The sequence below is a fragment of the Leuciscus leuciscus genome (genome assembly GCF_965113295.1).
Source record: "Leuciscus leuciscus genome assembly, chromosome: 9".
NCBI classification, from domain to species: domain Eukaryota; kingdom Metazoa; phylum Chordata; class Actinopteri; order Cypriniformes; family Leuciscidae; genus Leuciscus; species Leuciscus leuciscus.
The window spans coordinates 23,865,724-23,937,812 of record NC_138733.1 but is presented as its reverse complement, the minus strand read 5'-3'; the positions used below and the strand labels follow the sequence as shown (position 1 = coordinate 23,937,812).

The 72,089-nt window shown below is 36.2% G+C and overlaps 1 protein-coding gene across 2 annotated transcripts; it reads right to left on the bottom strand.

The window, feature by feature from the left end:
• Window positions 1-14,457: 14,457 nt before the first annotated feature.
• LOC309506139 (arsenite methyltransferase) lies at window positions 14,458-69,407 on the bottom strand. Of its 2 annotated transcripts, XM_082179747.1 has the most exons (11): window positions 69,114-69,407; window positions 68,008-68,138; window positions 67,773-67,923; window positions 67,500-67,636; window positions 67,332-67,401; window positions 67,127-67,208; window positions 66,364-66,495; window positions 66,055-66,197; window positions 65,848-65,970; window positions 65,631-65,709; window positions 14,458-14,782 (listed from the first exon to the last, which is right to left on the bottom strand). In XM_082179747.1, exons 1-10 carry the CDS (start codon window positions 69,204-69,206, stop codon window positions 65,632-65,634), a joined length of 1,140 nt encoding a protein of 379 aa, XP_082035873.1. In that variant the 5' UTR covers window positions 69,207-69,407; the 3' UTR covers window positions 14,458-14,782; window position 65,631. The 2 variants fall into 2 exon arrangements, with proteins under 2 accessions (XP_082035873.1, XP_082035872.1); XM_082179746.1 differs by lacking the exon at window positions 14,458-14,782 and having other exon boundaries at window positions 64,648-65,709.
• Window positions 69,408-72,089: the final 2,682 nt, after the last annotated feature.

Sequence of the window (72,089 nt, the reverse complement as noted above, 5' to 3'; positions counted from 1 at the left end):
AAAATCAAAGAATTAAAATAATGGATGGATGGATGGATGGATGGATGGATGGATGGATGGATGGATGGATGGATGGATGGATGGATGGATGGATGGATGGATGGATGGATGGATGGATGGATGGATGGATGGATGGATGGATGGATGGATGGATGGATGGATAGACAGGTGTACATTTTTATTTCATTTTCAGTCAGACCGATAGATATCACATTGTAAATGCTATCATATTGCATAACATTTGGGAAAGGTGAAGTGCTGGGATTGCAGTTTTGAAAACTGCTTATTGTGTTGTGTATATTTGTGCTCTATTGTGTAATTAAAGTGCTGGCTGTCATGAGCAGGGGTAGAGGGGTAGTTTCTCCACCAAAAGCATTACTGAGGCCATCCAAATCGAGTGCGGGATGCTAGGGCTTTCATCATATATCAAAAGCTTCGAAATGCTTCTAATTCAGTCAGTATCAGTGCAACATTACCACCTCTACTTGGTATATGTTATAAAGCAATATGGATGCAACTGCAAAAAGAAAAAGAGAAAAAAAAGAAGCAGACTGGTATGTTACTTAAAACATCAACATACAATCATTTCATTCCTGATCATTGCCTCATAAATACACTCACTATGGCAGCACAGTAAAGCAGCAGGGCTGGAATTGCTTTAGTGCTCACTATAGCATCTGACTGATTGCATTAACTTGCATTAATCTCTTCTGAAAAGAAATCTATTCCCCTAGATATAAAAGATGAACCTAGATTCTTCCCAAGGCTTGAGGCTGATATATTTTGTGTTATTTTATGTAATAATTCAAAATGTGTTCTACTCAAGCACAATACTCCAGTGACACACAAATTATCTATCTATCTATCTATCTATCTATCTATCTATCTATCTATCTATCTATCTATCTATCTATCTATCTATCTATCTATCCATCCATCCATCCATCCATCCATCCATCCATCCATCCATCCATCCATCCATCCATCCATCCATCCATCCATCCATCCATCCATCCATCCATCCATCCATCCATCCATCCATCCAATTTAAGATTAACTGAAAGTGAGTGATGATGGAAAAGGTAATCTAAATTTAGAAATAAGGCAAATGCACACTTAAGTATCCAATATCTGACAATACATCCACTCCCATTCAAAGGTTTGGGTAGTTTTTTCAATGTTTTTGAAAGAAGGTTGCATTTATTTGATCAAAAATACAGTAAAAACAGCAATATTGCAAAATTTCAATATAAAATACCTATTTTCTATTTGAATATATGTTTAATTATTTAATTTATTCCTGATGCCAGCTGAATTTTCAGCATCATTACTCCAGTCTTCAGTGTCACATGATTCTTCAGAAATCATTCTAATATGCTGATTTTTTGGTGTGCAAGAAACATTGTTTATTATCTATGTTGAAAACAGTGCCTGATATTTTTGTGGAAACCGTGATATATATTTTTCAGGATTCTTTGACGAATAGAAAGTTGAACAAAAAAACAGCCTTTATTTGTAATAGAAAACTTTAGTAACATTGCAAATGTCTTTACTGTCACTTTTGATTAATTTAATGCATCCTTGCTGAAGAAAAATGAATAATTTATTTTGAAAACTCTTACTTTTGAATGGGAGTGCATCAAGTATAAAACCAGCTTTTATACAGTATCAATATATTGGGCATCCCTAATTCCATCCACATCACGTCAACTAAAAGGGAAAACAGGCTGCTTTCTACAAACTCCAGAAAAGTTCTGTCCTTGACAACATGGACATGGTTTCACACTGTGCTTAAAACCCCAAAATAAAGCATCATCCTGACACATCTTATCAGCTTGAGGATATCTTCTAGCCTGACCGCAACTGGGAGCTCAGTCTTAGCTCTCCTGGAGACCACAGTAAATGACACAGTAAATGAGTTTGGATGACATTGACTGACAGTGTCATCTCCTGAGAAGTGCCCTGTGGTTTCTCCACGACAGACCTGTAAATACATTCCGTACCTTCTCCTCCTCCTTTCTGTCAAATAGGGGAGATACCTGCTATGGATAGGTCATTAATGACCCAACTGCCGGCCCCCAGCTCCCCGTTCAATTGTCACTTTGAATCCAATTTCGCCAATATTCACTGGAAACTGAGCAAACCCAGCTGGATCCCCTGTCCATCAAAACACTTGCTGTTTGTTGGCTCTGTAACAAAAACAATAGAGCAATAGAGTCTATTTACATCATCGTCTGAGGGCGCACATACTGTGTATGCATTTACATATATGATCCATATACTGTATATATGATTCAGTTCACTGAACTTTCACTGCTCTGCTGTTAATTTTAACACAGGAATAGAAGATGCATGTGAAATAGATGTTAGAAATGCTTATAAAGAATGAATGTAAAGCTGTCACATGATCAGCAAATTAGCATTCAGTGTGATGCTTATTGATCACGGACTCTGTCGACGGCATAATTTACATTAACGACAATGTTCAAAAACAACATGCAAAAGTAACCAATAAAACTACAAGCTTGCTATTTTGACATCAAATTTACAATCTGTATATCTAGGCCTATCTGTAGTGTGGGAGGATTTGGAAAACAAAACAAGACACAACAAATCTCTGCATGACAGGGAAAAGCAATAAAACTTTTGTCTCTTCTGAGAAACATGAATTATTTACACCACCCCTTGTCAACTAACTGTTTGGTCTTTCTGTCAGAAAAATACAATAACAGATAAGGAATATTGTTCACTTGAGGGACACAAGATATCTCATGTACTTTATATGAAAAACATTTTATGTTTGTGCAATAGACAATTCCATACAATATTTAACTTAATTTAATACAATTTAGTGATACATTGTGCTACTGTGTTATTATTATTATTTTATTTTATTTATTTTTTTACTGAGAATTAAAGTATTCTTTATTTTTTCTTATACTTATACTCATACTAATTTCTTACACAATACCATTCAAAAGTTTGGGAATTTTAAAACATTTTTTTTATGTTTTTTCCCCACCACAGCTGCATTTATTTGAGCAAAAATGTAACATTTAAAATAACTGTTTTCTATGTAAATATATTTAAATATTTAATGTATTCCTGTGATGACAAGAAATCATTCTAATATGCTGATTAGGTGTGCAAGAAACATTTCTTATTGCTATCTATGTTGCAAACAGTTCATAATATTTTTATGAAAACCATGGTGCATTTTTTTTCAGGATTCTTTGATGAATAGAAAGTGAATAGCACATAATAGCAAACTTTTGAATAATACTGTATTTTTATATTTAAGTATTGTCATTTAAAAATGTACATAAATGAAATAATAGTAATATTATAATATGTTGTCTAAATGAATAAAACACTAAAAACTACAATTAATTATTTTAAACATGTGAATATTACATTATAATGCAAATTACAGCATGAAAAATGTTCCAGAAGTCAGTGATTCTAGTTTATAAAGTTATAAATATGGATATTTTTCTTACAAAAATGCATCGCTTCGCTGCCGATGGCCTTTATTAACCACCTGGAGCCGTATGGAGCACTTTTATGATGGATGGATGTTTTTCCTTTTTTGGGGCTTCAAATTTAGGGTACCATCCACTCCCATTATAAAGCTTTGAAGTGCCAGGATATTTTTTAATATAACTTCTAAAATGCATGTTTGAGCTGTCTTCACTGAAAACAACCTGCACTGACATATCTCTTAAAACATGTCAGTGCCATTGTCTCAAGATGCACACCAGTACATGTTTTTTCTAAGGCACGTTTAAAAAACGCTACTTTAATGTCCTAGTTTAATTAAGGCCTACTCCTGACTTAGAATCTTAAGTGAATCTAACTGACTAAATCTAAGCCCTGTCTGTGAAACCGGGCCTTAAAGTTAATCTAAATGTAAAAATAGGGGAATGAGCAAGCACTATTATACGACCAATAGGATGCACCAATATGTGCATCCCTATTTAAGTTGTGTAGTTAGCAGGTCTAGCAAAAGCCAGTGTAATTTTCCAGGATATGTTAGATTTAAATATATATATATATATAGAGAGAGAGAGAGAGAGAGAGAGAGAGAGAGAGAGAATCTAACAAGAACATTCAAGGACTAACAAGCAACCTTTCAAACAATATATATCAAAGGTGCAGACGCTGAATCTTTGAGATAAGGACCTCAGGAAAAATAATAAGGAAGGCTTTGTAACTTCAAACATCAAACACAGCAAAACCTATACAATCTGAAGGGGTGGTACACATGCACAGTAAAGGCATTAAGTGCCACCCGAGAAAAAGCCTGAATAACTAAGAATGAACGGTTGAGAGGTTAAAAAGCCACTTACTTTTCACCGTTTGCAACTTTAGCGAGGAGGCTGGGGCGCAGAGGCCGTTGTTCTAGGTCAGATGCACACAGATGTGTCAGAGATAGACAGTGAAAACATATGAAGAGAAAAAAACATATCTAATATAGACATTTGACGAGTAGGGAGTGAGACTGTGTTGCTAATATCGCATGGATGACAGCAGGAGAGAGGAGAGAACGGTTGAAATTGCATCTCCAAATGATAAGCGCTGTCGATTTGCACTTAAAAACGTTTTCAAGACGGATAAAAGCAAATGAAAAAAGCAAACAAGCAAAAAATTATAAAAAAGAAAAAAAAAAGAAAAAAAAAAAGAAGTGGTTCCTGGTTCACACTGATTTTTGAAAAACAAACCCAACCAATCTGTAGCTGTAACAGTACAGCATGTGCACTTTTGCTGAAGGGCTAGTTGTAGCTCTAGTTTGATCATATCTGCAGGAGAGCAGAACACCATGAGGTCTTTAAGGTGGAATTCTGAAGGGGTTTGACAGCACTGCGCCACCGTGTGACCCTGAATCTTATTATAACACGGTTCAGCCTTGCAAGGACATGGAGGTGTCAGTGTACAGGAAGCACTTGACAGTATCATGGTGTGCGTGTTTGTGTGGCAGTCGCTCTGTTGAACAGGCTCGTGTAAACATGCTCGAGATAGACAGCACACAATAATATTTCCCTTCGTGTGTATAGATGACACAAGGTAAAGCGAAAAGATTCATTAGAGTTCATTATAATAACATGATACACCTTTGTTTGATCACACAGAGTGGAAGTATTTGTAGGAAGCTGTTTTGTTTGGTTCCAGACTCATTTTTTCTGCCTTCATTAAAATGGGAAACTGTGAGGCATGAAATTACAGCATGAATTATTGTCATTTGTGTAAATATTTGTGCAATATTAATATTCAAAACAGGATGCAGGAGATAAGTTATTATGATTACTGTGTTTTCAAATGTAATAGATTTTTCTCTGCGTGAATGAGCATCATTAGTGCCAGCTTTTATTTTTAGACCTCTGTCCCACACACAGTCTCAGAGTTCTCACAATCACGTGAGAACAGAGATTATTTACATTTGTACTAATTGCTCAAGGCTATTTGTCAAACAGTGAAGTCAGAATCAAAATGTATTTCAGTTTAACAGTGTTTTCATTTGCACATTGCCAAATAATATGAGCAAACACTGCCATCTTCTGGGCAATGGGATAAGGGACTTTATCTATCTATCTATCTATCTATCTATCTATCTATCTATCTATCTATCTATCTATCTATCTATCTATCTATCTATCTATCTATCTATCTATCTATCTATCTATCAAGGCTTATGTCACCCATCCATCTATCTGTTTAAACACACACACACACACACACACACACACACACACACACACACACGCACGCACGCACGCACGCACACACACACACACACACACACACACACACACACACACACACACACACACACACACACTCACATTGCAATCATTAGTGACCACCACCTTCAAAACATATGAACACATCAATGGAACCAATTGATTCGAACTGTTTCTAATCGTTTGAAACGCCACACGCTGGTCAGAACAGTGGAAATGCAACAAAAACTCAGGCCGAATATGCATAAAAAGTTTGAAACAAATTTTACAAACCCATTGCAAACGCTCAATTGAAAGTAAAATCTATCAAATTCAATTAACTAATCATCTAATAAGATTAAATATGTGTTATATGTTTACTTGTATAAATGTTCAGGGCTATATATCAGGGCCAATAGACTATTAAAGGAGCTGTATGTAAGAAATGTATTTCAATTAAACATAAAATGGCCCTTATATGTCACTAGACATTAAGAAATCATGTTCATTTCAAATACTTATATCACTGACAACAGTAGTCCGGCCAGGATATTGTCATTTAAAAAGTGAAGTTGCAGCCCTCAACTGATGTTGATGTTGATGTTGTCATGTTGTGTTTTGGCCTGATGCTCCACCCTCCACCTATCTACCAATCACGAAGTCAGTAGTGTTTCGGCATCGGGGTTGCCAGCTCTGCTCTACCACAGCTGCAGCTACAAATGTTCCTGCTGGATCCTGCAGCCTATCTGAGACACCCCTCGCTGCAGCCTATAGCACGATGACGTAGCTGGATGATCCAATACGTACTGGATGGAGGTGTGTTTGGGTTATAATTCGCATGCGCTGGTGTGCTCAATATTGTATTGAGATGATGTTCTAACCTGTGTAGTAGTAGTAGCCTACTGATAAATAGTAATAAGTAATTATTGATGAATAAGTAACTATTTACATAAATGTGATGCTTTCCTAGTTTCTCTCTACATACATGCAAAATAGTTCATTTTACAACATTTTAAATCACATGATTTGAAACCTAAATGCGATGGATTTAATGTGTGTATACAGAACATTTTAAAATAAAGCCATTTTATTTTATTCAGGTCACATTTGCTGTTGAGTGGAAGCAAGAATGAGTCAAGTAATTGTCTCTGTAATTTTAATCCTAGAGGTATGCCTACAATACAATACGGTCTGTAAACAACTTAAAATACCAGTACACATTCAAGGGAAAATGCAAAAATAATAACAGCATCAAGAAACTAAATCTTGTCAGAAAATAAGGGCTTAATGATATTTTGCCTGGTAAGAGTTCCTTCTTTAATGGCAATACTAATTTTTCCACAGTGATCTGAGAACATAAGGTTCCTCTTGCTACCCGTCCCTTAAAATACGGAATCGTCCCGTATTTACAAGTAAGATGATGCGTCCTGTATCAAATCAATAAGGGACGGGATGTGTCCCGTATTTTTCATTAGGCCCACACATAGTTGAATAAAAACATAAGGATTTTGCAGTATGGATAATACTAATAGCAAATATAAAGAAATACATTTCACAATAAGTAGTAGAGAAGCTCATTGCATGATTGCATTTTAGCGTCTTTGTTTCTATAGCGACGGAGTCGACGGAGTTTTATGGACGTACATCATGCCATGTTTATTTTATTTATGAAAAAAAAAACAAAAAACTGAATTATACAAACTGATCACAGCAGTCAGATCATGCAGTGATCAATTATATTTAACTTAAATTCAGTATTTTTTGTATTTTTTATTTGTACAGACCAAAACACTCCACCGCGCATGCGCGTCCAGTGCGTGTCGGATCTGATCCAGTACGTCATCATGCTACAGGCTGCAGCGAGGACCTCTTGGCCTATCTGGCAACCTTGAGTCAGGGGGGAGGGGGAGGGGATACACCGCTCTACAGTAATTTGAAAGTGATTGCAGTACCAGTTTTGGCCACAATCTTACAAATGGCTCCTTTAACTACTATTATTCCTTTTAATTAGCCTATACTAATGTCTAATTAAAACGCGTACATATGTATAACTGATCAGAGATCAGGTAAAACCCATAGAGACTTCAATGTTTCGCAGGTGGGTGCGACCTCAGTGAACACACATGATTCATGGGTTCACATCAGGTTCACATAGATCATCGCCCCCCACCAGTGAACAATTTAAATTTCTTGTAAGGTTGTGATGTAAGGAAGCCTCGTTTACTGAAATAACTTGACTTTGTTTGATACACGCTCAGAACATTCAAAACAAAAGATATGTAAAGGTTTCGAAGCTTCAAGAAGCAATGTTTCGAAATCGCCCATCACATTACAAATAATATTGAACATAAACATTTTCATTATTTTGTTTAGTTTTTTTTGGATGCGCAATATACCGTCAGATTCACACTACCGCGTGAGCACCGTGAGCACGCACGTTTCATTTCAAGGCCCATACTGCACTAGCGTGTCCACTGGCAAGAGCAAGTGTTTTCAATTAATTCTAATGGAAGTTGAGCTTCCAAAAAATATACCCATTTACTCCCATTATTAGGCTTGGAAGAGCGGGGACATTTTTTAATATAACTCCAATTGTATTCGTCTGAAAGAAGAATATCATATACACCTAGAATGGCTTCAGGCTGATATACATTTTTGGGTGAACTATCCCTTTAAGGCTGCCATCTTTGCTTAATCGGCTCAAACTTTTTTTGAAACATTTAAATGGAACACTGATTTTAAAAAAATAAACATACTGTATTTTACAATTTGATTGTATAGTACAATCAAATTGTATTTTTATTTTGCCAGGGGGAAAAATGTTAGGCTATTTGGCCAGAAAACATTACTACTTTTGAATGGCCTTCTACCCGTCTTTGAATTTCATTATAGCGTAGTTACATACTCTACCAGCAGGGGCTAAAGGGGTGCTCAAGAGCAATAAATAGCGGCCTCTTCTTTTTTTTTTATAATAATTGGCACTAAGTCACAGACCGAGTAACTTACAAAAACGCGCCAACATGGATACTCAAACCTTGCAGACTCACTAACGTCACTAAAGGTAAGGAGCAATAACGACTCTTGTTTTAAAACGTGTCTTAGAATGTTTTCTCACACAGTTACAATATCCATGAGCAAGTTGCATTTCGTTATTTCAAATGTTATCACCTACCTTGTTTGGGTGTGACCAGGTATATTGGTGTGAGGGGTGTGAAGAACATTTAGGCTACTTGGTTCTTAGTAAAACCAAGGATAAGAACTTATTATCATGGTTAGATAAATGTAACTGCATGAGGTTTCTTTCAAATAGACTATTTTTGTACATGAAGTACGCTAAAGAAAATGAAGTATATTCGCTAATAGATTTAGTAAGAATCTAGTATTACTACAATATCATTGTAAATGAAAGGCTTTTATGAAGACCTAAAGCTGGAAAATGTCGATACACTAAATGCTTGTAAATGTGCATGTTCATTTTGGTGTCTGCACACAGCTGCAAGAGCAACCCAGCTCTGTGACTGTGGATATGTTTTATAGAAGGTATAGCCTATGTGGCAAGAATATGAAAGTGTCAGCCTTATAGCTTGAAAGGAGGGGCTTTTATGAAGGGCTTTATGGAAGGCCAGCATCACTGCGAAGCATCAATCATTCTTTTTGGCCTACAGCATCGTTGGTTTGCCCTTTCTAAAACAACATTCAGTGAGCTTTAAAGTAGAATTTTTTTTTTTTTTTTTTTTTTTATCTCAAAAAGACTCCATCACACACTTGTGAGCTGGGAAATGCCTATCATCCTGTCTGTCTATACTGCATGTGCATATGTGAGAGCTTACAGCACATTATTATAAAAGTCTTTCCTGCAAGCAAAGACATTTAAATATGTTAATTTCAATAGATTCACTGTCCACCTGCGAAAGGTGGGATTTAAACCCACATCTTAACATACTTAATTTCTTTCACCTTAACCACTAGATATCTGAGAACAGGAACCCTTACCTTATAGATAAATATATAGTGCATACAAATCCTTTTAAATTTCTCAAAGATTGAAATTAATCCTCAATCCAATGGCACTTCCATAACACAAATGGAAATTAAATAGAAATAGGCAGGTAAATTGTACCTGTTTAAAATGTTGTCCATCAGTTTGTAGATCAACAAAGTTTTTAAGGCTGTAAAATATCAATGTTGGATGTTTCCCAAGAATGTGTATAATAGTCATATCCAAAATCAGTTATAAAAATAACAAAATAAGGCTGGTTTATAAACTTGGGTGTCTTTCATTAAAGAAAAAAAAAGGCATGGATTGCCTGTATTTCCTTAGATTGTTCACCCAAAAATGAAAAAGATGTCATCATTTACTCACTCTCATATTGTTCCAAACCTGTATGAGTTTCTTTCTTCTGATGAACACAAAAGAAGATATTTTGAAGAATGTTGGTAACCAGATGGTTAATGGCACCGATTGAGACTTCCATAGTATTTTTTATCCTACTATGGAAGTCAATGAGTGCCGTCAACTGTCTGGTTACCAACATTCTTTAAAAGACCTTCCTTTGTGTTCAACAGATGAAAGAAATTCATATAGGTTTGGAACAACTTGAGGGTGAGTAAGAGTAATGACAAATGGTTTGATAGACAAACAATCTAAGGAAATGCAGGCTTTGCACCACTAGATGGCAGGCTTTATCTTCACACAAGCTCCTGTTTTAGTTACAGGAGATTTCACTAGAATTGCATTTCATTTCAGTTGTGCATTTTATAGGCTACTGAAGAGAAAATCTTATTTATCTTAATTTTGTTATTGCACTGGCAAGTGAAGTTTAATTTATTACCTTGCAATGGGAGAAATCAACCCAGATTCATCAACTTGCTGGTTGTTAGTTAACAATTTCAACTCAGTAAAGATAACATGATACATGGGCAACATAATTAACTTTCGGTTTAGCCCTCGGTCTGGTTTAACTTTCTTCACCCATCTGTTTTTATCACAATGTTGATTCTCTGTGTAGCAACTTCAGTCCATCCATTTGAGAAAGAGTAAATAAGCATAAACCCCCAAAATGACACCATTTTAGTTGTGATTTATAGAGAGCAGTTGTCAGCAATACATCCTTTAGATTTGTGTGTGGGTGTGTGATATGTAACATTTTATTACATAGAAAAGATTCATGAAGTGACATCTGTCATTTCTGTACATAATTTCTATTTTCTGACACATTCCTGATTCAGCATGAGTCTAACTTACACTTCTTGTGATGTACAAGGGGGATAAACGCAATGCCCTTTGTGTAAAACACTCAGTGACACAAAATACAACGTCAGCGCTTTTTGATGAAGGTAGGAGGAGCACAATGTTTGCTTCTGCTCCTACAAAGCCGAGTCCTCTTTGTGGACGCGGTAAGGGGGTTTGGACCTCTGCTGTTGTGGTTTTGGCAACTTTGTGGTTCAGCAATCAAAAGTGCTCATGTTCTCTGAATATTAGGTTGATTTTCACTTCTGTGGTTTAAAAAAAATAATATGATAACTGATTTTTATTCTGTTCTGTTTATAGTAAAAATAATCTTTTCCTTTTTTTTTCCCAGTTGGGTCTTTCTGGACTGGCTTACAGTTTGGATAGAAATATGAATGTGTGCATGTAGGGATCAGGCCATTTGAATGGAGATCTCTCAGTGGAATGTATAATTAGACAGAGGCCTGTGAAGGGAGAAAGGTAGGCATCTCTCCAGCCCTTAGGCTACCAGCTTCAAAACATTCATATCTTCATCCAATACACAGTATAGCTACATTTCACATTTGAGTATATGAGTATATCAGTTCAGTTTTTTGAAAGATGACTTAATATAAAACATATTATTAGTTAAGCAACAACATCAGTGTAGCTTTTTCGGCCGGACATTTGATTAGATGCATCGTGTGAGATTTATCTGTGACTTCTCTGTAATATCTGCTGCTTTGCAGAGTAAAAGAGTGTTTAATATCTCTGCAAAATGCATGACTTCAAAGAATGTTTGACTTGGCCGCCTCACATCCTTCCGTATAAGCTTAAATCTCACAGTCGGGTTCGTGCCTGACGCAAATCTGACGCACGCAGCCAGAGCAGACGAATAAAAACCGACTAATGAATTGACATTCGAGACTCATGATAATATGATAAAACACACTGGAGACCTGTGGCTGTTACTAAACCAAGTCTGCACAAGTTCGAACCAAAAGAAGCGCTGCTTTGGTTTTAATCTGTCTCATTCATTTTCAGTGGATGTCTCAATAAAGCACTAATGCTCAAAGTGTGGCTTGTGAAAAAAGCTGTTACGGGAAAAAGGAGCTATTCATTTTGTTGCCCTTGATAAGCGAACAATAGAGGTTGTATTGTAGAGAAGGTCAGGTTGTGTAGCAGGTAGTGTCTGTGGCAGGTAACTTGGGCAAAGCATGGGGCTTTTGTCTGCGTCTGGCTCTCTGGTTGGACTCTCATGGCACTCCGTACCCCCTACCCCCTACAGCAGTGACCGGATTCATCCTATTAGAATGCAGCGCTCATTCGCTGCCTCGGCTCACTGGTGGAGAGAGGGGGCTGTGGAAGAGAGATGAGCGATTTTAGCTGGGAGAATGCCAAGCGGAACTCAGTCTTTTCTGGTCTTTGGATTCTAGTGTTCCAAGGATAAGATTGTGTTTATGGCTGAGGCTGATATCTAAAGAGCAGGCCAATATAATACTGAATTTCAATCAAAATAATGAATAGAAAAATTTTACAAAATTATTTATTTATAATACATATATTAAATCATATTTATTTATAAAATGTTATTTATTATTTTCCACAATATTTACAAAATATTTTGACCATAAAAAAAAAAAAGTGTATTATTAATTGTAAAATGGCCACTTCTGTTAATCCTCCAATCAGGACAAGCTGATGCTGATAAAAAGTGCAGGTCAATATAAAATGCTAAATTTAAATAAAATGAATTAATAAAAGTACAATTTGTTTTATATGTATTTATTTATTGGTTTATTTAAAAATGGTAGCTGGATCCTGTTGTAGAGCAAGAAAATCCACGCTAAAAAGCCTTACCTTTCTTACTAAGTGAGTGCTGATTTTCTTGCTCTACAACAGGATCCACCTACCATTTTTGATATTTCGTTCCCCTTCTGGACCAGCTATAGTTTTGTTTGTGAGTACCATATAACCCTGGTTGAGATATTTAATCTGATTATTATTTATTTATTATTTTACACAATATTTAACAGGAAACATGTTTCCTTTAATATTTAAAAAAGTGCATTATTCACTGTAAAATAAGCACTTCTGTTAACCGTTCCGTCTGGAAAGGCTGTTGCTGATTTCTAAAGAGCAGGCCTTTATAATACTGAATTTAGAATTAAAAATATATATTTAGAATGATATTTCAAATTTTTACAACAAATAATTATTTCATGTTATATAACATGCATTTAAATAATATTCATTAATACATATTGTTTCATATTTTACACAACATTTACAGAATGAACAGAAAAATGTTTCTTTTAAGATTGTACTCAAAAACGTGCACATTATTAATTGTAAAATTAACACTTTTGTTATAGGGATAGATTATGTCATCATTTACTCAGCCGCAAGTTTTTTCTTTCTTCTGCTGAACACAAAAGAAGATATTTTGAAGACCGAACAGTTGATGGGCCCCATTGACTTCCCACAGTAGTTTTTGTGGCCCATCAACTGTTCCATATTCTTTAAACAAAATACCCTCTTTTGTGTTCAGTTCAGTAAAAACAATTATATATACAGTACAGGCCAAAAGTTTGGAAACATTACTATTTTTAATGTTTTTGAAAGAAGTTTCTTCTGCTCATCAAGCCTGCATTTATTTGATAAAAAATACAGAAAAAAATGTAAAATTGTGATATATTATTACAATTTAAAATAATTGGTTTTCAATTTATTATACTTTAAATTATCATTTATTTCTGTGATGCAAAGCTGAATTTTCAGGATCATTACTCCACATGATCCTTTAGAAATCATTCTAATATGATGATTCATTATCAAAGTTGGAAACAGTTCTGCTGCTTAATATTTTTTCATAACCTGTGATACTTTTTTAGGATACTTTGATGAATAAAAAGAAAAGAAGAAAAAAAAGAAGCAAATGTTTTAAAAATAGAAATCTTTTGTAACAACAATATACACGACTGGTCAGTAATTTGGGGTCAGTAATTTTTTTTTCTTTCTTTTTTTGAAATAAATCAATGCTTTTATTCAGCAAGGATGTGTTAAATTGATAAAAAGTGATAGTAAAGAAGATTTATATTATTAGAAAATATTTTTTTATTTTGAATAAATGCAGTTCTTTTTAACCTTTTATTCATCAAATATATTAGGCAGCAGAACTGTGTCCAACACTCATAATAAATCAGAATATTAGAATGATTTCTAAAGGATCATGTGATAGACTGGATGTCACATGTGACACGGAAGACTGGAGTAATGATCCTGAAAATTCAGCTTTGCATCACAGAAATAAATGATAATTTAAAGTATAATAAATTGAAAACCAATTATTTTAAATTGTAATAATATATCACAATATATTAAAAAAAAATCTGTATTTTTGAACAAATAAATGCAGGCTTGATGAGCAGAAGAAACTTCTTTCAAAAACATAAAAAATAGTAATGTGTCCAAACTTTTGGCCTGTACTGTATATATATATCATTTTTTAACAGCAACTTTGACCTGTTAAAATCTCCTGTAGAATGTCTTGTGCAGAAAAGTTGCAGTATATTTCTTTTAAAAAAACAAGCAAAAGAACAAAGATTTTCATCTTTTATATTTTATTGAACAAAGCCTGGACAAGAGCATTTGGCAGTAATAAGAGTTGGTTAATGCAACACTGAGAGAGAGAAGCAAAGCAAGAGAAAAAGATAGAGAGAGTTTCAACAGTTTTATAATGCATCTAATAGAGTGTGTCTGGTTGTACTTGGCAGTCTCTGTGGCAGCCCAGGAACTCATTGACCTCTCAGCTCATCTGTGTGGAGATGAGCTTCGCTTAAACACTGCCGACTGCCTGCAAATGAAACACACGGCACAATTTCAGCCACAATCGCATATATACATCATTTGAAATGGTCCTCACACTGCGGTATTTCAGTTTGAGCCGAAACCACACATTTACCATCTTATGAGATGGTTTTAGTTTGGCGCTCGACTCATCTGCGGTAAACCCACATATCGGCCATAAATAACGGATACATTTCCATATGAGGCACAAAAATTATGCTAAACATTCCATTGAATTCCCCCTACAATTATCGTACAGTTAAAGCTTGGTATATGAGACACACAGTGAGGTTTTCCTCCACTAAAGGATTATTTAGCCAGTTTAAAGAAAACATGTCAGCAAAATGTGACCTGGTGGCTGAGAAAGTGCAGACAATCTTAATCATACGATATCATATATTAAAATAGTGTCCGTGCACATCGTGTCTGCTCAACAGCTCATGGTGGGCTGGCCGACATGAGGGTTGCTGACTTTGGTAGACAGACTGCTGAGAGAAAGTGACCTTGGTGGTGCCGATACAAATAATGTGACAGTGCACCTTGTTGTCGCTTGCGAACATGGAATATGGATGCGCAGGGATTGGGTTGTCATGGCAACACCTACAAAGCAATGCAGTAGAGGGCGCCAAGGAGATAAAACTGAGTTGAAGAGGGACAATGGGAGATTTGGAGCCAGAATATCATTTGCATCAGTTACAGACTATATCCACCACATGACGACACAAAAGTGAATCTCACTGGCGCTAATGGCTGTCTGACAGTGCATGGTTGAAATTAGGTAAAAAAAGATCATAAAACATTGATTTGCCTCGCAACAGCCTCTCATTTTCAAGAAATTGAAATGTGAAAATGAAATGAAAATGTTGTAATCTATATGCAGCGTATTCATAAGATTGAAATGGAGGGTGAAAGCAATGGCGGCAGCACACTCAAAGATGGAGTGAGTTTTCAGGTGACTGTCTGGACGCCTGCCGCAGTGTCTGAAAAACCCAGACATCAGCCAACTCTGAATATCACCCAAGTGTGTGCTAGCAAATATGCGTGTGTGATAGAAAATAGGAAAAAGAAAAAGTCAACTAGTTCAAGAGCAAGACATCTGTGACCAAAACATCGGTTGTGTCCTTATTTGACTCACATTTATTAAATTAAGACAATAGCTTCGCCCTCAAGCATCTTACAATATCTGTCAAGAAATTCAGTCACTTTGAGGCCTTCCTTGACCTCCATGGGACTACATATTTAATGCACTTAAATTGGCTGTAGATCGTGCCAGCTCTGCACTGTGGAAATTACCCACAATTCATGACTCATACTATTAGTACTTTTGTTGATAAATCACTGTAAAAGTCCACAATCAAGATATTTTATTCACTGTAATTTTGAATTGATTAGAAATAGATTCAAATTAAAAGTGGAATTTTGAATATTAGTCTAATCTAAAATAAAAATCCACATTCGAATGCTAAAACGGTGCATTTGAATTTTAGTTGTCAGACAGCCTTATCAATGGGGCACGAGATGCTACGATGACTCAAACCATACAAACAATTCAAACAAAACCATTCAAACCACTGAGAAATAGAGAAGCTCTCCAAGACGCTCACACAGAGCGCTGCTTTTCCATTGGGTCTCTGTAAACAAGTTCTAGACGTACATCTTTGCACTCACATTTCATACAAGGAAGCTGCATGTAGAAAACCATTTCAAGTTTTTTTTTAAAACATGTCTCTAGACTTTGTGGGAGGTTTTCCATTCCACTGGATCTCATGTTTTTAAACATAAAAAAAATTGTCTGTGTGATCGGCGCTCCGTTTTTCTTTTTTTTTGCAATTTGCAATTTATGAAATTATATTTGATTTATTAACATTAAACGTTTGTGAAACGTTTGTTTAAATGTTTTGTGAAGACAGTCATGCCATTTCATTGCTTTGAATATACATTTTAATGCGGTGCATTAATATTTTGCTCATTGCGCATTTTCACAATTTCATGGAACCCAGAATATTTTGTTATATAAATATCTGAACATACAATAATATCAAAAGAAAGAACAGACCCTTCCCTTTTATCAACACTTGAATGTGGGTAAGTTTAATAAAAAAAAACCCGGAGAAAATCAAGTTTTTGTCAAAGACTACATACAGATCGGATTCAGAAAGATGATCAAAACATAGATGGAGTACATCGAGTCCATCAACACCCCTAATGCTTGCACAGTCCTATAGCTCGTCCTGGGTCGACATTTGGCAGTTTTTTTATATATGCTGTTTAATGTTGATGATCGCGTTCACATGCATATATGATATCGCTGGTTTCTGAATCGTTTTGATCAGGAGATTTGAATATTAGTCATATTTAAGTAAACTTTTTGTTTTTAAACCATTTTGACAGCCCTAGAATAGATCCAATGGCGATTTCCCAAGAAAAAGATTTGATTTGCAATTTTCTCAGTACATTGAAATGTGCCCACCAAACTCTATATCAGGGGTTCTCAACTCTGGACCTCAAGATTGACTTTTCTACCCTAATCAAATACATGAAAAGCTAATCAAGGTCTTCAGGATTACTAAGCAGGTGAGTTTGATCAAGGTTGGAGCTAAACTCTGCAGGAAAGTTGAGAACCTCTGCTCATACTATATAATATCATTACTAATATCTTGCAAGCTGTAAACCATCAAGTTAGATGTTTCCGCTTTAAAACCCTCACTGTAACTCTGAATGGAAACTCAAAGATGCAAAGATAACCTCTTTCCGATATCCCGATTTCCGGTGGCAAGATAACAGACAGACGCACATGGCTGTTTTTCTTTCAGTGGGCATGCGCATTTGACTGAGTCTATTGGCTTCAGGCTTACTGTGCCATGCCTGACTGTTTTGTATTCATGGTGGATGACTATCTCGCTACTGTTGCTGGGGGCTCTGGCAACCACCTATTAGCTGGAAAACTGCCACGGCTTGGAGTGAAGTTTAATAAATATATAAAAGCCATGCAGTGCGTAATTGGATGGTTAGCGTCAGAGGACAATCAGTTTTGTTGAGGATGCATTTTAGACGCTTTTCTTTTTTTCTCATTCAACTCATTCCTGAGAGTCAGAGATTTAAAAATAATGACAAAAAGGGGGCAAGAGTCAACCTGAGTGTTTTAAACAAATATATCACTTACTAGGCTATATACAGTATATATATATATATATATATATATATATATATATATATATATATAAGTATTACATTAGCAAAGTCTTACTCAGTCAGTGGCTTTATAATTACACATCCACAAATAATGTAGGTTAAATGCAAATGGTAAACGAGGTACTGGAATAGTGAATTATTATTCTGCAGACAAGCATACCGAATGGCATTAGAACTGTCTGCAGAATTATGCTATTAATTCATAAATGTTTGAAGACTCGCTAACAGCTGTCATAAACACAGCAATGACATTTTGAAGCAAAGCAATTATCCTCAGACCTGGAGTCTGATTGGAAACTCTAACGATGTGAAAATATTTGAGTGACGGCAATAAATCCCACCCGCTTCTTAGATAAAACATATATATATATTCCTAATCCTCCTAGTTCACAGACATCAAATGGACAGTAATGGAATATACTGACCTTTTCCACCTTTTATTTCCATTGTACATCTTGCCTCCGCGATAATTCCATAATAAAGGAGCCAATCTGCTTTTAATTAATCTGCCAGAGAACTTCTTCGAAAAATTATTGAAAACAGCATTTGCCCTCCCTACACTCTCGACAATCTCTGTCTCTGCCAATAAACTGTAATAGTAACCATATGCCCAGCAGGAAGCAAACCAAATGCATTACCTACATATTAAATTCCCAGTAAATTCTCCTTTTGATACGCCTTTTAATGCATTGGCTGTGCTTGTGAAAGAGCCACAAGATACATCTCGGTTTACCAAAACTACGTACAAGGAACATGTACATGTGTTGCATTTAATCTGACTTTTACTATAGTATTGAAATAAATGTATGCTCTGATCTGAGAACTTGGGATGGAAAACCCCCTAACCAGACACCTTAGCTGCCAGGTGTATCCTAAGTTGGTATTTCCCGGTTTACAAACCGGTCGTGCCTCAAGGTGATTGAAGTGAGTGAAATGTTTTAAAGTTATGCATTTAAATTCAGATCTTAAATACAGATCTCGAAATAGCCTGTGGGACTTTCATTTCTCAATCCAAACCCTTGTTTAATGTAATCCCGGGTTCACTCATATCACTCATTCACTTGTTTATACTTTACTTATGGTTAGTTAACTTCACACAGTATATTTGGAAACTTTAGACTAACATTCCTATTTGTGAAATCAGGAGATACATTATTTTTTAATTATTTTTTAATTAATGAATTAGAATGTCTGCGGAAACCGCTATATCAACAATATCATTTACACTATAAGAATATACAATAACTTTTACTTTTCCCCCTAATATGAAACTAAACTCAGTGTGTGAAACTTTTTTTAATCGTTTTACACTCTATATTTTTTGGCACCACAATTGGAGGATTAGCATCACAAAGTTCCGATAAACCCTGCTCTAACCCGGGGTTAACAGCCATGATAACTTGCTTTCAAAAATAGAATTGTGAAACACTTTACCCAGGGTTAAAAGTGGAGTTAACCTGGGATTTAAATTCTCACCCTGGGTTAAGTGCAGTGTGACAAGCCCATATATAACACGATACGATTAGCATGTATTAAGCAGGCAAACATACTGTCGCACAAGCTCGTTTGTATGAGAGAATTTTTTTTGGTCAGAGGTGCTGAAGCCCTCCACCTGTCTCCCAAGCTCCTGACCCGTGATTTTGAAAGAAGAACTCACGAGTTAGGGTCTCAGGGAACAGGAGGAGGGCAGCTATAACCAGCTGAGGCTATTGCTTTTCTTTTATCGAAGCTGAACTCAGCAGCTTCTACACTGCCAAAAGTTTGTGTCTGGCTGCATCACGTATGCTTTGTGTCCTAAAGCATCACTGGTCCTGTGAAAAGCCTGAAAATGTTGCATGTAAAATACAAAGACGTTTTGCTAATAACTGTTATGCATGAGACAAAACTATAATAGGATGATGGGGCGGAAAAGAAGAATGGAATGGCAACAAGCTGAATGACAACTTGTGAAACTTGTTTCCTCTTTCTTAGATTGGACTTCGATAGACAAATGCCCTTGCTCTGCAGTCTTTGTGTGAGGAGAGGAAACACCCCCCACCACCTCCATCTCAGAGCCAGACGGTAAGTCCTTCCTCTTTGTTGTCTTCTCTTAGTCATGACAGACATGCAATCCCATAGACACCCAGCAGAGATTCAAGGTGCCTCATCCACATAACAGGTAGGTCAAAGCAACTTTGCATTGCAGTTAAATACATCAGGCAATAGTTGCAGACACAGAAAAGACAGAAAAATCCCCAGCGGAAGTCTGTGTTACTTTCAAATACGCTGCATCGGACACTCAAACCCCTTTGGAAATGCAGGCATGCACCAAACCGCCTCAAGACAAAGCTGTCACTTAGATATTTGGAGGTGCGACTAGTTGGCAACTACATACAGATGTGGCAAACATACGAACAACGAACGGCGAACCCCACCCCCCTCTTTTACCTCTGTCGACACTATTCGGTACGCTTAATGAAATCTCTCCCATCTGTGGTGGCAATTCAGTCGCTCACCCCAGCCAAAACATGAGTGATGTTATTCCCTTCACCTCTACCGGCTCCTCCCCCAATCTCCTCCCGCCCCCCACACCTCTGGCCCCTGTCCTCCCCTGAGGACAAGGCGAGAACCGACCAAGGTGATGCTCCCGGGAATGAGCAGATCATTATCGGCATTCACAATTTACCTCTGCCTTTCCGAACAAACGAGACGCCATCGCTGCCACCATCCATCTCTGAAGGAGAGAAAAAATCATATTTGGAGGTAAAGAAAAGAGGAGCCGGGTGCTGAATCAGACGCAGACTGGTCTTAGGAGGGGGGCGGGGGTGGACTGGAAGGCGCAGGTTATACCCGCCCCGCCGTTTGCTGCCATTGGCTTGTGGGAGACATCCATCATGCTGTCCCGCAGTGGCAGGAAGCTGCGGCGCATGAGTGAGGCGAGCACTTCTCTTCAGGCACAAGGCAAATGGCTGGTGGCAGAAAAGTGAAGATCCAAAGAAATACCTCACAAACTCAATGTCTTCCTGACAGACGACCTCATCTTTAAACTCATCCCGGCTCAGGGGATGCTCAAATTAATTGACTGAAGACAGCAATAAACCTTTTGCACAAACTATTCTGCGGTTGGTCTGGGTCAGTCGATGGCATCTTCTTTGAGAAATTAACTGTTAAGCAATCATTTACACCACTGCTGATAGCATATTATGAATAAGTCTATGCCTAATGACTAATTCATCATTAACTATGTCTAACATTATAGCGCAAACACTGAGAAAGGCGGTTCATGGAGAAAGAGGGTTCGTGTAACGATATAATGACTTGCAGAACAGCCTATCTTGTGGTTCAGTTCATTCCCCGTTTCATTAACACTCCTGCCCTATGCAGGCATTCTCAGAGGAGCACAGCGCTGTGAATGTCAGTATATAATCTCCACTGCACCACAAGGAACACAGCGATTTCTACAGCAACACATAATTCAAGTCCAAGTCCGCTTGGACTCCAGACTGCAGACATTGGAGACTCTACAGGGCCTAGGGACTTTTAAAGCAAATGAAATCAATGCAGGCCCTAAACTAGTGCCTGTAATCAATCAACTCTATTACAGCCTTTGCCTTAGCGTCTGGACATTGCTGACCCCCACTTTCACCTTTGGACATTAAAGATGCAGCAAATACATTACCAGCTTTACAAAGCTTGTTAGTCCTTGTGCAGTTGAGTGTTATGGTTCTGCAGTGGCCCTTCACTATAGGCAAATACAAAACCAATTAATGAATCTCAACACTGTATCAGGGTTGTGCAAAATTCAGAATTGAAGAATTGGCTCTCTTTCAATGTAATCATGCAAACTTGATTTAAATTAATCACGCCTCACAGGAAATTCAGTTGGAATTTGAATTGAAATGACAGGAAGAGGAATTAAATGGAATTGCAATTCAAAGAAATTTAACACAGGTGATTGACACAGCTTAATTTATTAAATATGATGAAATATGTAAACTAAATACACATAGGCCTATCTATCAAAGCTTTATAAACACTTTAACTTGACAATTAGTTTTTCTATTAAAGAAATTTGGTCATATTACATTTTATTTCAGTTATATCATTTCTTTTAATTAAAATTTGAATTGCAACTTGTATCTTGTGTGCTACCTCAATTCAAATTTGATTTAAATTTAAAAAGCATTCTCAATTCAAATCCGAACAGCGCGTCATTCTGCACTCTACTAACACTTCCCTGCTCTGATAAAATATCTTCAAGAACATAAAATATGTCTATAAAAAAATGTCTGAGCCGAGATGTACTGGCCGACAGGGTAGAGTGTGCAAACATTAATAACTATCATGTCTTGTCACACCAATTGACAGCCAACTCTATCGACGCTGCCCATGCCCCTTACGCTCAATGCTATTGATTTCTCTTAGGGGTCAAAGGGCGAGCCGGCATTGATCCATGAGACTCTTTGACAGCACCGAAAGGACCAGCTCCAGACAAATCGATGACACCTCAGTGCACCACGTATACATTATGGTTATTTACTGGACATGAAGCAAAACCAAGCTTTATCACTTGTCTGTCAGGTGCGGCAGAGCTAAGCAAAATTCATATTACAGCTTCAGAGAAAAATTAAAAGCCAATAGGCTCATGCAACAGCTAAAGGGTGAACAAATAGGTTAAAAAAATCCCCTCAAGGAAACTTGTTGGGTTACCATTGAAATTATAAGTGAGGCCAATTGCTTTCTTGTGGTTTTACAAGACAAATGGACTGAGATGTAGACAAATACAGAATCAATTCTGTTCACCCTGTAGTCGAAATATGAGCCTTATTCTAGTGCAGCATTCACCAAAAATGGATGCATGAAATTAACTGTAAAAAAAAAAGGCACAAAAAAAATAAAACATTCCTTTTCAGATTATTTCATCGATTTCACCTGTGACTGGCTGCAGCTTTACTTCTGACAGACATAATCCTCAATGACTCGCAGGGTTATGCATGAATGTTTAATTCCATTCAATACTAATGAAAGGATATATAAAGGTCCATCTCTCAGACTCACACTCAATTGATTCAAATACTAATTCCAAATAAAAATGCATTGCATCATTTTACTTGATTCTTCAAGTCTCAAAGTTTTATTGTAGTTTAATTTTGGTAACTGTATGCTGATCGGTGGCTTGTGAGCTCCAAGGAAAGCTAGAAGGTTGTACAGTTAACTCCCAGGGCAAAATTCTAAACCATACAACCTACTACCTCAACCTGGATGCACACAGTCTCGGTTGCTGTAATTCCTTTTGAAGAAGTTTACATAAATGTCAATCAATAGTAAATTACACTAGACATGTCTGAGCAACTTCAATGCCTGGCAAGCAAGGCAAAGAGTGCAATATGTAAAAAGCCAAAGCAGGCTGGCCTTACATTTTGGACGATTTTCTACCACAGAGACAGAGACCCATAGAAACGAGCTTGTGCCATCAAACTTATCACAAGATCGGATCTACGGGTTAATGACAAGTGGCTGCTCATTTGATCATAAACTTTAAAAAAATAAAAAAATAAAACTGTGATTGTCCTACACCATATAGAGATGTTAATATGATGTTAATATCTGGAACATCAATGTATGACCTTCACAAAGACCTGCATTGTAAACTAATCTTTCCTTTAATTTGGGCCAACATGCAACGTGATGTAGAGAAATATAAACACTCTTTTGTGATACATGTATATGTAGGCAAAGGTATGATGCACTACGTGGAAAGATCTTTTTTGTCCTATGCAAATATGCATTTAAGACCATGAAAAAATAAAATTGCTATACCTGAAGATAAGCATTTATGTTTTATCACCTGTAACGCAAAGATATAATTAATAATCTAGATGATAAACACACAATTTGCTATAACGAATGCAGTTAGGAATCGGATGCACTGATGTTAAAATGCTTAATACAGAAAAGCACTGTTTTAAGACACTGTTTTAAGACACTGACACTTCAACTCATACCTCGGGTCTTTAGTGACCCAGGATGTCATTTACTACCCTCCTCATTTTTTAAATCTAGACTTTAACCTTCTTAGTATTCCTCATTCAATTCATTATAAACAATATAACAAGAAAATAAATAATAAAATGATAAAAGAATGCCTGTTTTCCCATAAAAAAATGTGTAAACAATGTTATAGGGTCGCTAACAACCCCAGTATTTTTTCTTTTTCTGCTCAACAATAATTAATTCTTTGATGGCTGAATAAGTGCAATTTACCTTAATTCCACAAGGTGGAAATTTCTGATACACAATAATGACGTGATGTTTCACTCATAGTTACAGCAGGCAGAAAACAAAAGAATAGGAAGTATCATCAGCAAAACTTGAAATGGCTCAGTACTGATCGCAATCAGATATTAGTGTCACTGTCACTTGATGGTGGATCTGGTGAAGAAGCTCAGCTATCAAAATATTCATTTTGAAGATGATGAAAATGATAGTTTTGAGAATATGTTTGAGATCGTAATCTGAGCCAGATGCTGAATGTACTGGGAAATGAGCTCTGACGAGGACAATGACGATGGTATAAAACATCTGCTCAAACTGAACCCTTCCAAGCTCTAAAAGGTAACAAAATATGATGTATATTATTCTTCTGTAATTGTTACTCTAAAATCAGGAGAGTTTTATATTATCGCAACATTCTCTGAGATCCATCCGTGTTAGATATACTTTATAAATACATAATATGTCATTATGATTGGTGAAACATTCATGCATTTAAGGGTTAAAATTATACTATTTTATAAAAAATATATAAATTAAATATACTTTCGGGAGTACTTCGACTCGGCGCAGTAAAAAGTCACGCCTGCTCCTCTTCCCACTATTGACTATTGACAGAAGTGAGAGGAAGAGGATCAGGCGTGACATTTTACTGCGCCGAGTCGAAGTACTCCCGAAAGTGCTATTCCACCATACATTATAGTTATCCTTTTTAACCCGCTTAGAAAAGCGTCACGTTTTATTTTGTCACCATACTTGGTCGTATAACTACTCGTGTAACTGTTTTTAAATAGGGAAAACGTTGATGTGTTTGGTCACTTCTAAATTCATTGCTGTTAGATACCATTGAATATACTGGGCTAAGCTGAGTGCTATCAAAGTGTCACCGCGCGCCAGAGCGATTGAGTGCACGCACTGAGATGAGAGAGGTATGTATCAACTCGTCTTAGTTAAGGGAATAACATAGTTTAATATGAAAAAACGGTGGAGTATCCCTTTAACTTTTACAAATAAATTTTACATGATGATAAAAATAAAATCAACACGCAGCCCTGTACCTGAAAAGTGATTATGATGGTTGGGGAGTTTGATTCAAGAGCTCAACTTTGTTCAAATGGCTTCACTGAGAAAATAAAAAAAGTAAGTAGCTCAACAGATCATGTTCCCCACTAAAATCTTTGACAAGTTCAGTGATTGATAACACAGAACTCTTGCCTAGTCCAAAACCTCAACAGCCTTTCCCAATCATGAGTCACTGAGGTAATCTTGCTTTTTCAAAAATGATGCCAAAAATTCAAATAGCGGCACGCCCTGGGCTGTCAAACTCCGTTCTGTGAGCAAAAGAGTTGATCTTTCTTGCTAAGCTGAGAGCAAAGCTGCATCTTAGCATTACTTTCAGTAACCCTAACTAAACCACAGTTTGCTACTAATCCTAAACATGAAACAGCTATGTAATGACTGTCTGAAGAGTCACTAAGTACAGTATCAGTTTCAGTACCTTTTGACCTTTTACCTGCTTGACTGACAGTTTTTGTAGAGTCAACATTGTATGGGTTCACAGTGGTAGCCAATTTTGGGCTTGGAGTGAGATATTTACAACCACCATCTGAGCTCTTTGCTGTGTTCCATAACAAAACATGTGAACCAAAAACATCTTCCAATGAAACGGCCATGTAAGGTCAAACATGGCTCTTTGATTTTGTAGTCAGCTTCCAAGTTTAACCCTGCCCATAAGCTGGTTCACATTACCAGTAAATTTAAATGGAGCATGGTGAATAGGAACGAAGCTATGAGGCTTTGCAAATAAAGAATGTGGACATGTCAAAATATACCGGTCATAAAATAACATTTCATGCTCCCCACACCAAAGAATAACTCAGGCATCATTAGTAGTCAACATGGATAAATATGTAAAAAAAATAAAAAAAATACAAGAAGATCCGTTTGCCCTTACAGATGAGGATGCTTTGATATGTTTTTTTGTTTTTTTGTTAGATTAACATTTTACAGTTTTGACAGTTAAAATACAGATTACTCAAACTCATAAAGTCAATTCTTCACCGTATGATTTTTCTTCTTTAGACCACAAATACAGTCTGTTTCAAAGTGAGTGGTTACCAGAGGGCTGTCAAGCTCCAAAAAGGAAAATAGGTCCTTTAAAAGTATCATGATGTTTTAGAGCAAGGGATGCCTGAAAAAACTGTGTGCATTGAAAGCAAAGCAGTTTGCTTTGAATAAAAGTGCCTGCCAAATGCAAAAATGTGAATACACAAAAAAATAAAAATGAAATTGTTAGTAAATTTCACAATAATTACAAAGAAATGGCAAATAACACATTGAATAAAACCATGAAATTTTGAAGTAGAATAACTGAAATTGTATTTTCTTGTAAAACGTACGGTCTCCAATATATAATCTTTGCTTTATCACTTTGAAAAGTATTTTTTTTTTACTGAAATTTTGTATTTATGAATGAATTCATTTGTGGCCTTTTCCTCACTCAAAGATAGAATATGGCTTCAGAAGACTTGGAACACAGCACAAGCCTTGTCACGCACAAAAAAATCTTTTTTTTTTTGTGTGTGTAATTTACAGAGCTTGACGTGGAAAAGAGCTGCGTGAACAAAAATTTGGAATGACATAAGTGAGTAAATGATGGCAGAATTTTATTGTTGGGTAAACTAATATTTTAATAATCTTATAAAAGAAAGTAATAAAGATAAGTAGACTTAAAACCTCTCCTCTCTGTAAAAATATCCATAAATCAGTGCCCTCCAAAATATATACTCGCATAAAAGTTTATTTCACCTCGCCAATTACATTCCTTGTAAACATAAAGATTAGCCCAGAATATGACAAATCCTAGTTCATTTATGAAGAATATTTCCATTTATCATAAATTCCATCCCTTAGTGGATTTGTACTCTCTGACATGTGAGAATGGAGACCTAGACTGATCGATTAGTTTTATCCCTCATCATTAACAAAAGTAATGAAAGCAAGGATAGATAGGGATTGCTGTGGCAGTTTATCTGAAAAAGCGAGATATTTTTGACTACAGCCTGACTGTTTGTGCACACGTGAAGTGAACTCAACGGTGCCATTAGTCTTAAACAAGCAAATGTGAGCAGCAGCTGAGTGGGGCCCCTCACGTGCCATTTGGCAACAAGGCAGTGTTACATGCGTCGAGGAGTCACTCGGTTCATAGCAATTACTCAAACATATGACAGGACTCATGACTCACACACTGCACCGCATTTTGCTGAGTGAAAACAAGACTGGTCTGAATCTTATTAAAGTCACTGAGAAAACTCTGACAGATCCACCACACTTCTCACTGCAACTCTCCAGACCTGACCTAAAAGGTTTCACAGAGAGAACCGTTGCCATAATTTGATTTAATTCTCCAGCTGATTGGGGAAAATATTTTAACTGAAAGCAGGACAAAAGCCTGTTCTTTCCATTATTTAATTAAAGCTCCTTTTCATTAATGGAGGTTACTTATGATCCATCGGGGTCAATATCTAGTTAGTAATTCACCAGCAATGTGCATTTTGCCTTCACCTGTTGTCACGTTATAAGTGTAGGACAAAGCTCATGGAGACGAGGAATGAATAAATAACATTTAATAACCAAACACTCACTCTTACATTGATGATAACAGACAAAGACTGAAGGAGAACACAAAAGGTATAAATACACAGGTTAACAAGATAACTAATGAGGTGATTGACAATGCACAGGTGATAGACATGACTAATTAGAACAATCATGGAACACTAGGTCACAGGACTGAACCAAAAACACAATGAAAGGGGGAAACACAGGTCATACATGTAACACCTGTCTCATCAAAAGTTTTTTTTTTTATTGAATATTCCGTTTGGCAACTTAAATAATTCAAGAGGTGAAGATCAACTAACGAAATTGATTATAATAAGATGGACCATTATACATTAGGCTAAAAAATGATGACAAAAACAGATCCTAGTATTAGTTTGAAATTTAGCCAAGCACATTGAGCCAACCCAGACTAACTTAAGACAAATTGGAATTTGGTTATGGGCAGTGCCTCTCTGCAATAATTCATAGCCAATTTTAAAAGCATTATACACCTGTGTGTGGTTGTCCAAGACGACATTGTGGCCCGCGGCAAGCAAAGACCACTGACAAACGGTGCACTTTTCCAGATGTAGTGATGTCAGAGAGCAAATCCCTCTCTCGCTTGATAAATAGTTAAATCTTTACCCAGACTTGACGTACAGCAACAGGATGTAACTATAGTTCGAGAAAACATAAAAATACTGGAACCAAAGTCTTCCCAGTTCTTTGTAGGGAATCAAAAACAGCCCAAGTGTAGTCTGCCTATTGATCAAATGACTCTTATGAGACGGTTCTTTTTCAAGAAAACGCCTTCCTGCGGGCAATTGAGAACAATTGGGCGGCGCAGCATTTTTTTGTGACGGTGGGAAAATGTGATGGGTGGGTCGGTGTGGTATTTGTCCTGCCCTTCCTTCACTGTGATTGGACGAATGTGAAAAAAGTGACAGTGATGATGAGCGCACAGCGTGAAATAGATGTTCAGCGTCGACGATTCATCATGCTGCCGCCATTTTAAAAACGCAGTGCTCTCTTTGAAAACAATTGGAAAATTACGCTAGCTTCGGGAAAAACACTTTGGACACACAGCCAGTTTAGTTTGTCTGTAGGACTTAAATTAAGGTAGTAGTGGACCTGTTTTTTTTTATCCCATGGTATAGCTGTAAAAGACATTCATTAAAACGTGAAAACACACCTTTTGCATACCTGTCAACATTTGGATACCAAAATATGGGAGATCTGAACGGGGGCAGGCTAAATACACATTAATTGCGCAGATATTAACATAAATAAATGCATAATCTCTGTATTACATACATAATACATTACATACATAGTCTCCAATGCCATCTCTCTCATGTTCATCCATCCTCGGGATGCTGCTGTTCTTCTTCGCGCAATTTTTTTTTCTTCCCCAAACTACTTCAGCGGACCTTTAAGTAACCGTGGTTAAGTACGTTAATCTTAACCAATGAAATTAGCTGCAGGGCGGGATTTCTGCTTAACTGGTTTGCACCCAGTGGGATTTTTATTTTATTTTTTTATAGAAAGATTACAAATACGGGAGAAATACGGGAAAATATTTAAACGGGATGATAGCGGGATAGCAAGTTAAAATACGGGAGAATCCCGGGAAAAACGAGAGGGTTGACAGGTATGCTTTTGTAAGAATTGTTTTACATTTATTTGTTGTTTTTATCATTTATTCTCAAAGATTATCTTCATTTGACAATGAAGAATTACAATATATATATATATATATATATATTCCAGCATGAAAATAATTTTTAAATGGAACCACTAACCAGAATTGTTAAGAGGAAATGGAATCGGAACTATAGCCTATATATATATATAGAAAATACTATTCCAGTCTTTCTACTTTAAAATTTCATGTTTCACAATGGCTGTTTCCATCCAAAGTTGGGAATATAACATATGCGCAAAATTGGAATATCGCATAAAACATTTACGAATAAAGCACCGTTTTCATCCAGTGGGTCGAAGAGAACAAAATCGTTACTTTCTGATAAACTGGCAATAAATATCACAATGAAAAATGGAAGTTGATGAAGTAGGGGAAGCCACTGTATATAATTTGTATAAAATATATTACTCCTCAGAGCGTGCAGACAAAAATGCAATAAACACGGTCATGTTATATTTCTTTCGGAGGCTAATGCCTGCTGTTTGGCAATGCAGTCATGTAAGACCGTTCTGGGAGGTAATTATACCGAAACACTCTGAGGACAGACTTTGCTCAGGCATTTCAGAATGACCAAAACAGCATTTCAGATGCTATGCAATGAGATCAGTCCGCTGGTTGGTCCAGTTATGCCATCCCATCGCAAATTCACATGTCTTTTTTTTTTTATCCACATCAAGGAATTTATTTATCGTTTCATTGCAATTATTTGTGAAATTTAGTTTTACTAGCAACTTCTGAGTGAAAACTATTTCAAAGTAAATCCTACTTTGAATTTATTTGAAATACACTTCAAAAGTCAATTTTAAGCAATTATTGCTATGATTGATGATTGGATGGGCTGAGGCTCGAGGCCTGAGGTATGCTGGGAAAGGTCTTTTGTCAGCCCCTGTGGAAAGGGACCTGATAGCACTAGTTCAAATCAAGTAGAGATTTGCTGGGAGAGGCGCCAAGAAAATGACTTTGTTTGACCCAGCTGCCAATCAATCTCCACGCACAGTGCCAGACTAAACACGGTCAGTATTTTAGCAGGACTTGTTGGCGGCAGTTACCGGATGATTGAGGGGGAAAACTGGGGTTCTATTCGGGGAGAGTTACATGAAGCAGCAGTAAACACACACTCACCCCAGTGTCCGCGGATACATGACTGCAAAATAGTAGGAAGTCTGCAAAAGTTGCATTTGGCCTGAGATATGGTTATCAGAAAGAGATTTCCAAATTTATAATATAATTAGTTTGAGTCGTCGTGCTCATGTTTGAAAACTAAAATGTTAATTATTATTACTCAATGAAAAATTGTCATGATCATCTGTTTTTCGATTAGAACAACCTTATATAAATATTCTGACAAAGGAAGCTAAACTAGTGATTACACATTTAAACACCAGATTATACCAGTAAGGCCAAGTAATTTAATTTAATTTAATTTACTAAATAACAAAGGCATTTATTTTCCATCAGTTGGTCAGCATACTACAGAAATGATTAAAAAGGTTTTCAAACCTGAGCTGGGCAGCTAAGTCCTTTATTTTCACAAAATCACAATATTTTATCACAAAAGTCACGTTGAAGCCGATGTAATGGAAGTACATATTGATAATTTCTCATTATATAAAAGACTACTGCCAAGCACTACATCTGGTGATTATGAAAAACATCAATACTTTATGGATTTTAAATGAACTGAGCTTGAAAAAAAACATACGCATCAATGTGGCTAAATAAGGCATTATTTTAGGATCAATGAAAGCAAAAGCTTGTCAAACCATTTATTAGAATTCCCTTCAAAAAAATCAAATGGCATTTCAGTTTAATTACTTACTTTTTTAATTACTTTCCTTGTCTGCGGATCAACTATGCTTAGTGTTAATTGCTTACCATAGGCGTGTGTATGTTATCCATTAGAGGCGAAATCCCAGTACAACGAGGATGGGAAAATGCAAATGAACTAATATGATACCAACTGCAGTCCGCACTAAAATTGTTCTCTCTCTCTCTCTCTCTCTCTCTCTCTCTCTCTCTCTCTCTCTCTCTCTCTCTCTCTCTCTCTCTCTCTCTCTCTCTCTCTCTCTCTCTCTCTCTCTCTCTCTCTCTCTCTCTCTCTCTCTCTCTCTCTCTCATGGTCTTTCCGTTGATCACAGAGTAAGCAGTATTGGTCTTCATCATGAAATTTTGTTTCTAAACATTTCAAAATAGGTTGAAGTTGCAAAAGTCTGGAAATTTCATCTGTCTGAATAAGCTTGTGCCAGAATAATGCTTACAACAACTCAGTTTCAATAGTTGGCATGTAAAAAAAAAAATTCCCTCCATTTCATATAATTATATGCAATCCTTATTCAGGGAGCTGGACACTTGGTCACATGATCCAGTACCGATGACTCAGTATCAAATAATAAGCTGGTCAAACAATATGCAGTAACAAACCAAAGCTGATCAAACAAGCATATATGTAATCCAACATTAAAAGCTGTTCAAAGTGATGTTGTTTTTTTTAATTGTGAATAAAATAATTGATTCTCAAACAGTTTTGGTTGATGAATCATATTTTATGACTGAATCAACACTTATATTATACCAAAGTAACAAAAAGTCCATACAATTTTAATTATAGACTAAACTGCAAAGGACAAACAACACTCTAGAAATAAAGGTTCCAAAAAGGGAGTTTTTCGCAGTGATGGATTTCCCATTTTGGGTTTCTCAAAGATCCTTAAAGTGATCACTCATTAAAAGAACCATTTTCTTCTTAGTTTGACTGAAGAATTCAATTAAAAAAAGTATTTTGTGCAATGAAAAGGTTCATGTATGTTAAAGGTTTTTCATAGAACCATAGATGCCAATAAAGAACATTTATTTTTAAGAGTGAACATGCTAAATGAATAACATGTCAACAGTCAAAGTATGATTTACATGAAACACCTCCAAAGAACCATATAACCAAGTATACTATACAGTGAAAAATGTAATATACTATGCAGTAATGCAACCTGTGTGCTTACTAAGTTTCTAAAAAGTCGAATGTCTCATGAATACCATTATCCCCTGGCCTCTAGATCCGTTCAAGATCACTGTAGATGAAAATACCAATTTATTAAGATTCATTCAGCACTGCTGTTATTTCCGCAGGCTGTTTTTACTAAAGAGCACCTAGTGTGAGACTGCAATAAAGAATAACTACCACATTACTAAACGTGCTGGTGGCACCATCGTAACAGCACTGGTGAGCAAAAATGAGGATAGAAATAAAATGGTGCAACCCATTTTCAAAACCACTGAAATGCATTCAGGAAACTCAGGCTCATATATTGGACTCTGCCTGGACCACAAACATAGACACTATATGCACCTTAATTCTCAGATCTCTGAAAGCATTTACCACAGCACCACAAGGGGGGAGACAAAAATGACTTGTGGCATTAGTAAAGCGTGGAACTTAAATGCCATTCAAAAGGTCATGAGAATGGGTTTTAAAAAAGAAATGAAAAATAAGTCCTGAGCTTCCATGCATTGACGAGATCTACAACAGCTGCTTTTGTGTTAACGGTTAGGAAATAATACAGAATTAAACCTGTGCACCTCAGAAAATAAAAAATACTGACAAATGTCATCTTTTCATTTAATATTCAATATCCTAAACTAATTGTTCAATATAAAAGCACTCTGGTCTTTGTTACACTGTATCCTATACAGTTTTGTGATGAATATTACATCTTTTTTTTATTAAAAAATGTCTCGTAAATTATCACCATATCATAGTATGCATAACATTTATGCATAACTTATATTTAATTTTTATGTATTTGTTGTATTAGTAAACTTTTTAAAAGACAAAATCGGGTAAACTAAATCACAGTAATAAACAAAGGCACTTAACTCCATCTCTTTCTTTACTTTTGCATTTATTTCTGCTCTAGTTTACATCAAATATTGTGGGCTTTTATGATAAAATGGTTTGAGATGGTCCTCAAGTTGCTTTGAATAAAAGTGCTAAATCACTTAATGTAATACATATACTGAAAATTGAGTTGCCTTTTTTGTTGCAGTTTTTATTTCTTAAAAAAACAACAACCATGCTATTATTTTTAGAAATATTATTTTCTATTTAAAAATAAATAAATAAAATAATAATAAATAATAATAATAAATAAATAAATATATGAAGAGTTCAGATGCAAAAGCCTCTAAGTGCCATCAGAAATTTTCTTCTAGAATGATCATTTTTATCAAGCTTGTGTATTAATTTAAGTTATTTCACTTAAATGGCAATGAAGATTACCTATTAATTGTCATTTAAGTGAAATTACTGAACTTAAATATACAAGCTTGATAAAAATGATCATTCTAGAAGAAAATTTCAGATGGCACTTAGAGGCTTTTGCATCTGAACTCTTCATATATATATATATATATATATATATATAGTGGGTTTTGTGAATGGACCTTTATTTTGACATGACTGTATTGTAAACAGCATTATATATCTACTCACTTTTTGTGTCCAACTACATTTATTCTTATTTATAGGTAAATTTAAGGTTTGATGACTTAGTTAAAACTCAGTTTCATTGCTTAGCATGTAAGAATCTGTGCACACCACAGTCTCTGTGGGAGGCAAGGCAATGCAAAGTGGTATTCCTCAACAATACGGCTAATGGAAACAGAGTAGAAATGCATCATAATGAAAGCTGGGGTCAAACGAGGGGAACGATTCCTCAGGGGTGGAATCAAAACAAGGAGCCGAATGAAACGGAGACTCAGATTTCACTGCTGCACAATTCGATTTGTGTGATACCACTCTGTGCTACTATAATATTCATAATTACGGTAACACTTTGGAGTACATTTTTTCATATGATATAATGTGATCAATGCTTGCTACAAACAAAGAAGATTCTGAAATTACAGTGCACTGAGATCATGAATTATATGGAAAACATGGATTTAAATATGAATTAATTTGCTGCTAAAAAGTAAATGGACATTTGCTTTATAGTCTAATATTTATGGTTCATATTAAGTTTCATCATGTTTTAAGCTCCCTATTAATGGTGCTCACAAGTGTGAATAAATGAGTTTCTAACAAACTAATTTCCATAGCCAACTAACCCTCTCAAAATGAAATCAATCCCAGGTCAGGCTTTAGCTTCATTCTCTCCCTCCATTCCCCTTGGAGCAGACTCCAAAAACTGAAATCACTCCAGGGAGACAGGGCATAAATGGTTATGATCCAGTTTTATGGAAAGCAAACCAAAGAAACTCAAAATCAGAGCGAGTAGAACAAAGAGCAAGACTACAGTAATAAATATTTGCCGAAACCTATTCAGAGTGCAGCAGAAAAACAGACCTCGTCTAAATCGTTTTCCAGGTCAAGTACACTACTCGAGGGCAGTGAATGCTCAACACCAGGTTTTTTTTTTTTTTTTTTTTTTTGCATAACTAAATCTGGGGGGGATTTGCATCACTCACGGAACCAAACTTGCAGCATCCGCATAATGCGGGGGGAAAAAGTACCCAAAATGTATGGAAAATGTGCAAACGCCAGAGTTAAATTAAGGCCAACAGTTAAGGAAGTGAAGCATGTAGATTCCTGGTGTTTCCAACATTCTACCCCTGCTGTGTTACATGGCCACAACCCCTTTTGTGTAGGGTTAACCCGTTAAATCCCACCAAAGTGGCTATTCAGTGGAGTGCCATCCACCCCAGGGGTTATTGTGATTGGGCATTGTTGAGAACAATAGACGTAAAGAGGATAAGACACCAGTAGCACTTCCTAACTTCCCCCAAAGTCTTCTCACTTTCTCCACACTGGTAGGGCAAGTGCCTGGAGCGATTGATACCCCCCCCCCTGATTGATTTCCTGTTTAACGTTAGGGAACTCATTTGTTTGATCCCAAGCACAATGAAATGATGTTAAATGGCTTGACATTTGTCATACAAATGAACATTTTCTGTGACTGGAGCTTATGTTTAAGTCAAATGGTTTATTGCATTATTAAAAGCTGCATGTCTAGATGGAAATATTTAATAAACTAAACTTGCTCAAAAATATTAATAGTGCTAGAGCCACAAATGAAAGAAAACCATCAATGCAAGCTCCTAACCGAACAAACAGTCAAAATGCATCCTATACTGATTTAGAAGCATATAGCATCAGAATTTGTTTCTCATATTTTCCTATTCATTATTTGTAAACTATTTTTTTCTGATTTAAATCTGCAAGAAATTACAAATGCTCTATCATTCAATTTTAGTTCTCCATCATAAATCATATCATCACAGATTTTCAAATAAGTTCAACGCTTGTGATTATAGGACAATTTCATCCTTCCCTTTAATCATGGGTCACTGGTTCGAAAATATATTCTCGCTCTTGCCTCCCTCTAAGCAGGTGAACTGAGCTCAAGACTTTCCCACGATCCCTCAGTAAATCTCTCTTTGCTCTGCCCCTTTCCTCTGTCACAGCCATCTGTCTATTTTTTAGAGAGCGTCTGGTGGAGCAAGTGTCAGCTGCTGGGACAAGTCCAGCATTCCAAAACAGATTTCACCACAACATTTAGCCAGAAATACAAATAATCAGATTCCAAATTTAATATGCATCAATTGTACTACTATAAACAATGGAATACCTAACGATTTCTCTTTCTTTCCTTATGTCTGTCTCCCTCATTTGAAAGAAACCCGTGGCGTTCTGACAGTCCAAGAAAAGTGCATTTCATAGAGGTAAGCATGTTTTGTTTTGTTTTGTTTTTCATAGAATCTTTACTTCTTTAGAAAGATTCACCATCAAGCATCAACCTCTTATAATATTACTTTCCTAAATAGAAAATGTACTAATTAAAAGAGGAAATAATACATCCAACGTGATAAATGTAAGGATTATTATCAACCCAAAAAAAAAAAAAAAAAAAGCCAAAAGCTCTAACCAAAATTGTCAAGAATGCGATTAAGAAGTCTGTTCTTTAGCTGGCAATGTTTTTCACTAAAACACAATAACAAAATATCTGCAACGTATCCAACAGCATTTGACCTTCACGCTCTTAAAGGTTTTTGTTTGGGTAATTTTTACTGAAACCGGCCCTGTCAAAGCAATAGCCAAAAGTAATGCTTTGCTTTAAAAAAAAAAACATATTAAATAATAGAGCTATGTTACGCAGTCATGTGACATGCAGTCGCCCTTCTATCCTCCATTTCTCCTTTTTTCTGGTGAGCAGCCCATGCACGTATCATTAGAGCGTTAAAAGAAGCGCGCCTGGTGCCGCGGGTCTCCTCCTGTGCTGCCTTCCCTCTAAACCTGTGACACTGGCTGGCTGAGAGCATGAGAACGGAGCCTTTTGAATAGCAGGATCCTCATACTTGGCTAGTAACCATGGAAGCAGATGCCTACTCTCTTTGCCCTCCTTACCTCCTTGCTCCCTCATTGAAAAGAGGGCACGCCTTGCTTTCTTCTTCCTGACCGAACTTGCCTGGCCCTCAAAGGGAGCGATTGAGCAGGTCACTGGTCTAGACTTGTTTGCATGGTCCACGGAACAGCCTTGAGGTAACCCTTGCTCCCCGTGCGTCGCACCACCGCAGACTGCAGGGGGGGGACATCGGAGATGTGAATTTGAAAAGGAGCTCCGTCCGATTTTGCCTTTGTGCCTTTTCCCTCATCGATCGGCTGAATATCGAACCCTCAGTCTCTGCATGTGTGGAACGGATAGCTTAGTAAGCATTTTTTCTAATCAAGCTTGCGTTGTGGGCCAACTCTCTCGTTTTTCTCTCTCTTACTTAGCCGCTCTCGAACCCTCCCCTCTCTCTCTCTCTGTCTGTCCCTCTTTCTCTGTTTCTCTCTCAGTTTTCTTTCTCTATTTCTCTCTCTCTTTCTCTTTTCCTCTTTCTGCATTTTCTCTCTTTCTGCTTTTCCTTCCTCTTCTACACTTCTCTTTTGATAATCTGGGACATTTGGATAAGCATGTTGTGATGCTTCTGATCAATGTCAATCTATTATTGATCCTGAAGTGATTTCAGCTTTGTGTTACCGAGGATTTTGCATGCTGCTATTCAACTGTTTGCTTTTTCAATTTCAACTGGGATGACCACTAACCACAGAGGGACTTTTTAAACTATTTAAACAAAAATACTGGCAAATGCACTGCTTTTGTTTCCATTCCATCTTCCAAGATGAATGGATGACAGTTTTCTCTTTAAAAAAAAACAAATAACAAATTAAAAACTGATGTCTCGTGAGGTGAGTATAATTATGTTTTCGTATATAAGATTTGGTATAATCAGCTGATGTAAAAGATTAAATAGAAGAAAAAAACCTGATCTTTTCCTGCTGTTTAATAAATGTACACTATCTACCTGAAACATTTATGTTGAATATGCTGTATTAAAGCTGTGAGTCTTTGAATTTATCTGTGTCTCTCATCATATGACGTGTTGCAATTATTGTGGGATTACTGGGCTTTCACTATGTACATATTGTGATGAGATTTCTTAAGTGCTCAATTTCCCGCATATGAACATCAATGAATATATATTAGACTAATAGTATATACTAATACTAGACTTCTTAAATACTAATAGAAAACATTTCATTTGGTTTTAGGCTGTTGCTAGAAGAAATGTTTCTGTTTGGAGGCAGAAAAATATACTCCAAATAATTAGAGTCAAATGGTAACACTTTATTTTACATTGTCATTGTTACATATGTTACATGTAATTACTATAGTAATAACTATAAAATATGCATAATTGCATGCAACTAACCCTAAATCAAACCTAATCCTAACCCTATAATAAGAGCATGCAGTTACTTAATATTACTCAGTACTTAAATAATCACACTGTAACAGGGACACCTTAAAATAAAGTGTAACCAAATTAGTCTTTATTTATTGTGTTGAAATTATATATTGAAGTCACTATATATAGAAACTATATACAGGAATGTGATATGAACTCATCAATCAACATCAATGATAACATAAATACCAAAAGCATACTAAACAGCACACTAAAATAATGATCATTTGTTTTGTCATATTTTCTAAGAATATGACAATACAAATGTAATATGATGACATAGTCTGAAAAATAATAATAATAAAAAAAAATAATAATAATAAAAAAAAATATCGCAGGCATCAAAACTGACACAAGTCAAAATATTATATATTTTTATAATACAATATTATTTAAAACAATATTGGGCTGTATTAGACAATATTATTAGATTGTATTTAAGTCATATTAAAATATTTATTTAATGTGTATTTTTGATTACGATCAACTTTATGTGCACAGTATTGTTTAAAATATCTTACAAAAAATATTAAAACAAATAAATGAAAAAATATATATTTTTAACATTGTTCATTTAAAAATATCCCATTTGCAAGACTGATTTAAACATTAGAAAGACATGTGAATTATATTATAATAAGTATTTAAAAATGTTATTTAAAACTGTGTAATGCAAAAATAAAAAAGCATTTCAATAAAAAAACCCTTATGTGTTACTTTTTTTCTAAAACATCCCATATCCCCCATATGTTTTTACATACATTATAAGTACATGTTCTCAGTTTCATAAAAAAAAAAAAAGAAGAAGTAGTTTTGTATCTTTTCAACCATTGTGGACATAATTGTTTTCTTTTTCTTTGCCTGCTCTAGTAAGTTTGGGTGAAAGATTGAGAATGCACCAAACTGGGTATTTAAGGGTGAAATGGGGATTTTATTTTGGAGAAATTTGATTGGACGGAGCCCCACGCAGTGTACCACACGCGCCATGTCAGTAGCTGGCGGTGAGGTCACAGAAAATGGAAGCTTAAGGTCTGAGTTCAGTCTGGAAATTACCTACTGTCTGATTCCATTTACTGGCTATTGTCATACAAATACAGGCCTTGTCCAATTTAAATACACAAACATTAAAATGTAATTAGTAAATTATTTACTGTTTTTGCAGTTTGAACAGTTGCTAAGGCAAAGCATTTTCGTTCTTTAATTATAGAGCTTTTGAATGTGAAAATAATGTCCACTCTTTGTTTTCTTATTTTTTCATATTATTTATACAACTCTAATGCAATTTTCAACATTAGAGCAGATGTATAAATGTTATACTGAAGTCAAATCCATTCAAACTCTGGTGCTTGTTTTTACAGTGCAAATTTGTAGACTTATTAGGAAAGATATTAGAAAATGGCATTATTTCTCTAAAAGAAATAATATAGAGACAATTAGATACTCTGCCTGTTTTTCAAAATAATTAAGAAAAGATCTGAAATAGTCTAAAATAGTGATTTATAGTGAAATATTAATTTAATTTGAAAAGAGAAGCTACATTGCCAATGCATTAAATGCACAGAAGACAGTATATCTGGTCAGCTCATCCCCAACAATCAACGTGAGCCAAGCAAATGACTTTCACCATAATGTAATTATATCACTTGTGGTATGCGTTAAACGGCCATGTCCAAAAGTGTCATTTGTGATGTGCTGCTTTGTGTTTTGACTTTGAGACTTTCCCGTTCAATATGTTCTTTTGGCTCGCTCGAACGTGTGACTCACAATAGACAATGAAGCCAAGACCAGCTGTGATTTTCTGTTGAGCTCACTCTATGCATTATTTATAGTCACATCAGTAGATTAGGCTGAAAGCTTGACCCTTTACCGCATGACAATGTCTCCAGCCCATTCGCGTTCTGGTCACCAAATGATAACCCCTTCTATCTGACTGCTTTTCCGTCCTCATAATGCATTTTAAAAGAGCAGAATCTCAATCACTATGTCTATTTCTCACTAATCTGTTTCTTTCTGTTTCTACACATACAATTGTTGCTATTAGATAGAGTACAACGGGGCTAAAGGCACACCTTTAGAAAAAATTGCTTTTCACTACTCCCATAGTGTATGATTGCAGAACAAATATGTATGTTTGTACTGAACACTGATGGAGCAACATATTTTGTATGAAAATAAATCATAAAAGTTGTTTATTTTGTTTAAAAATCTTGTAAATGAATGAGTTGGCAAGGTGGGCCTTTTACCCCACACACGGGTAAAAAGCTCACCAGCATGGGGCAAAATGCACACATTATTTATACAAATACTTTTTAATAATGTCTGTGTTAATGCTTGTTCAAAACAATCACTGTAGCAAGTTTATACTATTGTCTGTTTATTTTGATAAATAAATAAATTCATTTTTGTTAAATAAATGTACTAATATAAAAATATATTTTAAAAACAGAAACACAATTATTTTAAAAAGAGTAAATATTCTGAAAGCATTGGATGAGATCCTATAATAATTTAATATAGATTTACAGTATTAACAATAAATTATCATTGATTATATTATATGATTAATATCATATTTTTAAATATGGTGATTATCTCTAAGGTGGACACCCAACTTAATATATTATATTTACCATCTGCATCTAACCATGTTGGTAAAGGCAGCCAGCTGTTTATTATTATGTTCATTATTGTGCCTTTCACCCCAACAGCATTTATTAAAACATTTTTACATACTGGAAATTTTACATATGGAAAAACTGTTACTTTAATTACCTTCAACAAAACTGAAAATCATTAATAAGACCTTTGTATAAAAATATATTCCATAATTTTAGTGATTCTCATTTGCTACTTAAATCTACAACATTTTAAAAAACATGAAATATTAGATTAAATTAGCACAGAATCAACAATGCGCTGCTGCCCGAGATTGCGTCGAGTATCAGCCAAATTTCCACGTGCATCCTGAAAAGTGGATGTTTCGGAAAGTGTTACGCCAAGTTTGTGTGCCATCTAGTGGTTTAGAGGAAAATAAAATTAAAAGTGCCTTTTACCCTGGTGAGCCTTTAGCTCTGTTGTACCCTACTGAAAAATCTCTGATTTTTATTGCAATTACTAGATTAAACTGGTGGACACATATCCACCTGGTCCTATACATTTGTTTTTGTGGATTGTACCTCAAGTACCCTGTTGCTCTTAAAACAAATTCTCAAACAGATCCCCCTCAGAGTCAGTTGACATCACAAAAAGATCCCCCTATGCATTCCCCGAGCTAACAAAACACCATTATCTGTTTAATTGCCTGAGAACTGTTAAATAGCCTCTATTTACATGACAAGATGCATCTTGTTGCGAAGTGTGACACAAACGAGTCAATACACAAAAGATGACGGCGGTCACCACCGCCCCTGCACCCCCCAAAGACAGGAGTCCGGCTCATGAATGACAGTGCTGCAACAAGCACCCTGAGCAAACACACACACACACACACACACACACACACACACACACACACACACACACACACACACACACACACACACACACACACACACAAACCTAATGGGTTTTTAAACAGGTTAATGGAGCTTTAGCATCAATCCCTGCATTCAAACATAAGCACACTTCACTAAACAGATGTGTTGTGGTTGTGACACACAGTTGTGGTTGTGATACACTGACAGTTGTCAGTGTGATACAAAATATGTAAAATATAAAAATATAAATATATACACATATGTATAATATGTGTGTGTGTATATATATATATGGCCTATAGATAGATAGATATATTATAATAATATATAATTATATAACTATAATATATATATATACACACATATTATATAAACAAAACATTTTATGTTAGATGCAATTAATCAATTTGACAGCTAATATATATGTGTGTGTGTGTGTGTGTGTGTGTGTGTGTGTGTGTGTGTGTGTGTGTGTGTGTGTGTGTGTGTGTGTGTGTGTGTGTGTGTGTGTGTGTGTGTGTGTGTGTGTGTGTGTGTGTGTGTGTGAATATAGATCATGAATAAAAATACAAAATGTATGAAGTAGGAATGCACAAATAATATTCTAGACTGATTCTAACATAAAACATTTTTTTAAAAGCATTTAATTTTTATTAAGAAAATAAATATTTCTCAAAAATCTTCTCAAAGCTTCTATTTTGTATAATTTAATTTAATACAATTGAATAAGTGAGAACATTAAGATATTTATATCAGTATATAGGGTTTGAGTGAAAATGAACATGAATTTAATATTTGCTTTAAATTAATTGATGGCAAGTTTGTGATTCAAAACCTGATATTATGAATGTTCCAAAGAGTTCACATATGCTTATTTGATTAGTGACTTACAAACTTTAAATAGCTATGATTTCACATCATAATTCTGTTTAATTACAGATTTAAATGAAAAAGGCAGAGTTTATTTATTTATCTTTTTTACGTGAACGCTCTGTCATTTGAATCCTAATGTATGATTGTTGATCGCAGAAAAAAGGTTGGAGAGAGTTTGAGCAGAGGACGAATGACCCGAAGGAATGGTGACTCGGAGAAAAGGCTGGTATCACACTGGGAGAGAAAAAAAAAGCGAGAGGGAGAGAGATGGGGTTCATTCTGTCTTTTCTCCCTCTCTCTCTCTCCCTTTCTCCTGCTGCCTTTGTGTGCCGTGCAGGAATGTGCTTGCTTTTCATTTCTTTCTTTGTGTCTGCCCCTCAGGCCCTAGCAGGCAGTGTCTTATGCCACAGCAGGGTCATGGCAAACACAGAGACACATTCATGGCCACATCAAGTTTATGTGAGAATCTGGTCCTTCCTTGCCCCTCATTTCCATATGAATTGTTAATAAAATAGCAGTCCTGTGAGGGGGAGATCACTCCAGCAGGGGAAGTCAAGCAAAGCAACCTTGGTTTAAAAACGGCCTCATCCCTTCTGTTCCTTCGACGTAGAAACGCTTCGGTTAAAGCCATCGCGAGCATATGTCATCATTACTGACAATGTTTACTTAAGCACAACCACCTGTGAACTGCTCCGTCACAAAACACCAGCGGAAACTGTATATTTGGATAAATGGCTCAATGAAAATAACGTCTAAATAATTAATTTGAGAAATAACCATCTAAAATTCCACGGTTAATGCGATATCCCACCGAAGCTTCTCACATATACATTTAAGGCAAGACTCATCGTTTCAAAATTTTAGCCAGGAATAACACAAAATGGAGCTTAGGAAAAAAACAGATCCCCATTTTTAGTTTGGGAAAACAAGCTGTTCTCAAGCCAATCGCAGTTTGGGCCTTCTGGACAGGGAGCAGGATGCATCTTGAAGGGCTGGCCAGTTGATTGACTTTTCTTTGGGTTCAACACACGTGTCCTGTGACCCCGCCACACTTTCCCATGCCCTGCGATGCCCCATCTATTCTAACAGACATCCCTAATTCCCCCCATCCTCCACAGACAGATCAGCCTCGGCCATCACACTCGACAGCAGCCATGTGTACGACTTCCCTCTGTGATGTCATGGAGGTTTGCTGTCCAATAATTAGAGGGCAAGGAAGGGTCAGGATACGATGTGGACAGGTGATTGGACAAGATAGAGGAGCTCCCCAAATCAACCTGCTCCAGCTGGTTTTTATTCAGCACATCTGATGTTTCATTAAATGTGGAGCGTAACAGAAATAATATCATCAAGCACATCATTTACGTTAACTTGGGGAAAAAAGAATTGTTTATATATGGAAAATGTTTTCCATCGTAATAAGGTTATATATCATACTAAGGTTATATATTTGACAATAATACAAATAAAAATGTTGTTGTTGATCAAAAAAATTGACAATTACAATAAAACTAATAATTATCAATAATATTTTACAATAATTATTTAAAATATAATTATTATTTAATATAAAACATATAAATTATAAAAATAATTTAATTACAAAATGCTTTCCATTTTTCTTTTAGTCAGAGATTACATCGAATTTTGCCAAGTGCCAACACAACTGATCTTACTTAATAGATGTTAAATATATACAGTAAAAATTACAGTTATAAAACTGATTATTGGAGTACGTTTTACAAGAAAATACCATTTCAGTCTTTCTACTTAAAAATAGTATGTTTAATTCAATGTGTTACTTGCCATTTCTTTGTAATTATTTGAGAAATTTACTAGCAATTCATAAAAATTAGTAAAAATTGTTTAAAAGTAAACTCTACACTATTTTTTCAGCGTATTCATATGCATGTTAAGTTGTTAAAAATGTTTTTTTTTTTTTAACTACACAATTCTTTGTGTATAATTTCCATTTCACAGGATGTCAGGTCTCATAATCTCCATCTTAACTTGTGTTATCATCTCTAACATGTATCTGAATGGCTCTTCTGCTCAATCCTGCTTTGTGGTTCTTTACATCTGTTATTCATACAGCGCTCTTCGCGTGATTAAGTCATCTCTTTGTGGACATGGATGTCCTCACCCTTCAGTGTTTTTGGACTTGCGGACCGATCTTGCTGTGAATCGAGGGTATGTCTGCCAGCTTGACACGCACAGAAGGAGAGCATGACATCAGGGCTTTGTCATTTAGAAGATCTATTCAAGGATTACAGTGGAGAATGAGCCCCTGCCTGGAGGAGGCTTATTTCACTGAAACCCTAGCTTTTTTCACTACCATTTTTTTTTTCTACAAGCACTTCTGGAAGTATGTAGCTTGGGAGAGTACTATAGTTGGCATTACGTATTCAAATCCGAGACTTTTAACCCTTAGGCGCCACTTCGGAATACAAAAGAGGCTGTGTGCCCACATGATAATATCACATGAGCCTCCCACCCAAATATAATAAAAATGACAAGCACTGATACCATAAAGTATTTCTATTTCTGGAAATAGCCCAGGAAAAGCTAAGATTAATTAAATAAATTCAAGTCTTAATTCTTGGCTATCAAACAGATTAACTAGACCAGATAATGTCTTACTTTTATATACACTCTTAAAAACAACGTGTTCTAAAGGGGGGTTTTCACAGTGATGCCATAGAGGAACCATTTTTGGCTTCCCAAAGAAGCTTTCAGGGATCAGTTCGTAAAAGAACAATGTTTTTCTTATCACAAAGAACATTTTCATAATCTAAACAAACCTTTTCTACTATAAAGTACCTTTATTTTTAAGAGTGTGCATTATATGGAATGGCACACATTGGTATACTCCTTTTATTTCTTGTTTTGTCACTTAAAGAAACGTACTGTTTTATAATGCATTTCAACTCTTTAGCCAGTTATTAATAAAAATGTACTAGATAGATAGATAGATAGATAGATAGATAGATAGATAGATAGATAGATAGATGTCAGAAGTGTACACAATTCTTTTTCCTTTTGTATTGCAGAAATAAATGGTTTCATATGATATTCTTTTATTTTTTTATTTTAAGAAAACAATTTTTTCTTGACGGCAAAAACTGACTCTAGTGACAAGTCTGACATTACTTGCTGTTTACTGAACCCAAATAACTCTCTTGCTCTCTCTGCAACACAGCAGAAGACATTTCCTGTGGATATCAGGGAGCCGTTCTACTCACATACTCCTTCTTTTGTCTTGTCATTTCCCCAAACAAGTGTCCTGTGATTTAAAAAAAAAAAAAAAAAGAAGAATTTTCTTTTTGGAAATTGTATACTTCCTTTGTACTCATCACAGGTGTTTGTACAGCTTACTTGTAAAGGAGGCGATAACATAAGCAGAAGCATGTTTGGACAATTCCAAGTTAAAAGTCATGTTTCAATTTGACATATCAGCCAGCAAAAAAAGAAAAAAAACATGGCAGGAATTATTTTTGAACTGGCTCTGATGTTTAAACATTCACACGGTCATTTCAAGTGAATTTTTAAACAATCTTTTCTATTGATAGATAAATGATTTGATCATTTAAAACTGATTTATAAATTTCTTCCCAGCAGGTATCAGGATTTCCTCATTTTGAACACTAATTTACAATAATAGATTATAATGAACAATAATTTACAATTATAAATACATACTAAAAAAGTGCATTTACTAGTACAACCAAAGACATTAAAGCTGACTGATTTGTTACTGACACATTAAAAAAATTACAAAAGCACCACAAATGAATACAAAATGTCACAATATGTTATCTCCTTGAGTCAGGTTTGACATCAGTGTTGTAAAAGACCAACTGCCTTTTAACCAACTGCAACCCGCCAAGTTTGAATGCATCTTTTTGAATGAGATTTGAAAGCCAATTGGGAGAGAATGATATTAGCTTTAGAACATCATACAGCTTTAGAAGAATTAGAATATAGTGCATAAGGTGGACTTTCATTGACTTATTAAAATAAAAATGTTTTATTAAATTACTGTAATTATTAAACATAAATGTAATTTGTTATGAATACTGTTTGGTGGTAAGGTTATTACATAATGTAAATTATACTTATGTCATATAATGCAAAATAACAAATATATTGCGGTTGAATTTCCATGTTTTGCATCATGGCTTTGACAAAATCCTCCTATATGAAGTGAAAATATCACAAATGTTTTGGTGACTCACAGTAAAAAGTGATCAGTTGACTTAACGTAAAAAAAAAAAAAAAGGGAGGAAACATTTTGGCCTATCTTATTTTTTTCAATTATGCATTAAGTTTATTTACTTAATTTGAATGCAATGGGTTTCCTCAGTTTTTTAAGTAAAGTCAACTGATCACTTTTTACAGTGCAGCAAAGGTCTCTAAAGGCCCTCGAACAATGCTCTCTCTCCTCTCTCTTTGTCTATTAAAAGTAAAAATCCCTGAATACTTTATAACTCAAAAGTATATAAATATTATAACTTTATAACTCTTTAAATGGCTCCCAAAAAGGTTCTGGGAGTAACAAACACATTCAGCATAACGTGCGAGTACGAAAGAAATTCCACATTCACCCGAGGAATTTGAACAAGATGGATCTAACCTGTCTTAATCCTCTGTGAACTCCAATTACAATTTTCTTGATCTACACTTGACCTAATACTCCCATGCGTGGCACCTCAGACCAAGAACCTTAACTTTGCTAATTGGGCCTTCTTGCCAGCTCGATGAATGTAGGTCTTCAAACAGCATTCCCAGCAGGGTTGTTTTTAGTCTACAACTGAACTCACCAAAAACCTGAATAGAAAAACAGCGTTTCCACAGCCACATGAATATCAATCATCATTGGCGTAATGTAACTTTATCTGTTTAATGTTAAATAACTTAAAACTGGTTCGACAGAGGCACTGGATGGATTATTACAGCACAACAAATACTTAGGCTATGAGTTTTTCTTTAGCCCCCCCCCATTCATATACATTTTTACCTTTATTTTCAGCAGTCAGCAGTAAACTGGATGACTACAGACTGCACAAATACACAGCATACAGGACTTCATGCAGCGATGAACAGCACACAGGTAAATACTGAAAGCTATTCCCAGAAAGTCCTTGAAAGTGACAGAGCCTGCTGGTTAGTGTTTGCTGTCTCAAAAGAGAAACTGGACTAGACACTTATGCAGCTAAAAGCATACTTCACTTAAAACGTTTATAAAAAGAGAGATAACATACTTAGCTTTTATTTAATATTAACATATTATATATATATATATATGTGTGTATGTGTGATACGTGTATATATGTGATATATATATATATATATATATATATATATATATATATATATATATATATAGTCTTTGATACAATTTTATACATCCAAATATGAAAATACAATTTTTAAATAAAAAGACAATAATGGAACCAGGAACTGCTGAAAATAAATTCAGCCTCTTGTTTTCATATGTGTTCAAGTAAAAGACTGAAAATCCAAACCAGGCCATGAACTTGTCTGGAATTCAAGCACAAAGCTGGCTTTTTGCCTCAATTCTCAATTTCAGCTGATAAGGCACAGAGCTTGTTTGAAGAGTCAATACAAGATCACAAAAAAAGAAAAAAGATTGCTAAAGTCTATGTCCATTCCATAACGGTGCAAATACACTTTACTCTCTGAACAAAATTGTGTAGACAAAGAAGGCAGAACACACTTACCATGCCTCTAGCCTGTATATCATAAAGGGAGTGAAGCATCCACCTTTAACACAGTCTATTCCATTTAAGGTTTTGAAATAACTGCTGTCTAGACCACGCTGAAACTTGGTGCTAAAGAAGTGAAACGACCTTCCCCCTTCCTGCGAACGATCTATTACCCCCCTCCCCGCCCGGCACCCCCTACCTCATCCATGAGTGGAATCGCTTTAAGTGCCTGTCAGGCAGAAAACCGGCTTCAGCATTGTGCAGCTGTAAATTTCCCCGATCCGTTCTCCAATGAGATTGGCCCTTCCTTCACCACATGACAAAAAAAAAAAAAAAAAAGGCTAGAAAGTGAAGCGCAGAAGATACAGCAGACGCGGAGAGAGCATAATCCTGTCGGCGGGGTCGTGTACCTGAGGAGCAGGTTTAAGTTTCTAGAGCTTTTCCGACATAGTTTGTGGAGGACTAGGAGAGAGCGAATGGGAGGGGGAGGAAACTGTGCATAATCCCTTCCCTGCAGAAACTTCCTCCCTCCACTCTCTCTCTCTCATATGTGCTGCTGGCCCTTGTCTGAGCACTGGAATGCAAAGGCCATGCTTCAAGAGGCCCAGTCAGACAAGCTCAAGTCAGTCACTCCTCTGTGACCTCAAGCTTAACACTAGCACGTGTGCACGGATGTGCATTTAAACCAAATTAGAGCCCTATTATCTCTTATACACTTTTTAAAAATTAGTCAGGGTTGGGGAGGAAGTACTGTTGATTAAAAGTAGAAGGATACAGGTGGGAGGTGCATACCCAACTGAAATGAAAACATACTTGTCAGTTAATAATAATAGTATTCATTTCACTATTTCATTGTGGCATTGCCCTATGGTATACACTGCATTCAAAAGTTTGGGGTTGGTAAGATTTTTTGAAAGAAGTTTCTGATGCCCACCAAGACTGCATTTATTTGATCAAAAAATGCAGTGAAAACAGTAATATTGTGATACTGCTTTCTATTTTAATATATTTTAAAATGACATTTATTCCTGTGAAGCCAAAGGCATTACTTCAGTCTTCAGTGTCACATGATCCTTCAGAAATCATTCTAATATGCTGATTTGGCGCTCAAGAAATCTTTCATATTATTATTAATATGTAAAATATTACATATCTTATTGTTGAAAACAGTTGTAATGATTAATATTGCTGTGGAAACTGTGCTATGTTTTTTTCAGGATATTTTTATGAACTTTTCTGTAAAAAAAAGAAAAGAAAAAATCTTACTGACACATATCTTACCTAAACTTTTTTACATTTTTCAACTGAAATGTAAAGACAAAAACGCACTGCATTATGACAGTATAGTGTTTCATACATATTTAAAATGGAAAAAAAATGTTTTCCCCATTAATCCCACATATCTAAATGAACACCCCAGAACAGTAGTGACTGAATTTGTCATTTTGTCAAGCCACTGTTGCCAATGAGAAGCAATTTTTGCACTGAACAAACTTAAAGGGATGGTTTGCCCAAAAATGAAAATGATGTCATAATTTACTCACCCTCAAGTTGTTCCAAACCTGTATGCATTTCTTTCTTCTGCTGAACACAAAATATGATATTTTGAAGAATATGGATAACCAAACAGTTGATGGACCCCATTTGGCTTGGAACTCAATACTATGGAAGTCAAGGGGGCTCAACAACTGTTTGGTTACCCATATTCTTCAAAATATCATCTTTTGTGTTCAGCAGAAGAAATACATTTATACAGGTTTGGAATAACTTGAGGGTGAGTAAATTCTGAAAGAATTTTCATTTTTGAGTGAACTTTTCCTTTGAGTAATAATGTAATGCATTTATAATGCATTTTCTTTTTTCTTTTTTTTACCTTTGTGAACTTACAAAAAAAAGTCTGAATTTCACTTCTATCACATGCCTCTACTCTGTTCACTTTTATCCAAGTGTATGTTTTGGATGTCAAACGAGACAAGGATCATTTTCCATGTCCAACTGTTGCAGTGAAAATAAGTTACCGTGCCTCGAGGTAGGTTGTGAACCCAGGCAGACTTTTCCATCTGGTTTCACGCTCGCTCAGTGAACAGAACATCAGTGTTTCACCATAAACACAAACTTCATGCTCATATGATCAGGATACGTTTCCGTTGGCCTTTGCCTTCCTCACACTGTCTTAAGGCAATCACAAGACATAAATATCCCTCTGAGCCAGTCTCTCACAAAAGGAATACTATTTCTAGCAATGCCGCTTGAACTAATACTTTCACTTATAGTCAAAGCTCAAGATATGCAGAAGTTGAGTGGCTTTTAGAGCACTATCAACTGCTCATGTCTGTTCGAGACCACACACTCACTCCTGTAGCTGCTTAGAACCTATTTTAGAATCAACCTTGTCTTCTCTGTGCCCTTTTCAAGAATTATTCTTGAGACTAATCGGACCCTAGGGATCTAGACCTCAGTGCTGAGGTTCTAGAATAGGGTCTATTAGACGTCCATTTGGACTCAAGCCAACACAGCACATGACAAGTGGAGTAAGTGTTTGCTCCACCCATGAGGCCCTTATGAAAAAAAGTGCTTTTCATTATGACACAGAACCGCCTGACCTAATGTCTGACACTTTTTATAGGATTTTTTACAAAATATTATAAATGAACAAGTCAAAGTTAATAGACTAAACTAAATATAAATAAACACCTTATTAGCAGCTGGATTTGTTCAGCTGTGCACCAAATGACCCTTTGTTAAACTCCGCCCCCCTCTCAGACAAGCTCTGCAGAAGGTCCCATAGGAAAAGAACTGGATCTTTTATATGCTGTCTTTCTTCAAAGCAAATGCTAGATTACATAAAATTAATAACATGACTAAAAACGGGCAGAAACTGAATAAAAATCAATGTAAACACTGGTAAACTGAAAAGAGATAAGCCTCATTTGAAAGCGATTACAGTAAAGTTAATGTAAGTGAACGGATGTCTCACTCACTATTTTTGGATAATTTCTGTAAAAGTTCATTTCAAAATTGACCCAAACACATCAGAAGTCTGTAGAATTAGACTTAAAAGAGTAAAACTTTGGCTGTGTCACAATTCAAAGGCTGCATTCTTCGAAGGACTCAGACTTCAAAGGCCGCGAAGTTTGGACTGAGCGCAAATGGGACGGTCCAGCCTACGGAGGACTCCTCTTGTCGCCTAGCAACTGTGACAGTTTCCGTTGACGTTGATGAGCTGCAGTAACGTTTGTATTGGACTTTTTCAAGTTATATTCAACTGCCTAAGAACAAAACCGGGTTCACAACCTGTATAAATAAATTCACTTTGGCCCATTTATGTACATAATAAAGAGCATAAACTATATAAAATCACATCTTGGTATACTCAACATTTAAACCGCTTTATATATTTTTATATATTTTATATTTGTAGTGCCATTATAACCTTGCTAGTGAGAAATGCCATTTAGCTTTTAAGTTGCTAAACTATTTTACTGCTAAAATCGTCAGAGCAGGGCTGACAACACGTTTCTGTGCAAGTGTGTGTCCACACTGTATGTGTGTGCGTTTGAATGGAGAGAGAGCGGAAGAAAGAGAGCACGCCTATGTGCTTTCCGTACATAATAAACCTTTGTGGCAATACAAATTTTGTGGCAAAAACAACAACATGGAAATACGTTTTTAAAGTTTTTATCCCATTGTTTACTATATTTATTTGCTAGGCCAGTGTCATTGTGGGTTTTGGTTCTTTTACTGTTGTAGTCTGTAAGTACCTTTGAAATAACTGAAATAATTTAGCAAAGTGATATGGAACTGTAATGCGGTCAAGACCTGCCTGGAACTACTTTAGCCGTGCTTAACTACTTTAAGGTGTGCAAAAAATAATTGCACACATTGGAACGTTCATCAACCAATCAGATTCTAGCATTCAACTGCCCTGTAGTATAAATTTACATATGTAGTTAATAGAGGGCATAATGTATTAGCCCATGAAATACTATTTAAACTTATAACATTTTAGATACCATTTAAACCTATACCATTTTTGTCTCACAATTCTGACTTTATAACTCGCAATTGTGAGATTAAATTACAATTCGGAGAAAAAAAAGTCCGAATTGTAGGTTATTAACTCGCAATTCTGAGGAAAAAAGTCAGAATCTCGAGTTTATATCTCGCAATTCTTATTTTTCTTCTCAGAATTGTGAGATAGGGCTGTCGTTTTCTGCCACCAGGTAGGCTCCACCCACAAAATACATAATTGCTGTTTGCAAACACCCAAATGGTCTATCTGATAGCAAAATTTGCTAAGGAAGTAGGCTATTGGTAGGCTATTAATGCGGGGATTAGCAAAGTGTCAAGTGAAGAATTAAACAAACATTGATTGTATTAAACAATTTATTATCTTCTGCTGTCCTCAATTCCGTAACAGAATCCACAGGGAATTGTGATTTTCTTAGCCTGTGTGTATCCGCAGTCTTGAGATGTTTATGTAAGGATGTGCTGAAATATAAATCTTGGAGTGCTCTACCCTCACAATGACAGTAACGCTTGCATGTAACTCTAGATCAGGGCTATTCAATTCGAGGGCCGCATTATCAAATCGAAAAGTTGAGGTGGGCCGGTGGGTTGGGGGTTTAGCTTATTTATTGAAACGTAACAGTTTAAAAAAATAAGTTAAAGTAACCCTAAAAAAGTGTGGTATTTACTTGGAAATGTGATACCCAACAGTATGCAAATATATAAAACCATAATAAATTAAAACTTGATAATGTACAGCTGTGTACAACTATTTTCCTTGGAACAAATAAATTATTTATACAAACTTATAGCTGTTGGTGAGAAATAATAATAATTTTATTTAGTTATGCTTAAATGAAAATATTCTGACAGTGAGACTTGATAACCACAGGCTACTCGCTCCCACTGTATAAAAAATGCCTAAACACAGGTTAAAAACTATACGCACCTTTACAAAGAAACTGACATAATTTCATAACAAACATTAATTATATATTCCTCTACCCACCTAATAAATCTAATGCAATATAAATCACTATATTTACTATTATATAATATTATATTATATATATTTACAATATTTATTTATTACTACATAGTATTCAATATAAATATTGCACATTTCTGCCCAACCCATGGTAAATTACTACAGTACATTCATGGTAAATGTTTGTATGGGTGATTAGGGGATTTAAAGTCTTCTAATTTCGTTCATGCCACAATGTTTCTCCTGCTTTCCTCATCAGTCTTGTTGGGAATGTTGAGACTGTTTCATCCGATTTAATACTAATTAAATCAATGAGTGATTTGTGGTTTGTAACAGAGAGGTTTCTGTCGAACTGAAACGCTTCCCACTGGTTGTCGCAACGCTGTTTAACATTAGTGTCCGGGACCGGGAGTAAACGCAACTCCGTGCTGGGCTGTGTTGAAACAACTAGTGAAACAACTGAAAACATCGCTATTTGTTGTTACTGTACTGAACGAGAAACCGCTTCAGATGATTCAGTGACGGAGCGGTTTAGAATCAAACCAAAAGAATGATTCATTCACGAATTGGTATTGCTGGTTCAGTCGACATAAATTCGGGACACATAGAATAACTGCTGAAATATTCGCACGTAAAACGTTTCTCAGGTCAATTGGAGCGAGTATCAAACTGAATTAGCCGCATCCAGAGCCTATGGCTCTGGCCGCATCGCCAGGAAAAGAGGAGGAGGGAGGTTGGTGCCGTCGGGCCGCATGGAGATGATTGGCGGGCCGCCAATTGAATAGCCCTGCTCTAGATACACTACACTAGCTGTGATGAATTTGGTCCCCACCCACCAGGTGCTCATGGAAAGTGAATTTCATGAAATACAGAATTTTTACAGTGATAATAATATTAATACCACACTGACTCACAAGATCCATTCTGTCTGTACACCAGTTTGCAATCAGCTGACCTGTCCGTTTCCCCGCTGGTCTTTCATTTGCATACGCTCTATGTCAGTGCGGTAATATTTCATCAGGTGCAGTACACATAGTACTATTTGCAGCGAGCTTATACTGCAAAATAAATCACAAGCATTTTAGTTGTCCCAATTTCAAATGAAAACTGTTAATCAAACTCTAAATAATCAATATAAAAATGCATATAAATGAAAAAATAAAGTGTCAGACTGCAGTGAGCTCTGCTATTGTCTTCTGACATTTGAAAGCATTACTGCCTATTGAGAATCTGTAATAAAACTGTCATGTTCTTCATATGGTCACATTATACTAGCACATAAACTAAACAAAGGTAGTTAGGGCACAACGCATTTATGAGCATCCCAACAAAGACATCTCATTGGCTAGCAGACCTATGATATTGCAAAGGCAATAAATTTGAGTGGAAGTTTTTGTGACAGTAAACAGCCTGTCTGTGGAAGAGAATGAATTGTGGGTTAATTGAGAGGCACAGTTTTGCGATAAAGCTCCACCGCCTCGGTATGACCCCTGTAATAATGAGCAGTAGGCCTATGACAGAGGGCAAGTTTTCCTTGACACTCCTAAAAAATATACTGCCTTAAAAAAATAAAAATTATATTACGTTTATCATTCAGGTTGTCATCCATTTCTTTATCTTTAGAGGAAAAATAAGACTACATCAGTACTAGTATCTAGAGCCTGTGTAAATCGGATATTAAATTATCTTGTAATCACAAAATGTCTAGACAGTGGAACAATAAAAGGTTATTTGGTGATTTAAGGTCTGTTATGGTTGTATTTGGAAGCAGTCCTGTTTAACCAAGACATTCTGTCTGCAAGGTCCTTGACCATCAAAAAACTCACAATGGGAACAGGAAAACCCCTGTTTTTCCACTCTCCAGCTTGTCTTACAAATCTGGGATTTCCCTTATTAACCGACACTTGCATTGATATGAAATGGAATATAGCGCAACAAATCCAGATATACTATCGAGCCAGTGACCAAATTGCAAGCAATCAAATGGGAATAATGAAATCTTTCAAACCAAACACTATTGTTGTTTCTCCTCTGTTTCTCCTTCATCCGTTTTTTTTTTTTTTTTGCTTGAGAGATCAAAGGCGAGGGTTTTAGCATTCCTCTGAATAAGCTTTTAGCTTAACAACACAGGGCAATTTAGATCTCTTGCCGGCCAAGACAAAAGCTTCCATGGATCTGTTAGCTGATATTCTAGTGCCTATTGTTGCCCTTGAACCTGATAAATTTGACAGGGCCCAAGAGAATGGACATTGTGATTCCACAAAGCTCTCCTTCAATAACCGCGGGGCTAATCTCCTCGCCTGATACCGTATTAATAACCTTTTAATTAAAACAGAAAGCGACATTGAACAAGGACTAAGCTGCCCCATGCTGGGAAGTATAACGAGAATCAATACGTATACTCGCAGACTATACGAAAGGACGTTCGAAAGAGAGGAAAAAAGAGGCCCCTGTGAAGTGAACAATGTCACAAAAGGCAGATAGTGAGGAACAAAAATATTTGCTCATCAAAGGTTTCGAAAGGACCAAAGCTAAACAATGCATCAAAGTGTTTGTGTATTCGAAATTATTCGTATTAGAATTAATTCAATTTTATTCTATTGATTAATGACTTTTATTTTATTTATTTTTTAAATTGTATGAATCTTATTTATCTTTTATTCATTGATATCTATGTGTTCATTTAATCATCATTATATTCCTTATGTTGCATGATTATTCGTTGACATGCTGATTTCTTTAATATATTCTGATTTGTTTAATTATTTTAAAATGTAAGTTCTTTTGTCTCTCTTCTGGGGTTTGTCCTGTTGACCGGGTGTGTTTTCCATCAGAATTGATTATGTGACGCTCCTTGGTATCAAAATATGTCCGTTTCCATCTCTGCAGACATGAGATAATGCAAGATCTGCAATATTATCTTAAATTAATTAATTGCTTATCAAGTTATTCTGTGTGCCTAAGGACCATGGTGACCTAATAAGACCTGCTAGGGTAGCCTACTTTTGTCTTGAGTGCATCATTAAATGGTTGCAAGAGACCTTCGAAGAATACTTTCCCTAGTCCCTTCCTGTTAGGCACAACATAAAATTGTAAGTTTCAGAAGACTCTGGGCTTCTTCTTCTGCTTCTTCTCTTCTTCCTCTCCTTGTATTCTGCAAAAAAGTAATCTGATGGGTTTTTTTTGCAGGTAGAGGTCGCATATTCAAAACAATAAAAAAGGCATGGCTTGCTGATGCTGTGAAGGAGCGTGGAATGATGGGATGTCGTCTTCACCTCCACTGCCAATGAAAATCAATCCGACGGGACTCACAAATTTCATGGATGAGGTAATGAAATAAAGTTTTACAACTGTTACGTTTGATCACGTTTTTTTTTTTTTTCGTTTTTTTTTCTAATGAATTACCCGCAAGTAACGTAATGTTTAATGCTAAATTACTACTCGAACGTCACTTTATTTGTCTAATTAAATGGTGGGGTAACGCAGCGCAGTTTTACGTGTTTAAAACAATCACACTAAAAGTACATTGAACGTACCCACAGCATTTGCAAAAAGGCTGACTTACTATTTACTGTATGTATAACACGTAGTGTATTTAATTACACTGCCATAGACTTTTTTACCGGACTTGTTAAACAATGTTAGGACATGACACCAATATTGATCCTCATTTAATTGATCCTTTTGTCCAAAACTCTTCTTGGCTACCTTTTACGTTTCTTGGTGTCATCTCTGGCTAAAGAATCTACTGAAAACGATAACGAAAAATTGTGGTCCATGAAGACTGTCTGAAAACAACAAAATGCCCTGCTAGAAACAACAACAACAGAGTTACGTGCTAGACGCTACAACTAATACTTCCGAATTTTTAATGAGACTCAATGTGTTGCCATGGTTTCATGGCAGTAAAAGTGGAAAACTAGGATAAATGCGGACATGACGCCATTGACACTGACTAATTTCTCTGGATTTAAACAATGTTGGAAACATTTGGGATTATGCAAGTACATAATTGAACAAAATATATAACACTGTGCTAGTGGGTTTAGGATATTTTAATGCAAAAAAACATACATATTGTTCCTTTAAAAAGAGCATGAAATCAAAATAAGATCTTCTACATTTGTTTCACATTTAGGTAACACTTTACAATAAGGTTATACATTTGTTAACATGGAGTAATAATGAAAATACTTCTAAAGCATTTATAAATCTTATTTAATGTTAATGTATTGCTCATTGTTAGTTCATGTATTAACTAACGTTAACGAATGGAACCTATTGTAAAGTGCTGAATATCCTGTTTCATTCCTTAAGTAAAATTGGTTGCAAATGCAGTTTCATGTTGACTTCAAGACTGAGATTAAATTTTTCACACAATTTACCTTAAAACTAAAAGGAAAAGCAGGTGAATGAAAAAGGAAACAGCATGATTTATAGCCAGGAAATGTGAAATGCTCTGATAAAGATGTGGTTGCTTCAGTCTGAGTCTGCGAAACCTGCTTAGGAAAGCTGCTTGTCTGTCCTCAGCCGTGCCTGGCACACAGGGGTCACGACCTGGTCATGAATCGCTTCTATCAGCTCCTTGCTGGGACAGGAGGGGAGGGGAGCCGTGAGCGCTTTTGATCTCGGTTGGCTAGTCAAGCAGCATGGGTAAGATATCCCTCAGCCTCTCCTGCAGGTCAGGCTCTGTGGGAGCGGGGCTGAGGGCAGGTCAAGAGCACCGTTCTATTTTTCCTCTTCACTGAGACTCAGTTGAGCTCCTGTAGCTTCAAGTGTTGCCTCAGACATGTATGGTTAGAAGTATGCTCGGCTATGAATTGGGAAGGCATTTATACATCTAGAGTATCTTGGTCAAGGTAGCGCCCATAGAGGACCACAACAATTATTTTACTTGCTATTGTTAGTCAAAGCAGGTGGCATAAGAAGGAGTGGACATTCTCATTCTAACAAGTATTTGATTGGAGTTTTTTTTTGTTGAAAAAATTCATACTTTTATTCAGGAAGAAAGCATTAAATTGATTTTTTTTTAAAGCGACAGTTAAGACATTATATATAATGTTACAAAAGTTTTAAAAGAAATATTTAATTCAAATAGTTATTTTGAACTTTCTATACATTAAATTGTATCACAGTTTCCACAAAAATATTAAGCAGCGCAGCGTTTTTCAACATTGATAACAATAAGAAATGTTTCTAAAGCGCCAAATTAGCATATTCAAATGATTTCTGAAGGATCATGCGACACTGAAGACAGGACTAATGATGCTGAAAATACAGTTTTGCCATCACATGATCACTGGAATAAATATAATTTTAAAATATAATATATAAATGTTGTAACTTAACTCTCTAGCAAAAAAAAAAAAAAAAAAAACTGCATGTATTTTGCAGAAGTACATTGTTTTGGTTGTGCTTATAAAACATTCACTACTAGGCTTAAGGGATATAACCAGTTTAAATGGAAAGGTTCTCAAGCTGACTAGCTGAAGACGTTACTTCCTCGAAAATAAATATATATATATATATATATAAATATATGAAGAGTTCAGATGCAAAAGCCTCTAAATGCCACCTGAAATTTTCTTATAGAATGATCATTTTTATCAAGCTTGTATATTTAAGTTCAGTAATTTCACTTAAATGACAATTAATAGGTAATCTTCATTGCCATTTAAGTGAAATTATTGAATTTAAATATACGAGCTTGATAAAAATGATCATTCTATAAGAAAATTTCAGATGGCATTTAGAGGCTTTTGCATCTGAACTCTTCATATATATATATTTATATATATATATATATATATATACACATATATACACTCACCTAAAGGATTATTAGGAACACCTGTTCAATTTCTCATTAATGCAATTATCTAATCAACCAATCACATGGCAGTTGCTTCAATGCATTTAGGGATGTGGTCCTGTGGTCAAGACAATCTCCTGAACTCTAAACTGAATGTCAGAATGGGAAAGAAAGGTGATTTAAGCAATTTTGAGCGTGGCATGGTTGTTGGTGCCAGACGGGCTGGTCTGAGTATTTCACAATCTGCCCAGTTACTGGGATTTTCACGCACATCCATTTCTAGGGTTTACAAAGAATGGTGTGAAAAGGGAAAAACATCCAGTATGTGGCAGTCCTGTTGGCGAAAATGCCTTGTTGATGCTAGAGGTCAGAGGAGAATGGGCCGACTGATTCAAGCTGATAGAAGAGCAACTTTGACTGAAATAACCACTCGTTACAACCGAGGTATGCAGCAAAGCATTTGTGAAGCCACAACACGCACAACCTTGAGGCGGATGGGCTACAACAGCAGAAGACCCCACCGGGTACCACTCATCTCCACTACAAATAGGAAAAAGAGGCTACAATTTGCACGAGCTCACCAAAATTGGACAGTTGAAGACTGGAAAAATGTTGCCTGGTCTGATGAGTCTCGATTTCTGTTGAGACATTCAGATGGTAGAGTCAGAATTTGGCGTAAACAGAATGAGAACATGGATCCATCATGCCTTGTTACCACTGTGCAGGCTGGTGGTGGTGGTGTAATGGTGTGGGGGATGTTTTCTTGGCACACTTTAGGCCCCTTAGTGCCAATTGGGCATCGTTTAAATGCCACGGCCTACCTGAGCATTGTTTCTGACCATGTCCATCCCTTTATGACCACCATGTACCCATCCTCTGATGGCTACTTCCAGCAGGATAATGCACCATGTCACAAAGCTCGAATCATTTCAAATTGGTTTCTTGAACATGACAATGAGTTCACTGTACTAAAATGGCCCCCACAGTCACCAGATCTCAACCCAATCGAGCATCTTTGGGATGTGGTGGAACGGGAGCTTCGTGCCCTGGATGTGCATCCCACAAATCTCCATCAACTGCAAGATGCTATCCTATCAATATGGGCAACCATTTCTAAAGAATGCTTTCAGCACCTTGTTGAATCAATGCCACGTAGAATTAAGGCAGTTCTGAAGGCGAAAGGGGGTCAAACACAGTATTAGTATGGTGTTCCTAATAATCCTTTAGGTGAGTGTATATACTGGGGAGAACAAGTATTTGATACACTGCCGATTTTGCAGGTTTTCCCACTTACAAAGCATGCAGAAGTCTGTAATTTTTATCATAGGTACTCTTCAACTGTGAGTGACGGAATCTAAAACAAAAATACAGAAAATCACATTGTATGATTTTTAAGTAATTAAATAGCATTTTACTGCATGACATAAGTATTTGATACATCAGAAAAGCAGAACTTAATACTTGGTATAGAAACCTTTGTTTGCAATTACAGAGATCATACGTTTCCTGTAGTTCTTGACCAGGTTTTCACACACTGCAGCAGGGATTTTGGCCCACTCCTCCATACAGACCTTCTCCAGATCCTTCAGGTTTCGGGGCTGTCGCTGGGCAATACGGACTTTCAGCTCCCTCCAAAGATTTTCTATTGGGTTCAGGTCTGGAGACTGGCTAGGCCACTCCAGGACCTTGAGATGATTCTTACGGAGCCACTCCTTAGTTGGCCTGGCTGTGTGTTTCGGGTCGTTGTCATGCTGGAAGACCCAGCCACAACCCATCTTCAATGCTCTTACTGAGGGAAGGAGGTTGTTGGCCAAGATCTCGCAATACATGGCCCCATCCATCCTCCCCTCAATACGGTGCAGTCGTCCTGTCCCCTTTGCAGAAAAGCACCCCCAAAGAATGATGTTTCCACCTCCATGCTTCACGGTTGGGATGGTGTTCTTGGGGTTGTACTCATCCTTCTTCTTCCTCCAAACACGGCGAGTGGAGTTTAGACCAAAAAGCTCTATTTCTGTCTCATCAGACCACATGACCTTCTCCCATTCCTCCTCTGGATCATCCAGATGGTCATTGGCAAACTTCAGATGGGACTGGACATGCGCTGGCTTGAGCAGGGGGACCTTGCGTGCGCTACATTAGTGTGTTACTAATGGTTTTCTTTGAGACTGTGGTCCCAGCTCTCTTCAGGTCATTGACCAGGTCCTGCAGTGTAGTTCTGGACTGATCCCTCACCTTCCTCATGATCATTGATGCCCCACGAGGTGAGATCTTGCATGGTGCCCCAGACCGAGGGAGATTGACCGTTATCTTGAACTTCTTCCATTTTTCCATTGCGCCAACAGTTGTTGCCTTCTCACCAAGCTGCTTACCTATTGTCCTGTAGCTCATCCCAGCCTTGTGCAGGTCTACAATTTTATCCCTGATGTCCTTACACAGCTCTCTGGTCTTGGCCATTGTGGAGAGGTTGGAGTCTGTTTGATTGAGTGTGTGGACAGGTGTCTTTTATACAGGTAACGAGTTCAAACAGGTGCAGTTAATACAGGTAATGAGTGGAGAACAGGAGGGCTTCTTAAAGACAAACTAACAGGTCTGTGAGAGCCGGAATTCTTATTGGTTGGTAGGTGATCAAATACTTATGTCATGCAATAAAATGCAAATTATTTATTTAAAAATCATACAATGTGATTTTCTGGATTTTTGTTTTAGATTCCGTCTCTCACAGTTGAAGTGTACCTATGATAAAAATTACAGACCTCAAAACCTGAAAAATCAGCAGTGTATCAAATACTTGTTCTCCCCACTGTGTATATATATATATATATATATATATATATATATATATATATACACAGATGCCTCAATGTCTGTTTCTTTGGGCTGCTATACGTAAGCTGTCCGCCATATTGGAAAGGTTGAATCTGGTCCATGACCACTTGAGAGCAAGTTTACTGTTCATCTGCAACCTATTTATTCACATGTTTAAATATATCTATATCTGCAATAAACATTAGCAGATGATTTTCACTGCATTTAGTTAATTATTAATGTGATCATTCTGCATATTGAGTTATACATAAAAAGACAAACCAGCACATTCTCACCTCTGAAAGGTTATCCCATTTCATCTGGAATTTATAGCTCTGTGGTTTTTACAGCCATAGGCAGCACAATGCTGTGACATTCTCGATGATTAAAATTCATTGATTTGTCAGTGTGAGTGATGTTAACTGTTCCAAGATGGCAGAAGCGTCGAAATGTCTGGAGCGGCATCTACATATAGCCTACACAAATGGCTACAACAACCTATAATGAAATGACCCTTTACATTAGATAATGCTTTACACTGAACTCTGTTAGAGAGCTACGTATATCAATTTATCTGTTCAATGAGATTCAACCTTACTCACCTGTTGAGTAATAAAAAGGCCATCTCCACATCGCTTTTACAACATTTCAAAATCAAAGCCAATGTTGATTCTAGTTTTATTACGAGCTCTGTTGTGTTCTCTTCTTGCCACATACTCTCCTCTGCTTGGCGTTATTTTAAATGGGTGATCCGTGCAAACGGGGATAGTTTTGACAACGCTGTCGTCTGTTTTACATCGTTGTCATGTAAACATTCCCTTAGCGTCGTGAACCATGTCAAACTTTCTCACTCGGTGTGACAACTAAACCTATGCCATTCCCACACCAAACATGTGTCAAAGTAGTCGGAGCAACTTTTGTCTATTTGCGCATATGATGACATACCCACGGGCGAGTGACGTATCTACACAATTTCTCATGAAAACCATGCCGACTGGTCTAAAATACAAAACATGTATAATAGGCTTACCATAGTGAATCGGGGTAAGACAAAAACACATTTTGAAGGAAGGATTGTGGCTCATTATTTAAATTGTATTCATTTTGAACAAAAAAAGTTACATAGTGTACCTTTAAAATAGAAAATATATCATTTGAACTGTAACATTATAGTGTTTTTACTCAATTTTTTTATCTAATAAATGCAGCCTTGGTGAGCATAAGAGATTTCTTTCAAAAACATTAAAACCAACCCCAAACTTACGATTTGAACTAGTATCCACAAATCTTAGATTTTGATTTGATAGGGTCTTTCATCTAAAGGAAATTGGTAATTAATGTGAAATTCACTTTTGCAGACATATCTGGCACAGTTCCTATTTATCAATCTTCTAGTACAATACACCAGCTTACGTCATTGAAAACCAATACATGAACCAGCTCAGAAGACGAGCATCATGCTGGAATCAGTGTGTGGTCTTATACATTGAAGCTTACTCTTCCCTTCACAGTGTCTCTTGACAGTAGAGGCTTTTTAGCTCTGGATATCGTCAAGCATTAAGTGGCTGAGAGTAATGGGATACATTCTGGGCACGCGGTAGAAGCCCAGCACTTTAGGAGAGGTGAAACCAGGACAATGAGAGCCGTTCCTCAGTGCTGTGTTTACATTTAAACCACACCTGCTTCCTCCACACAACTCGGAATGTCACAGCACTCCTTCTCAGAGCGTTGAGGAAAAGTCAGAGTTTATTCGACTCATTTCTGGTGGGATAGTCCAATATAAGCTTTTTCTAGAGATATATGCCTGAGACTTAATCAACACCTAGAATCCAGGTGAAATAAACCTGTGCACACTCAATTTGTCATGTGCAATGTTTCAAATAACACACTCCTGGATAAGACTTATCCAGAGAAATTTTTTGTCATTATTAACTTTTTTTTCTTTTCTTACAGGCTAATATTAGCAAGTCTCTAAGTAAATTACTAAATGAGATTCAGAAATGCTCATTGATTGCTTGGGATGAATTGTCCTGCAGGTAATTTGCCTCTTCAAATCATTCAATTATGACTGCTTTATGCCCTTATCATTGACTAATCATATTGGTTCTGCACTGCAAACTGCAGAACCATAAAAATGCAATAACATAGCGAGCACAGAATATGGAGCTAGTGTGGGAACACTTTGAAGATTTTGGCGCCACCTACAGTCCAATTACATTTATGCATCAGAAATCTTTGCTGATTAAACCACGTGACGAACTGAAAGGCTACAATTAAATAAAACAAGACACAATTAAACCATACGAACAAGAATACTGAGATTACTCATGATCTTAAATCTAATCTTACTCATCATAATAGCACTGTTATTAGGTAATGGTTGTTAAAAAGTGTGCATGGCTGTTAAAAAGTATGATGAAATTCCAATTACTGGAAAAGAAACCTTTCTCAAGAGACTTGCAGGGAAAGTGACATCAGTCTATATCCTGCTATTAAAAATATCACGTCATTTTTAGGAATAAGGGAAATCAAAAAGTGAAGTTAACATTTATCCCTTCTCGGAATCAGCATCAATGTGACGTTGCTTATAAATGTAATGGGTGTTTCTTTGACTAAGTGCTCTTTTTGACACTAAAAAATATTCAATACACTTTTAGATAAACTTTTAATCTACTAACAACAGCAAATATCTATCCATCACAATAATTCATTCTGTCATTTGCTTTTTTTTATATATATATAAAATTATGGTGGAAACGACATTTAAAAAAAAATGTTTGAATAAAATTATCAACCTCTAAACCAATTGTATGTTAAGGCTAATTTCTAAGGTAGTATTTTATGCAACCTAAATACACAGAACAAAATCATATTTTCACACTTTTTGAATATTTTTACACATTACAGCTTATAATGATGCACAATAAAGAAAATAGTATCTACATAAGTGATATTAATATGTGATATGTGGGGAAATTCATAGAGTATGTGATCTCAAGAATTCACTTCATTGACAGTTGTCTCCTTGGTAGACAAACAAACTTTTTTTCTTTTTTTTGTAAAAATAACAATAAATGCAAAAATAAATTTCATTGTGTATCGATATCAATATCAGCACTGCCTTAGTTCAGTCAGAATGGAAAACAAGTGCCAATACTTTTTAAGTCTTCTAAGGGCCAAAAAAAATAGTGGCCAGTACAATTTGCTTTACATTTTTTCAACTATAGCACAAAAAGAAGAAGAAGAAAAGAGAACTGTTGCAATGGTTTTAAAGTTCAATTTTAAAAAAAAGTAAAAAGTACAAATCAAGTCAAATAAAAATAAAATACATTGACAAAGATCTTGGTTTTGTTCTTTCTTGAATTAAAAGTGGATAGCTTTGCTCATGCTTTTCACATATTAATGTAATTCATATTTTAATAATTATTATTGTTTTGTTGCTGAGGCTGCTGTTATTGTGATTACCATTTTTAAAAGTCATTTTACAATAAGCAGGACAAAAAGCTTCCTGAAGTTTAAAGAAAACATATGGAATGATCATTTGAGCACTACAGACATATACTCTCACTTCCCACCACATTTTCTCAAGTGATCCAGACATCACATGACCCATCAGACTCTCCACATTTACCTTAGCGTCCTGTCTTTGAGCACTGTTTGACAGAGGAGCCCAGTTTATCCGCGAGAAGGAACGGGCTAAGGTGGCAATACTGGAAAAATTAAAACTATGATTAAAAGTAATTCCTTTTATTGCTTCTATTAAAAAATATATATATCATAACTTGTAAAGTAAACCTTATTTACCAAAAGATAATGAATAAGCTATGCGCACAAGACAGCGCATTTACCTGAGGAGTTCCGCTCTGGTTTGGATCTGGAGTGTCTAACATCGTAATATTGAAGTCTGTAGAGAAACGTGTGTTTTTGAGGACGGCGGCCATCTCGGCATCCACCTCCACTGGGACCTTCGCCTGGAATTGAATTAGCAAAACCGACCACTGAATAAGTCATACTAACATAAAAAAAAGAAAAAAGATGTAGTAGTATAAGTTTACCTTGAAAGAATGAGAGGCATCAAACTCAAAACAGTCAGCACAGTCAGGGACGGTTCCTTTATATGTGACCAGAGCTTTGCTCTTAATGGAGTTTTGAGGCAGTTTAAAGATCCGGTAAGTTCCAGATGCGTATTTAACATCACCTATGATACGTCGCAGGTCAAAACATCACTAGTTAGAATTTAAAGCATCTGCCTGCATCCACGTTGCAAAAGCTCAATGGCACATGAAAACAAATGCAGTTCAGCTATAATGCAAGCACATACACAAAAAAAATTAAGAATAAAAAAAAGTAAACAAATAGGTTACCAGTCTTTTTTTGAAGTTCAGGATTGTGAACCACAATGTGACTGCCTGCAACCATGTGGGGAGTGCTGAAGCCTATGTCCTTCATCAGAGCGATGAGATCTCGCCAATAGAGGGCGCCAGCCATTCCCTCACCTGATAATAGCGCGCACTCATTTAAATCCACTTCTTTGGGTCAAATCAAATTCTCTTTCACATGGATGAGACACATTTAATAAGTTAGTGAAGAATGCAATTTCAATTAAATGTGTTTCAATGTGGACCAGGGTTATATATAGTATGTATATACTGTAAAAAAGTATATGATCAATAAGATATGACAACATATATTTTTACGTTGCTTTAACTCATCAAAATAAGTTAAGCAATTTCAACTGTAATTTAAGTTGAAATGACTTAAAAATCCAAGTTTAATGTACTTGAAAAATTTAAGGAAGCAACTTTTCTCATTTTCATTAAGTTTCATTTTATGTACTAAAATAACAAACTAAAACTGAAATAATTTAATAAAAACTAAATAGACATGTATAGAAATTAGATATGGTATTATGCCCTTTATTATTATGATATTTAATGATTATTCAAATGATATTATACTAAAATAACACTAGTGTGAACCCAGTGAGAACTGATTTTGACATAATTTGGACATTTTTTTCCCCCCTCTTAATAAATCTTAACTCTAAACAGCCCCCAAAAAAGGAATGCAAGTTCTAAAATGTAACAGATGAGAGAATGTCAGAAAACAAAAAGAAATCAAGTTTACCCCACAGAACTGGATCTTCTTTGAAAGAGTCTGGAACAACTTTGCTTGCATAGATGTCACTGTAGTACAACTCTCCACCCTCCTATGAGATCATTCACGTATGAAACATAGCATTTGTAAGTGCAAGACTTCGTAAAGGGTTTTGTTGCATAAATAGAAGAATGAGGGGAAAATTATCAGTAGCTATATGATGGAAATATCTCACCTTTAGAACTCTGTAAGCTTCACTTATCACAGTTCTCTTATCTGGGCACAGACATATTACACAATTTGACCTAGAAAAAATTATTGGCCTTTTTACAACTTTTGCACAGGCAGATTAATGGTCTACAAATCATGGAAAACATCATAAATGACCTAAGGATGTGCATACACAACTACATCCAAAGAGTTGTTCTGTATCCCTGCATCACTGAGCTTCTCCATGTATCCTTTCACAAACACAGTGTTTGGTTTTGAGTATCCAAACTTCTCCTGATGGTACTGGATATATTTTTGCGAGGCAACAATCTAATAATGGAGCAAATAGGTTAATGAAAAAGGTTAATGGTTGCGCTTTCTTTCATATTGATTTACACTTTTCAATTATACCATTTATACGTTGGTTGACATTATTCAGATCTTTTGTTTCTGAACTTTGAAGTACCATTTCGTCCGTCATATCCAGTCCAATGACTTGACCGCTCTCCCCCACCAGTTTACTGAGGACGAAGCAGTCTCTCCCCGATCCACTGCCCAGATCAAGAACCGTACATCCTTCCAGCTTCTCTGGAATCACCAGGCCACAGCCAAAATACCTGCAGTTTTTTTTTCTGTGCATTACTGAAACAAATCAGACAAAACTAAAGTTTTAAGGCACAATCTCAGTGCTGCTGCTGTACCTCTTGCAAACATCCGGGTGGACTTGTTTCAGGGCTTCACATGCACTCTTGGCCACGGGTCTGGAGGGCATGACACACGCAGCATTGGTCTGCAAGTCATCTGAAGTCTCCAGCCGAGAGCCATAATAATTCTGGAAGTAATAAAGAGTGAGCTTTAAAAAAAATCAGGTAGAAAATATATCAAAAGTAATTTACCCCAGTGGGGGGCCATCCCACCCCTCTTTAAATATTTTACATTTTGTAACAACTAAATTAGCAAATGTTTCTATTTCTTTCCTATGATAACACATTGACTGATGCATCTTCATCCTGCACATACTAAACTTTTTTTCTAAATATATTACAATTTAAAAGTAAACCCACATTGTTCTTAATGGGGGCATCTTCCCCTCATGTTACCCTACATATATATATGCGAATCGTTAGTCATTTTGTGTTTTTTCAAAAACATTTAATTACATTTTTTTTGTGTTTTCCAAAAACATTGAAATATGACTTAGGCAATTATGCTATGAGGCTAACGAAATGTTTTATTTCTGCAATCCAGGGGGACACTACAGAGTCAAATATTGCTCAGTTGCTCATCATGAATCCAACAGAAATAATGTTTGACCATTTTTAATTTTCTTAATTTTTTTGAGTGATTACCTCTATAGCTATTGCAAAACTACTAGTTTAAAACTCCTATTTATTTTTAATATTCCTCATTGAATGCAACAATACTTTGAAATCTACAGTTTTAAGTAAAAAATTACACATTAAAATCTTGAAATTGTAAAAATCCAACAAACATAAATAGCACATGCCTCAAATACGATAGCCTACTTAATGAGGAACATGATTCAGACATCGTTCTCAGACTTCAGAGGGGCAAACTGGAATCAAACAGCTCTGGTCATGTGACTATTTTCACATGTTCACATGAAATCAAAACAGTTTGAAATCTGAAGTTTATTTTACAGTGCACAATTTTGCATAAAATACATCGTCGACTCTTATTAGGCCACTCAAACGCAAAAGTATATATCATATGTGTATGGGATTTCGTTGGTCGCGTCGCGTCATTTGCAATGTAAACACGGAGTAAGAGCGTTGTCACCGCTTACCTTCACGTTTTCGTGAACAGCAGAAGACATGCTAAGGGTTTGTGGTTTACGCTGAAAAGCCAGAGTCCGGAGAAGTGTGGTAACGTGTTTCATAAATGCAATTGTGCAAATGAATCAAACGGAATGTAGCCTAGTTGTAGTTTTGTGAACGTCTTCGAGTTTGTGCTGTTGGGGATATAAATGACCCAAAATCTAACGGATTAGTGTGCAAAAAAGTAAGACGGCCTAAACTTTAGCCATATGCATCCAACTTCAGGGGTAAAGTCCTTGCTACAAACAGATCCTGCTGCAGATATGAATGATCAACGCATGTTCTATCACTACTAACCACTAGAGAGCGCAACTCGTCCATAAATTCATGGCACACCTTTCTGCTATTACCATTGTACATTACAGGCGATTTATTACTAGCTATGTTTAATGACTAGTGGGTAGAGGTCCCTTTAAGTGTCTTTCAGACAAATTGTGAAATATTTCACTTTTAGGGTAAGATTGAACTTATAACCGTATAATAAGTCTGTGATGATTTGTCAAATACAATGTCCTGGACAAACATCTGTAATATTCTAAAGTGTTTCTCTGAAGTTAACTATGGATGGAGGTGGTATAGTATTGATGCCTTGGCACAGTTAAAAGACAGTAGTGTGAAGAAGAGGCCTGACATGCTGTGATGAATGCAGACATTGTTACTCTCCCGTGTGTGTGCATGCAACTGGAAAACTCTTCCCACAGTGTCCTGCTTGACATTAAGCAGAATCAGTCAGCTGTGACCTTACTCTGCCCTCAGAGTCCTGAGCCTTTTACCAAACAACAGCCTGTACTTTGATTAAAGGGTGGTCCGTCCAAGTATGTCTGGTTTCACCCCCTTGTAAGCAAATATCTGTGGGACGAGTCTGAAAGGCCTTTGTTGTCAAAGACGAGACATTCTCTGTCATAGAGATGAGTCACAGTCATAGTGTTTTGACCTCAGAAAATCAATAAAACAAAATGGTACACTCTATAACTAATGCATGAGGAAATTAATAAAATAAAATTCTAAATAAATATTTTAATAAAATAATTAAAAATGCATTTAAATTAATTTCAACATTAATTTTTTTAAAATATATTTTATGCTCATGAATGATTAATAAAGATTATAAACAAATCAATGTAATGTAAACATTTATTTTCTTACTCACATCTGTGTTCTTAAATTATTGTTAATGTTAAGCACCATTGTGTAAGAAATATTCTATATAAACCAACTTGCCTACATGCATAAATACAGATTATTTCAAGCCTATTAAATGAATTTATGCTATTTGCACACATTCACATGTATGGCATCCGATTTGATAAGTTAACCTGACTGTTTATCAAAGCTCTGTTTTTTTATTCCGTGACCCTTTGTAAGTGCATGACCACTGTACCGCAGACCGAGACATCAAAGCCAGTGTTCTCTGTGCGCCATTTCCACCCCCCTCTGTGTTCTCTGACAAACGAATAGTTGTCAAGCTCCAAAACTTGACCTCGGTCTTGGTCTCAGACTTATTTGTTTAATTTCTGTTCCTTTTTTTTTGTAGTCAAGGCAAGCAAGAGGTTATTGTCAGTTCAAGCCTGACAAACATCTATGCTGGGAAGGGTTCGCTGCCAGACTAAAGGTTATGAGAAGTTGAAGGAAAGGGTAATCTTTGGAAGATCAAATAAAGTGGAAGTCAGAGGAGGAGAATGTGTACAGTGTCACACAGTCTGCCTTTTCCTCAGCAAACAAAACCCCACTGTTCCACTTTCTGTCCTAGTCACATGCACACGTACCATCTCTGAGGTTTTTTTTAACCTCTGCTGCCCTTTTGAACTCCTCAGACCATCTAGTTAAAGCAAGCTATTGCAACCATTCAAGGTTAGTTATTTCCCTTTTACCAGAAGAACAATGTATACCGGGAGAGCATCAAATCCTGCTGTGTTTGACTCACTGTGGATGTTCAGATGTCAGATGGTTTACACAATCGTGTGTGTGTGTGTGTGTGTGTGTGTGTGTGTGTGTGTGTGTGTGTGTGTGTGTGTGTGTGTGTGTGTGTGTGTGTGTGTGTGTGTGTGTGTGTGTGTGTGTGTGTGTGTGTGTGTGTGTGTGTGTGTGTGTGTGTATATAAGTCAAGTCAAGTCAAGTATATTTGTATAGTGCTTTTCACAATACAGATTGTATCAAAGCAGCTTCACAGTATTAAATTAAAATAATACAACAAAGTTTGTTTCAAATTGATAAAATTAAATTAAATATCCCCAAAATATCCCCATATATATATGGATGTGTGTGTGTGTGTATATGTATATGTATATATATATGGATGTGTGTGTGTGTGTGTGTGTGTGTGTGTGTGTGTGTGTGTGTGTGTGTGTGTGTGTGTGTGTGTGTGTGTGTGTGTGTGTGTGTGTGTGTGTGTGTGTGTGTGTGTGTGTGTATTTGTACAACTGTTTTTTGCGAGGACCAGATTGAGGTTTAGACCACCAAAGTGAGGACATATACAGTAAAGTGAGGACATTTTGCCTGGTCCTCACTGTCTGAGACCCCTTTAAAGCCCTGATTAAATGTGCAAAACAAGCATTAAATTGTGTGTGTATGTGTGCGTGTGTGTGCATCTTTTTACACTTGGTCTAAAAAAGGCTGAAAGCCCTCAGATAAAAGTTACTTACATCTTATGTGATGTTATTCTCTGCAGTTCATTTCTGCACTCTCTCTCTCCTCAAAGTAATCTGGCATATCTAATGTGAGATATATGTTCATGTCATTTTCATAGGCATAACTGGGTCACATGAAATCTCTTTGACTTTTCTGTTTGATCAAACATGGAATATGCATGATCACACACACACACACACACATTTCCTTGTTATGAATCACAAAATAAGCCACATGAGGAGATATGAGGAAATGAGATAAATTTCACTGCTAAATTTAGTCGTAGTACAGATGGAGGCACATAGACGCATACTGCA

Coding starts and splice junctions, on each gene's coding strand:
- LOC309506139 (XM_082179747.1), bottom strand. CDS start 69,206: ATGAAACACGTTACCACACTTCTCCGGACTCTGGCTTTTCAGCGTAAA. Junction 66,198..66,363: donor TGAACTTCAAAAAAAGACTG/GTAACCTATTTG, acceptor GACGTATCATAG/GTGATGTTAAATACGCATCT. Junction 65,971..66,054: donor ATGCCTCTCATTCTTTCAAG/GTAAACTTATAC, acceptor ATTCAATTCCAG/GCGAAGGTCCCAGTGGAGGT.